Here is a 72,089-nt window from a genome sequence, read left to right as displayed (position 1 = left end):
GGAGACCAGCAAATTTCCTGCCATGAAGGAAAGAGGCTGTGGTGCACGATAAGCTGAGAGGGGACGCAGCTAGGAAGGACAGTTGACACAAAACGACCAAAGGGACATCCCATAACATATGGCACCATGCTCAGCAATAAATTTGAGGGGTAAGAAGGAGAAATGGAGGAGGTTCAGGGTGATAGCTTTCGTCTGCCCAAAAATCATTACATGTGATAAGCCCTACTTTCCTGGAAGTGGCTGAACATCCAGGGAAGTAGTAAATGAATTGCTTGTTTTGTTTTGCTGGCACTTGAATATTTTGCTCTACCTTATAAACTGTCTTTATTGCGACCCACAAGTTCTCACTTTTTGCTTTCTCATTCTCTTTCCCATCACACTTAGACGGGAGTGAGGAAGCAGCTGTATGGTGCAGGCTGCCTACTGGGGTTAAACCACAACACTAGGATACAGACATAGCCCTGGATTTTTCTTGACCTTATTTTTCTTAACCTTATTTATAGACTTTTTTCCTCCGTTTATTATAGACAACCAAGAAGTTTTGGAGTGTCAGATGTCGAGGGCTGCATTGCCCTCCCTCATCTGCCCTACAGACTGCACATACAATGGCTTGGGACAGACTCCAGTAGCAGCTCCCTGAACCCCATTTAATTTGCCAACGCAGAACCCAAACACAGGTGTTTTGCAAAGTCAGAGTTTCCCAGGGAGATACCTCAGTGACAAGAGGATGCCAGGCTGGATCTTAAGTGATGTTACCTCTGCAGGTATGTTTGCCAAATTAAACATGAAAGTAGGAGCATCACTACATTTGATCTAAGAACTTTAATAGGCAAGCAGGACTCCATCCAGATAAATTATTATACTTTGAATATTTCCCTTCTTGTGAGTTTGCATTTTGTCAGTTTTTGACAAATATCTTAGCTCATTTGTCAATAAAAATGAGAGAAAAGTAAGTTCAGAAGCATGTCAACACCTTCTGTTTTGTCATCAACTGTGATAAGGTTAACCTTGAATATTTTTGAATTTATTTGGTAAAGAAGAAAAATGACATCTGTTTTGTAACCTCACATCTTCCTACACTTTCTGACAGCATGCAGCATTTTCACTGAACTGTAAGATTTGCTCGTGAAAGCTGAGCTAATCAGAGGTGGCTATGCAAAGTTTAGTCAATAAATAGCTTGGTTTTCTAGCTTGCGATGATATAAAGGGAGATCAATAAGAGCTATGAAGATTGTTTCTCTGCTGTTTTTTTTTTTTTTCTTTTTTTTTTTTTTCTTTTTTTTTTTCCTCTTCATGTTAATTTACCCATGAAGGACAGACTACTTCCCTTCTATCAGTTTTTCTCCTTAACTATTATGCTGCACCTGTTCAGTGGAAAGAGGGAAGTGCAGATTGTACATGCATACTAGCCTCAGAATATTCACATTTAAGTAATACATTCCTAAGCAATACCTATTCATAGACTTTGAATATTTACTATCAAAACAGAATGTTTAATAGCAAAATGTTGTAAGTAAGCACTAGAACATCCATGGATTTTTCTTATTGTTCCTACAGAACAGGCTCAGTAATGAATATTTAGACCAAATCCCTGTCCTGTTGTAATGAAAAATTCCTATCAATACTAAGAGCAATGGTTTGTTCTGAAAATAAGTGCATAATTTCTATCTTAACAACAGAGAGCATAGCCTCCATCATGTCAGCCCACACGAAACTTGTAAAATATCCGTTATGCCAGATTACTTTCTAGAGAAGGTTGTAGCAAATGGCTGTACTAAAATAATGAGGAAGCATCCAATTTGAATTGAATATCAATGTGGAGATTAAACATTGATCAATGTGCAGTGAAGAATACTTCTGAGACAAAAATTGAAGCTAAAGCCAGTAAAACCACACATAGTTACATGTCTAATATAGGCTGTAGAGAGAAAAAGCAAGCAGAAGAATCCAAGAAAAACAACTTAGTTTTAAGTGTTTACCTAAAGGCCAATTATCATCAAAAACAGTGGCTCTTAATGTTGGGATATTTTTAAGCATTATTTGTTTAAGTGAGTCTATGCTTTAGATCTGTATCTAATCTGCAATTGGATTTATTTGTGACCAGACATTTAATACAATTTTAGGTAAGGATACAAACTAGAATCTGGAAGAAAACTCTTAATATTCACAAAGAGTTAAAGGTATTCTAATTGTCAGAATATATAAAATTCGAGGAAAGAGTCTAGGGAAATAAGCCAAAATAATCTTGGAACAAGTCTCCTTGAATATTCATTGAGGACAAAGAAGGTCTGAGAACAGGAAAAGTTCAAAAAATATCTCTTAAAATTCAGTGAACAAAACAGAAAGCTTAATTTAATACTCAGGAAGAACAAGTTATAAACTAGCAATTATTTAAAGATAAAAAATATCAAAAGTATCGTGATATCAAATACTTCTTTTCTTTGTTGGTTACCTGCTCTAGTGAAGAAGTAGAAGATAATCATTGTAGTTAAACTTGATGTTAGCTAAAAGCTTGGCAGTGTGTAACACAGTGCCATGATCCAACATTTCTGTTAATAACGTTCACCATGGAATAGGATTAGATGTCAATTTGGAGAGAGCACTGTGAAAAGAGCATCACAAACTCAGCACCTTTGAAAACAGGGACAACTCCTGAAATCAATACAATGAAATTCAACACATGAAGCTGCAGAGGAGTGAGACAGAAAACAAAGCAAACACTGAGTAGGAACCAAGCAGCTGAATGGCGCTGCAACAGAAGTTGAACTAGCTTGTTTAGTTGATCATGAACTGTGTACATGGCAATGTGATACTATTTCAGCAAAAGCAAACTGACTTTCTATATGTTATGACCTGAGTATAATATGCATATGGGAAACAGTTTTTTTCACATGTTGTGACCAAGTGTCCAGTTCTGGATATGACCAGATGCAGACAGACTTACAAGGAGGAAGAAAAATGACAGGGAGCATTAGCTTAAAATGCATTTGATTTGAAGTGGAAAGGATAAAGGAAGTAGACTTTGCTGAGAAAGGAGAAAAGACTATCCAAGCATATGAACTATTTGTTATAAGGATGATAGTCAGGAAATGTTCTGCATGCTCTTTAGGACTATGACATGAAATAATCAGCCCTGGTGTTCAGCAGAGATTTAAAGCAGATGTCAAAAGACCGATCTGGTTTTGGTCAGTGGAAATTTAACACCTTCCAAGGATGATGAATGTTCAGCTGCTCCAGACAGTGTGTTCCAGAGCTAAGCCATTGGGATTTACCTGGGCTGCAGCACTGCCTCTTGCCCTGTCACTACACTCTGCTAAGTCTGTCCCCATCCTCTCTGTAATTACCCCCTGAGGAAGTTGTAGGCAGCAACTGAGTCTCCTTTAACCTTTGCTTTTTGAAGATGAACAAGCCTGTGCTCCAGGTCCCAGTCATCTTTGTGACATGCTCCAGCATGTGTGTTTATTTCTTGTGCTGGGGAGCCCAAAACTGGACACAGTTCTTCAGATGTGGTCAACAGGTGCCAAGAAATGCTTTGCTCAACCTCTTTTCTATGCTGTAAGGCACTTATGCAGATAGCTACTGCTGCCATAAAAACATATTGTGGACATGTTAAACTCATCCATCAGGTTTCCCGGGTCCTGTCCTGCAGAGCTGCTCCACAGCCAGTGAGTCCTAATGCACCCATCAGATTATCCCACCCTAAATGCAGGACTTTACAATTTATTTTTTTTTTGCTGAGTATAATGAGGTTGTTGGTCAACCCACTGCTGCAATGTCCTGAGGATCCTTGGTGTAATACTCCTGTCCTTCAGTCTCTCAGATGCTTCTCCAAAAATTTTGTGTTTCCCACCAGCTTGCTGAAGTTTCACTCCATCTCTTCATCCAGAGGACCATTAAAGACATGACATGGTACAATGCCTGAAGAATACTGCTTTATACGGCTGTCAGGACTTCTAGCTACTGACTACTACTCTTTCAATCCAACAATCCAGACAGTTCTTCATCCACTTTGCAGTATATTCACAGTCAGTACTTTCTCAGTTTGTCTACAAGTTGACTACATGAGATCCTGTTAAGGCAAAAGCTTAAATACAGGTATTACAACACCCACTGCTCTGCCCTTATCCACAAAGCCCATCGTTTTTGTTGCAGAATGCATTCAGGTAGGTCAGTCTCCATTTGCTCATGGTAAAACTATCTAGCTGTTTCCAAACTCTTTCTTGTCCTTCATGTACCTGAAAATGGTTTCAGAAAGGACTTGTTCCATGATGTTTCCACTTACTGAGGTGAGGCTGACTAGGCTACAGTTTTTCCTTAGTTACTTTTTTGAAAGTGGACACTACATTTGCATACTATCTGTCATAGCAAACCTTACCTGAGCACCACAACCCTGATTGAAGTCAGTTCTGTTTGACATTTGCCAGTTTCCTTAGCTCTCTTCTTGAACTCCAATCTTCTATATCATGGTATATGCCTCTGCCTCCTCTACCTCACTCTTCTAAATGCTGCTACTACCGACTTGGAGGTCTGAGGTAAACCTTTCCAATAAAGGCTGAAGCAAAGGAGGCCTGGAGAGTCTCAGCCTCTTTGATGTCCTTTGTCATTAGGTTGCCTGCTCCTATAAAACAGTAAGCCATCATTTTCCTTGGTATTTCTTTTGCTGTCAAAGTACAAACAGAACCTCTTCTTGCCTTTCACATCTCCCCAGAATCAAATCCAGCTGTCCCTTGGCTTTCCAAGCTCTGTTCCTGGACTAATTATGGGTGGTAATTCTGCATTGATTCTGGATAGCTTTTCCCTGCTTCCACCTTTCTTCATATTTGAGCTCAGTATGGAGTTATCTGCTCGACCCTGCTGGCATCCTGACACACACTCGTTTTCTTGAGCACTCAAACCATCCTTATTACCCTTTGATAAGGCTGCATAGGAATATCCACCAGCTCTTCTGAGCTGCTGATCCACTGCCTCTCAGTGCAATATCCCCCAGGATTCCAGCTGCTGTTTCTGTGGTCAAGCTAAGTCTGCTCAAGTCCATGGTCTGTGTTTTGCTACTTGTTTTCCTCCCTGCCCAAAAGATCTTAAGCACTGCAGCTTCAATGCTGTGGCAACCAAGGCTGTCAAATCCCTCACTGATTCTTCATTACTTATTAATAGCCAGTTGTACATCAGTCATCTTCATCACATAAGCGTCTCTGACACACTCGAGAAACCTTCCTGAACTGCTTGCTCTTTGCTGTGTTGGTCTTCCAGCAGATATCAAAATGGTTAAAGTATAGTATGAAAACAAGGGCTTATGACTCCGAGGCTTCTTCCACATATTAAGCTTTGCCCAATTGTTCTTGATGAAAGTCTATTGCAGACATCCACCACCACAGTGTCCTCTCTGTTCCTTACCCATAAGCTCTAGACAGGCCTGTTACCTTTTTCATAGCAGTCCTACACATTTGAGACATTCTTCTGCAGAGGGTACAATTTCTCCTCCTTGTCTTCCTAGGCTCTACTTCTTAAAGATCTTTCAGTCATCTATTAGTGTTCCAGTCATACAAATCACCCCACCTCTCCAATCCCAGTGACAATATTTTTGGAGCTGCTTTTGGGCTCCTAGTGTCTCCTTCCCCATTCTATGCATGTTTATGTTCCTCTTTGCCCTTTGTTGCCCTTTCAATTTCAATATATAAAAGATACTCCATAAAACCTGAGTGTAGACTCAGAAATGAAATTCTTCATAAGAGGCTATCTCAGAGCAGGCATGCATCCAGGTACAAAATTCTACACACTCATCCCAAGCCAGATCAGGCTTAGATGTAGTACGTGTTAATCAAACTCTAAGCTACTAAATCTTACCCTGTCAACACTGATGCAGCACTGTGGACCAACGTGGCCATGTCTGCACATCCATCCATTCAGAGTGCTGTTTGTCAAGCATAGGATGAACAACCTTCTGAGACCTATAGTTAATTTCACCATTTAGTTTAAATGTAGTTAATTGTACATTTTCTTGGGCAATGGTTCCACCAGCAATGGGCAAGCTCATATTCAGTTTGGTGGCTGCAGCCTCTTTGGATGGAAACCACTGTTGGCACTTATTTGGAAGTTTTTTGTCTGTTTATTTTTTACAATTAATCATTTTTACACAGGCCCATCTTTGGCTATGCTGAGACAGAAAACACAATTCAAGCTTCAGCAAAAAATATAAAAATGACACTGCAGAAACTCTGTAACATCTACTTTAAGATAGCCAGGGAAATATTTTCTAAGCTTCTCTCTGTTAGTCTTCACTTTTATGTGATAGCTCCAAACCAACCCTTCTCAAACATTCATCCCCACCACTTCAACATCTACAATGAGTTTGACTTGTTCCTGTCTGCAGCGGGAAGTGTTGCAATCTTCACAATATGATACACAGCTTGATGAATGACTTTCAATGCTCCTTTTTATATGGTATAGCCGACCTGTTAAAAATAGAAACAGACCAAAGCCTTCCTTAGGAGGGATTTCTTTTTCTCCCACCATCAGATGAAGCAGTTCAGACCCATAATTTAACTGTTTGTCTCACTGTAGAGGTGCTCAAAATTTTTTGAAAGGACTTCAGTTACTAAGTCTGCAATTTAGCTTGAAAAGTTTGTTTCTTCCCATTCTTCCTAGTTTTTGAATAAAGAGATAAGGGATAACGCCTGCTTGCCATGGTAGGTACATGAGCTATAATTTGCAATGAAATATCATGAACTGTGCCATACTACAGAAGCTTTAATTAGAGTAATTTAAACACATTGTAACTTACCAGTGATTTTGCATTCAGTATATTTTAAACAGCTGAGCCCTGAAAAAAATGCAGTGATTTGCTCACCACCACATATCAATGGGCTTCTGCAGCTGTGGAATCACACTCAAATCAAGCTTGCACAGGCAGCCAAATTATCCTTCAGGAACCGAAGAAAATCAGAGAATGATATCCCTAGAGACAGCTAAAGAAAAATTAACTGTTAGGTCTCCTATGTGATTTTTGGCTGTTCATACCTGGATGGCAGACTTGAAGGATTCTTAAAAAAAAGCTATTTAGTAAAGTAGTTCCTGGGTACCTCACCTGTAGCCTTGCACACTTGCTCTTCTCTACTGTGGCAGAAGGTAGCTGGCAAGTCAGCACATATAGTCTTCCAGGTTTCCTTCTACTAGCCAAAGAAGAACCACTCTCCAAGAGAATATCACATTGTCTCAAGAGTACTGTGAGCATGGATTAAGACCCCAGTCAGTTAGAAAGATACCAAGTACTGGCTGACAGTTTTAAAACAACTGTTTGTTGAAAGATAATCTCACAAGATACTATTTAAGAAAAGAACAAGCTTGAGGGCTAGAAATCTTTTTCTTTCTTCCTTTCTTCCTTTCCTCCTAGCTCTTTCTTGGCAATTACTTTTGCATTGTGTATATCCCAAGTTTGTTCTATTATGAAGGCCCTTGCCACTTCCAGAAGCTAGAAAATATAAAAGACTCTCATTCCTCATGCAGCTGCTTAAATCACTACCAGCTATGGGTAGGAGACATCTAACTTGATTGCACCTTCATGCTGCACAAGCACTTAGTGGGAAAATATGTAGGGGATTCAGCATCACAGAATGGCTGAGATAGGAAGAGACCTCTGGAGTTCACGTGGTCCAACCACCCTGCTCAAGCAGGGCCACCCAGAGCAGATTGTCCAGGACCACTTCCAGGTAGCTTTTCTGAAGATCTCCAAGGAGGAGACCCAACAACCCCTCTGGGGAGCCTGTGCTTCCTGATGTTCAGAGGGAGCCTCTTGTGCTCCAGTCTGTGCCTCTGCCTCTTGTCCTGGTGCTGGGCACCATTGAAAAGAGCCTGGCTCCATCTTCATTACACTCTCCCTTTACATATTTATAGACATCGGTGAGATCTGCCAAGCCTCCTCTTCTCCAGGCTGAACAGTCCCAGCTCTCTCAACCTCTCCTCAAGGAAAAATTAACTGTTAATCCTCTTTCTCAGCATCAACATCACAATCTCTCCATCATGTCTCATAAGGCACCTCACAAAAACTACTTCACATTGTACATCTGGTGCAGGGCTATGTCCAGGCTCACATCCAAAATTGCATAGACTTCACACACAATCCCTAAGCATAGACCACTGAGCATACCCTGCCCTGCGTCTGCTAGGAAAGAAGCGATTATATGCAACTCCAATATACAGCAAAAGCAGGAACTAGTGGATCGCAACTATTTGCCCATCAGCCATTAGTTATTTTTGCATGCCTGACATGAGGACCCAGATGGGGCCCACCTAAGTTAAGGCACTGTCTTCATCCTGGCTGGGGCCCACAAGAGACTTCTTTGGACAGAAAAACAGCAGCTCAAGCACCAGACGTGCAAAAACCTGAAGATTTCCTTATGGGGAGCTCAGCCTGTAAACTGAAGACTTTTATACTTTAAAGTTTAGAAAGGTTAACATCCCTGAGATTAAATGTTCACCACAGCATCTATAAATGGTAGAGAAAGGTATCAAATCTGTAAAGGGCATGCAATTTCCACACAAAAGTGTGGGATTCTTCTGAAAACACTCCATTCGGGAAAGGATTGCTCTGATAACATTTTTAAAAGGCAGCACAATAAAAGAGCTAATCATTATCGGCTCCTGGAGGACACCCTACATAGTTAATTCAAACCTAAAACAGGGAAGGAGTAGCAGCACTTTATTGGAACACCACTGCTTTTTTTTCAAGACTACCTTTCTGAAAATGTAACTGAGCCAGCTGTTCGAGTGACAGCATTCACAACAAAAAGGATAAGTCTTCAGCAAGTGATTAAATTCTGGAGCAACCCATTTAGATGACCATAAAAATATCTTATTGCTGATCTAGTCCAAAGACAAAAATATGTTTGTGTTGTAGGACAAAAGAAGTAAATATATTTATTTCCTTCTGTGGAAACATTTGAAAATTCTAAACTGTTTTGGAGATGAAGATTTGTCATAGGGCAGCCACTCACTGCCCACCAGACTGTTCCTTCACGACCAAAAGTGCCTCCTGCCCACACAGGACGCACCAAATTTCATTAGTGTGCTCTGACAGGAGATGCTTTAGCAAGGCTGTGACTGCACTAAGGATAGGTTCATAGATGAATCTTTGCTTGATTCAAATACTCACTTTATCTACTAAATTCATAGAAAAATAATAACATGCATAAAGCAATAATACTAAGGGAAAGGGAAAAGTAAAGGGAAAGGGAAACTAATATCTGCTGGTATCTCTTATAGCCTACCACATGGACATATGCAACTCAAACACACGCCATTACAGCTACAACCCATGCACGTGCCCAGGGAGGTGTCAGGATCCCATGAACTGCCCTGACAGGAAGGAGGTCAGTGGAGGTCATCCTGTTTGGCTCAGGTTACTAGTGGGGATGAGATCCGACTAACCACAGTGCAAATCACAGTTCCGTGCAGTTGGCTTCAGTGAGAACCAGCCCTGCAGACCCCCAGGTCCGTGCAGCAGAAGGTGCTCCAGGCCCCAGAGCAGAAGTTCCCCTGCAGCCTATGGAGAGGCCCCTGGTGGAGCAGGCTGTCCCCCTGCAGCCCATGGGTCCCACATGGAGCAGATCTCCATGCTGCAGCCCCCCCATGGGTGGAGGAGCCCCCGGTGGAGCAGGTGGAGGTGGCCTGGAGGAGGCTGCAGCCCATGGAGAGCCCCCGCAGGAGCAGGCCCCGGGCCAGAGCTGCAGCCCGTGGAGAGGAGCCCACACAGGAGCAGGAGGTCTGGGGGGAGCTGCCGCCCACCCGTTGGGGACCCGTGCTGGAGCAGTTTGCTCCTGGAGGATGGACCCCATGGTACGGAGCCATGTGGGAGCAGTGCTTGGAGAGCTGCTGCCTGTGGGCAGTGCCTGCAGGCTCAGCTGGGCAAGGACGGCATCCCATGAGAGGGACCCCACGTGGAGCAGGGACAGAGAGGGACCCTGAAGGAGCAGTGGAAACCTAGGGCATTAGGGACTGACCACAGCCCCCATTCCCCTACATCGCTCAGGGGGAGAGTGAGGTTAAAAGAGGTGGATGAGGGGAAGGTGCTTTTAGTTTGCTTTTAGTCTCATACTGCTCTAGTCTGTTAGTAGTAGGCAATAAATTATATTAATCTCCCTATGCTGAGTCTGTTTTTCCCATGATGATAATTGGTGAGTGATCTCCCTGTCCTTATTGCAACCCTCGAACCCTTTTCATCATATTTTCTCCTCTTTTTTAATTTGAGGAGGGAGAGTGAGAGAGCAGTTGTGGTGGAGTTCAACTGGTTCCACCCCAATGGGATAAAGAGAAAACCTAGCTCTGGTCTCCCTAAGTCATCTGGGCCCACCACTACAGATGAACACCTCACTAACTGTATTTACTTAGGAAAAGATAGCCTTGGCTTCAGGGTATATTGTGCAGGAAGATTTCAGGATTTTCCTGTTTTACTAGTCAATCCATCTTTCAGTTTACCTTTAGCAAAGCTCAAATAAAATGTTTTCTGTATAATATTTACCAGTACTGTATAAAAATTGTATTAGTTTTTGTGACCTAGTGTGTTGTAATTTATTTTTATTTATTAAAAATATGCAGAATCCTAATATATTAGAGAGAGAGTTTGCAACAAGGATTATTATACAAGATTTGATAGTTCCTGAAAATTAATCTATATTATTCCTTTGAAGCACAATTAGAAAAAGCAACATCTGGTAGTAACAGCAAGTTGTGCAAAGCCGTTATTTATTGCTCCGGCTTTTTTGTCTGCTCAAAAAGAATCATTGCCCAAACACTTACTATTCTGCCTCATCATATAGGTTTCTCAGGGGCACGTATTTAATATTAGTAACTTTATTAGTGACAGAATGCTGGAAAAACCTCAAATCAAATCACTTTTGTTTCCTCCCCTTAAAATACATTAAAGAACTCACTCTCTCTGTAAAGCCTTATCACACACATTTTCTTAGCTTGACTTCATTTCTAAATGCCACCAAGAGTCACTTTCCAGTAAATTTCAAAGCACATACAGGACAAAAGTTAAAAAAAGAGAGCATGCTGAAAGAGAAGCTCTTACACAAGTAGGTCGTAACCAGCCGTAGGCATTTATTCATTAACACTTGCCTGAGAGTATCCCAGAGCCTCAGGTGTTCTGAGTAAGAAAACAGGCTAAAGCAGTCAATCTTTTGAGGAAATATTTGGTGTTTCACCTCTATCAGTGTTTGTCCTGCTGCCTTACCAGTTTATCTGATAAGCTTTAACCTGCAGTAGCTCAACCTCATTTTTTTTTTCTTCTCCTGAATGACCACTTCATTCACCACAGGTGCAGATAGTTCACATTCATGTGAAAGGCTCAGCCATGTGAACTGGCCTTCATATAAAAATCTGTGTCAGGAACTTAGTTTTCTCTATAGGTAGCATAAGTTTTATTTAAAGAGCTGAAAAAAGGGTACCTTGTAGGTGTTGCAAGCTGTTTCCTCTATAGGATTCATGTGTAAGGGTCTAGTAACAAGCAGATAAGTAAGCAGCTGGTTAATTTTTACTTTATAAGTTGGCTAAAGACTTCTTTAAAGATCTGTAGCTGGTTATGCAAACTTGCTTCACCCAGAGAAACGGCAAGCTTCTTTCTAATTTATTTGAGAAATGGTTAAGGGCAATAGGACATTGTAGATTATGAAAGAGGAGAATGAGAATGGTGTGGTCTGAACTAATATGATATTAGTGAGAGTAAAATGAATCAATTATTGGCAGAAACCCTAATTGCTCAGCATATTTGCATTATGGCTTTTTATTATTGTTCTTTGTTATGCCTTATGATAATGTTTTCATTTTAAGGGAATCGCCCTGAGAGATGCCTTCTTTGATGTATAAAATGTATTGTAGTGCTGTCCATTAGTACTGTCATACATAGCAGGAGCTGCAGTCCGCAATGACTCTAGATCATGAATTGTTTATACCTTTTCTTTTTTAAATCCTGTTCTCAGTATTTTGACTGTCTCTAATCGCTAAAGTGATTAGGGAACTTAAGAGGAGCAGAACCTATTTGAGGTGAACGTTTTCCCAATGGGGAGGGAGAGGTGATCATAGAAAATATTTTTCTTCTCTTTTACTGATGTCTGTTCTTGTAGTAAATTGACTTTAAACACCAAGTTACAGGTTAATGAACATTTGTAGAAACTTGACTGTCCAAGATAGTGCTACTTAATATGCTGGAATATCTTGATGTTGTCTTTAACAGGCCTTCAAAGACTTAGAGCTTGACTTATATAACCTAAATCTAAGGCTGTCACCAACTGGCTATAGAACTAATATACAACCATCACTGGGAATAGTTAATGGTAAAAGCCTCATTGTTTGTAACTTGTGTGTGTTATTTTCGTTTATGCTTTAGCATTTGCTCTCATAATACTTTCCATGGCGGGGGGGGGGGGGGGGGGGGGAAATAAAGCTTTTTCTCAGCCTTAAGGTTGTTCTTCAGGGTTAACATCTAATCTTGATAACAACTTCTAGTTGAACTTGGTATTTATTGGAGAAATGCCAGATCAGTAGCTTTGAAGTGTAAATCTTCTGTCTTGTTTGCCCAAGAAGTGTAATGAGTACTGGTAATGCAGGTCTACCTTGCTCCCAGAGTACTTTATAGCATGTCTCAGGGGAAGGTAGCCTGTAGCTGAGAGCATTTCATCACCTCCAGAGTGAAGTCCTGTGGATTAACAGTATTGCTGCTGGATGGAGGAGTGCTGTTTGGGTAAGATATAACAAGAAGAGAAAATCTCTTTGCCTTTGTCCCTCACTGATCTTTAGCTGCCTGTTTTGCCGTGCTGCCCCAAGAGTGTCTGGATCTGTCTCCTTTTTACCTATGGAATAAGTCTTTCATCCAATCTGCCTCTTTCTCTCTTGACTATGCAATAAGTCTGCTGTGACTTTCCTTAGGTTTAATGACTGTTTAAATAAGAGCATCATCCTGGGAGATGTCTTAATCTGGGAAGCCAAAAAGGGGATATTAAGAGTGGTAAAACATTCTAAAGTTGCTTGTTCTGGTCCGGTCCTGCAGAGTGGAGTGGTGGGACCTCTGCAGACTGCTAACAGGAATAAGTGTTTGCTGGTCTCTGCAAGGGTGTCTTTAATTTATTTTGGGGTCCTTTTATTTCTGAAAGAAACATATGAATATGGGATGTAAAGGACCTCCACAGTATAGATGAGCCAGTTTATACTGTAGATACATATCAACAGCCTGTATGAGTAAAATTAATGTTTAGGTTATATAAATGTGTATACATATGCATCCAAAATAGTGTGTATGTATATGCATACAATCTGTAACTTAAAACTCTTGTTGCCATGTCTCAGTTCTGGAAAATGACAATCTCCCAATCCATAACACTTTTTAGGGCTCCTTCATCCTAACCTTTTTAGGTTTGTAATTTATGTATTTCTCATACTGATGTTGCACATAATGGTGCTAGACTGTTGAGATGTTGAACAGACTCTGAAAAGATAAGTTTTATGTAAGACTTAATTCAAACAGATTTATATTCCTGCAACTCTCTTCCGTTTTTCCAAATGTGTTCTCATGAATTTAAATAGATCGAGTACAGTTGATGTCTTGATCTATTTGAATTGCTTCTGAAGCTACTGATCACATGCTTTTGTCTTCTCTATTCTGGTGATGCAGCTCCTTGTTCATTCAGAGCTTGACTTCTGAGGTTCTGGGATTATTCCATGTTTCTAAAGCAGCTCTATAACTGTAGTTCTTAGAAGTAATCAGTGTTAGTTCTTTTTTAGTAAAGACTTAATCCACTCCAGGATTTTGATGGAAGGGTTCAATTACCCTTTCTCTTAAACTTGATTGTCAGAAACAAAAGGAATAAAGAAGATGGGACAGTTTCTGTAACTTCTAATGATATACCTCACTCTGCAATTAATAGTATTTATAGCATTATGTGGTCTCTCTGTCTCTCTCTTCTTCATATAGAAAGGTGAATTACTGCCTCTTAAAAATCCATAATAAAGACAGACTAACTTCTGTAAGTAACTTTTTTATGGTTCTTTTGAGCAGTCAATTAAGAATATAGAGTCATTTCTCTTTTCAGTGGCTGAGCGAAACTCAAAGTACTCTCTGAAGAAAGTATGAATCTATACACATGCTGAACATATATTCTATAAATATGTAGTAATTGCTCATGTTGTAGCATTAATATTTTCTTTTCATGTGAATGCTTCTGAGTAATATCCTTGTTAGAATTTCTACAGAAATATGCTTGCCACTTCAAAAGTACGTATTTTTTGTTCCCTAGAGTATCTTATCTAGTTTGTAAATTTCCTTTTCTGCAACGCTTCCACTATCCTTTTGTGCATTGAACTTCATATATGTAGCATCATATGTTGAGGTAGAGATGGCTGACCTATGAAAAAAGCCTCCTCCCATCTGACCTGCTATTTGAGTGCACCTGAGAATTCAGTTAAAGAAAACAAGTATTTCCAAGGTGTTTGTGCCATGGCAGGGTTTTTTTTTGTTTTGTTTTTGTGTTTTCTTTTTTGTTTGTTTTTTTTTTTTTTAGGGCAATAAGTATCCACAATAATTCTGTCATGCTGCATGAGCCACAGCATGTATGATTTTTTTTTTTTTCTCGCATAATATGTAATAAACTATTAATCCTCCCCAGGAGGACTCAATCAAAGCAAGATTTCCTTCATAGATAAGATATACTATCTTTCAGAATTTTCTTTGAAGACTAACTGCACTGAGATATTGTGATCCCTGTTCAATCTGTCCATGTTTTACTCAAGTATTGGCAGTAATATGCTTTAATACCTGCCTGATGAGTACTTTAGTTATGCTTATGTCTAGAACTGTAGCAGGCTCTCAACACATTGTAGGTGATAATTTGACACCAGTTCAGGTAACAGGATCATATTTGGTTTGGGTTTGAAGGAACCTTACAGTTCACATAGTTTCAGCCCTGCTGCCATGGGCAGGGACACCTTCCACCAGACCAGGTTGCTCAAAGCCCCCACCCAACCTGGCCTTGAGCACTTCCAGGGATGGGGCATCCACAGCTTCTCTGTGCAACCTGTACCAGTGCCTCACAACTCTCAGAGGAGAGAACTTCCTCCTAATATCTAAGCTAAATCTCGTCTCTTTTAGTTTGAAGCTGTTACCCTTTGTTCTACCACTACACTTCCTGACAAAGTTCCTATTCATCTTTCCTGTAGGCACCCTTTAGGTACTGGAAAGCTTCTACTAGGTCTCCCCAGAGCCTTCTTTCCTCCACGCTGAATGACCTGAGCTCTCTCAGCATGCCTTAATAAGAGGGCTGTTCCATTTGATCATCCTTGTGGCATTCCTCTGGACTTGTTCTAATACATCCATGTCCTCCTTATGTTGAGGGTCCCAGAGGTGAATGCAATGCTCCAGGTGGGGCCTCACAAGAGCAAAGCAGAGGTGGAGAATCAGATCCCTTGACATGCTGGCCACAATTCTTTTGATGTATCCCAGGATACAGGTTGGCTTTCTGGGCTGCAAATGCATACTGCCAGCTGAGGTTGAGCTTGTCATCAGCCAACACCCCCAGGTCCTTCTCATGGCTGCTCTCAATCCATTCTTTGCTCAGCCTGTATTTGTGCTTGGGATAGCAGGACCTTGCCCTTAGTAAGTTGCAGTTAGGGGACACTTATTAGATGTCTCATTTGGGAATTGATTGTCATTGATATCCATCATGTGAAATGTTCCAGTGCAATGTATTTATAAATATTGGGGAGCAAGGAGGAGAAATGCCTTGCATTCAATGACATCTGCTACTTCTGAATGTTGGTGAATGGGTGTCTAAATACAGAAATGAGATGTCCAAAATTACAATTGCAATTTGGATGTGTTCTATAATCTATAACTCTGTATTAAGTGCTTTAATAAAATGTTGGATGGTACCATACTGAACTTATGTAGCAAGCTTTAACTTCCTTGTGACAACTTGCCAGGAGGTGATTGGAAGGTAACCTTCCCCCCCCATCCTGTCACAAGATCCCTTACTAACCCATGTCAAGAAAGTTGTTGCAGATGCTTTGTTTGCTTCTCCCCTGTGTACACTGAGGGACTATTCCCCACCCCACTCCAATGCATCCTGCTAACAGTTAAAACAAAAGAAGGCAATACTGCTGTCTTATTTTTGTGAAACTTGCAGTTTAAGTAACAGCTTTAGTCATGATAACTGGAAGTAGATTTTTCTTAACCCTTTTGTTTTTGGTGAAGGAAATAGCTTTTTCTTTGTTTCCCCTCAGACAAAAGGATACAAGCATCATAATAAGGAGAGTATGACACAAATGTGTTACAACGTGCACTCAGCGGGATAAGAGCAGTAGTTCTTGACTCTCTCTGTTGGGCATACTGCAGTAATGCAGGTGGAAATATGTCCTAAAGAAAAATGAAACGGGGGGGGAAAAAAGCATAAGGGAAAATTAATGGGCTTCATCTGCAGTGAACAGAGAAAGGTGCTTAAGGGTAACTTAATTTTATTTATAACCAATAACTATTCTTCAATTTGGGAAGCAAATTACTTTCAACTCAAGAATCATAAACACTTTTTGCTCTGTTTATTTTCCCCTACTATATGTTCACAGGACAGAAAAGTAATGTATAAATTGAACAGCAGTTGCCAGTTCATACCTGCATGATTGTATAATAGTAAAGTATTAAAATTTCATGATAGTCCAGTGTATAGTCACTATTTCTGACTTTAATCCAAAATGCAGATTACCAATGCAGCATTATTATTTATGAAGGAAGACTTGTTGTGCTGCACTAGGATGGTGTATAATAGCATGTGTCCTTCTGGAGAGTTGAGGGGGTGCACAGGAAATCCACCCTCTTCTGGTGTTTAAGTGTTAGATACAGTATTTCTGTCTAAATGTGGTGAGCATACGAATATGAAATGTAAGAGGAGATTTGCCAAGTACTGATATATTTCTTATTTCTCTACCTCCATATGTCTTTCCACTAGCTGCCTCTTACATCATAGTTTCCATCCCCCTGCTCAGATGCTTTTATATCCTCTTTGGAAGGAGGACTGGTGTTGCTCTAACAGAAGGCATGCATAATGTGAGCTGCTTATTGAACCAGCAGCATTTTCTTGCACCATACATATGCATTCATTTCATTGGGCTCTCCTTTGGGTTGTACAGGTAGGGAGGCTGGGAAGAAAAGCATTAGCTTTCCTATCTGAATAGAACTGCAGTCACTCAGTGCAGGATGAGCTGCAACAAGAGTGTGACTCTGCAGAAGCTTTTGTTTACATGGCAGAAGAATCATCCAAGTTGCAACTCAATGGTTCATTTTATTTATGTACACCAATATTCAATTCACCAATATTATTCATGGCTAATATCCTTCCAAGGAGGTATGTAAAATAGAGATTATTAAACATTATTGAAAACTATTCAGGCTCACTGTGTTAGGTACAGACGGTTATATTGCTTCAACTGAAGAATAGAAAATACTGTTTCTAATGCCCCAATACAGAACAAAAGCATGTTCAATAGGATTCTCTTTGCAAAGAAATACTTAACCTGCTGACTTAAAACTATTGTGTAAATACAATAAGTATAATATCCTTACATAACCACTTGAATTTTTCATAATTAAAGCAACTTTCCAATTCCTTTCTTCATGGTGGTACAGTAAGTGTGAAACAGACTTTGTATAAAGTATGATGTCAAAAATAGTGACTGTTACTGTGTCTTTCAGGCAATTAGTATAACAACTGAGCTTAAAAAAAAAAAAGGTTTTTTTAAAAAAAGTCTTTTTAAAGTGTACCTTGCAAAGTAGGTGCAGTTTGATTTCCCTAAAATCAACTCTAGTTCCCAGGTAAGTGAAATTGTGAGATGAGCGTGCTTGAGAGTTGCCTTCTAGACCGTGTTCTGCCATCTGCACTTCTAGCTTAAAGAACATGGTAGCCTGAATACTTTCACTCTTATTACCCAAACTGTGTTTGTCTAATTAGCTGATTAGTAAGGCTACAGGCATGAGCTCGGGAAGTGACAGCAAGTGGCCTGGATGTTTATGCTGAGTTTGGAAGTATGCATGTTAAAACTTGTAGTGGAAGCTTAGTTGTTCAGATATATTGCTGTGTTCTTGGAAAATATTTTTTTAAAGGAACAAATAATCTATATTCCCTTTTCTGGTGGATATGAGGTATTAAAAGCCATTAGTTTACTGAATACATCTTCTAGATTGCAGATGATCACTATGGCTGGTTACTGCTAGAGACCATCATAAGCAGAAGTGGTATGATGAACTATATTTCTGATTAAAGATTACCTCCTTAATTGACAGCTGGAAAGAAAACATGTAGGGTAGTATTCTGGCTTGTGAAATACTGCTGAGATGACTGCATTTGATGAAATGCAATGAGAAATTTTCAGTAATAAGGTAACAGGGCAGTGTCTGGACTGCTGTCTCAAATCCATAGGTACAGGTTATGGTGTAAAGCTGGCAGTGTTATGCCTGAATTTTGCATGGCTTTGTAATAAAGAAAGAAGCACTTGAGGAGGTACCCATCCCCACAGAGCTGGCTTCATGGTGGGAAAGCTGTTTCATGGATGATGAAGTTCTGGTGCCAAATGGAGATGCACACAGTAACACTGGGTCTTTCTGAGCTGGTGGCAGGTGGTGTCCCGGCATAAAAGAAATTTTATTTATCAGCATGGGAGGGCTCTCAAATTAGCTGTGTGCTTAGAGGTCCTACCTGCCTGTTTAGTGAGTGCTCAGGGGCCTTCCTTGTGAAGGGGTAAAGTAGTCAGGGCATCTCTGCAAGGCTTTCTGTTGAGTAACTAATTTTGTGTAACTGCATCCCTTTTTAATTATTACTTTGATCCTGATATTTTAGCTTTTCATGTATCAGAATTGATTGAATCTTACCTTTCTAAAGAATGATTTTTGTTTGCATAAATGATATGCCTACTAAAATCAAAGTAATCTCAAGCGTGTGCTAACTGATTATTTTATGCAAATAACATTAAATTAATCTTGGGTAAGACCCTTGTTTCATTCTAGGGAGTATAGAGATGCAGTCAGAAATGCAGAATAACATGGCAAAATGAATTACACCTTAACCAAATTTTACTTCACTTGGGGCATGGGGAATTACAATTTAAACCTGTTGAGATGGTGTAGAATTTCTGCTTCTGTTATACATTAAAGATCAGTACAGCATCAAAGATAATCACTGTTTTAATGGCTGCTCAGATCTCTTGATAGAGAAAAGCAATGACTGGGACACTGTTTTTATGAGTGTATCAGTTTTGCTGGAATGGGAATATGGCACAATTGTTATATGACTTCAGTCAGTGTAAAAAACCTCCTACAAAAACCTTTTTAATACAGTGTGTAATCATTACAATTCACAGGGGAGTGTGTATTATACAAGGGAGAATGGTTTATCTTGCATATTTAACTTTTTTTTTCTAATTAAAGTGGCTAAGCAACGGATAATAAAACAATCTACATACCAGTGTTTAAAAGCTAGAAAATACCATTTCTCTGAAGTGGAGTGGTTATTTTCCTTCACAGCTACACAGTGGTAGTCATTGAGACACTGGTCACTAGTATACACATACTACATGCTAAAGGCTGAAATTTTACCCACATACATGCATGTTAATGGTGGTTCACTAAATACAAGTGAAGCCTTTCTTATCTTTCATCTGTACTCTGGGAACAATTCATTCAGTGTGGTCTGACAGTATGTTGAATTGTAATGAGCCACTAAGGAAAAAGCGTCTTTGTAAGATGCATATTGCCTCCATCGATGGTGGGTGTATCACTCAAATGTTTTTCCAGCAAGTATAAATATTGTTCAGTTCATAGTTGCTGCTCATCTTATTTTCACCTCTACCTTGTGTATGCATCTTCCTTGTTTTCACCTTTTTAGGTGACCAAACCCTGTAATTTATTTTTCTTGGAACAAAATTAGTGGCCTTCTGTTAAATGAACTTGGAATGTCCTATTTCTCTTGTCTGACAAGTAGTCCAAGTAACAAATGAGATGTCTCTCAAAACTGATACTGTGTTTGGGGTCATGTAAGTTGCCTGACTTTGCCACTTTCATATGGGGGAAATGAAGCTAATAAATAAAAATATCAAGAGGGACTGATGTTCTTGATTAACAGGTTAATGTTATGCACAAAGAAGACAACAGAAAAACATTCCATACTCTGGATGAGTTGGGTTTAGAGCACAAAGAAACCCTATGTTCAGACCTGGGATCATGGATTTTTTTGCTCACTCAATCTACTCTGTGTGGTGTTGTTTACCTGGGTCCCCTATTTCCCATTGCCCTTTCACCTTTCCTCCTCCCTTTGTACGACATCTACCGAAAAGTAAGATGAGATGGGATAAAATATGCTTCAGTGAGAACAAGCTCTATAGATAGTTATATTGTACAGGCTACTTGTTTATTGTATTTATACTTGCTTTCTTAGCTCCTCTTGCTAGTATTTGTCAACTGTGACAATTTCACATTTAAAGTTCAATAACTGGTAAGGATGAGAAACTCAGTCTCAATGAACTCTGCTTCTTCTCTTTAACTTAATTTAGATTTAATTGATATGGAGTAAAATTAACAGATTCTGTGGCATAGTGTGATGGCAGAAGGTGATGCAACTTCATATGAAATACTTTCTAAGAGTTTTTATGGCAAGTTTCTTGACCAGCTGCTTTTTCCTCTCCTACTTAATAATGGGAGGGATAAGAACTGAAATGGCATCTTAAGTAAATTTTACAGGTTTCCACTTAGCAAAGCATGCAGTTACTTGTGGGGGAAATAAGGCCCCATGACCACACATACATTATACATCGGGGAAAGTCACTCGTATAACTACTGTCTTCTGTCAAGGCTGGCTGAGTTAGATGTTTTAGGTACATGTAGCCAGCAACAAATTTAGACGCTGGCTTTCTTGCTGTACCTGAGTCTGGCTGCTCAAGATGTGTTCTGCCTTATGGATATTAGATTATTTCAGTAAACAGACAGCTTTATAGGGAAGAGCAATGTGGGTAGTGCCCTAAGGCCTCAGGCAGTCATTTGGATTATGGGTAGCATGTGAGAGGCTGGCAAATCTGCCCTTTACTGCAAGCAGCCTCTTATGACATGGGTTACAATCTTTGCCCCTCGCTGTTGTGCTGTATCTTCATCCTGCTCTGCTGTGATTGAGGAGCAAGGGGAAGGACTTGGGGCTGAAAGCAAGTCCCCAAGAAATGTTTCTCTGTGTGCTGGGGGAGAGGAAGGTATGCATTCAGCAGTTTCCAGGGGCATTTCCCTGGAGTGTAGAAACTTTGTTTCTGAGTAGAAGACATTTCCTGGCTTCTAGGATTTCTGTATTGTATGGTAGTTTAACACTGGCAATGCAATTTGCTGTGCCAAGGGGAATTGTTTCACACTGGATGAATTAAAGCTTAGAGCAGTGGAGTTTAGTTATGTATTGTCAACTACATTGAGCATTGGATTCCTCTAAACTTGAAAAGGCAAGAAGCAACAGAGGATAGGCTGAAATGTCTGAGATATTGTCTACAGCTGTGTGGGACAGGTCAGTTTTTCTTCTGGATGTTTCTGGATTCCTGTGATCAAGGGTGGTGGCACCAGTTAAGAACACAGTAATTGTTTCCAGACTTTGGGCATGGGACTAGGTTGTGGAGGGAGCTTCTTTTGGGGCTTGCACATTTGCTGTTTCAGGGCTTCTTGTTGGGATGCAGATGTATGTTCAATGCTGACGGCTGGTGGTGGAGGGAGTATTTAAAAGAGCTGTCCTCAGTTGAAATACTTTGTGATTGGGTGGTTTTCCAGCTTTACTTAGGCGTTTCTACAGCATATATCAAAGCTTTGGAGTACTACAGGGGCAGGATTTTATTTTTTTTATATAGACTGCAGAGTTTTCAGCACTTGGCTCACAACCACCTGTCTCACTGGAGCCAGTTACAGGGGAGGGAAACTATTTGGTGTTGTCACTTGGGCTAAATGTGTCTGCAGGGGACGCTCAGAGACCTTGGGGATGTTGCTAGCACTCAAGATCTACAGCAATATTTTTTCGTTTTTTTTTTTTTTTTTTTTTTTTAGACAGATGCTGAAGTGCTTGAAGGACCAAGATGTCCTTGAATGTCCTCCTTCATCAGATTCTGAGGAGTTCAGACTTCACTTAGAATCTGAGAAATCCTCTTGAAAGATGTTTGAAGATGTTAGGGGATGTGCATGATGCACATTTGCCACTATCTTCTCCATTTCTTCCCCTATACTTTTTGCATAATGTGGGGTGGCGTGGCACGCTGTCTGATGCTAATATAAGGGCTTAATTTCCCTGACACCTTCATGAGCCCTTAATTCTAGGCTTGATGACAGCCACACAATGTCTGTAAGGACTCTGTGAACGTGTAAATAATGCAGGGATGGCTGGGTAGATATCGCTGCTCTAATTCTTCTTAGGTGGTGAGGATGTCTACAGAAAATTCTGCAGATGTGTGCATGTGAAACATGGAGGTTTAAGAGCAAAATAGTATAGAACAAAATGGTAGTGTTGACAAGGCTATTCTGATACTATGTATTGGCAAACATAAAAGATGTCCTTTACACTGTAAAGGATGCTGAAGCTTCTGCTTAGTCACTCCTTTTATATTTGTCCTGGGTGTTTTTGTTCCATTTGTGGTGATCTGCAGAGCTAATATGCTTGTTCAGTGTTGGCATGGCAGGGGGAGGGAAACCAGGAGGAAATAAAGTAGCACAATAAAAATCCACCACTATGCTAGCTTGTAACCTGTTTTAATAAGTTGGTATGTTTTAACAAATTTTCGCATACAAACTTAGGCTGAGTACAAATAAGAGCTGATATAAACCTCTGTTGTATTATGCCTCAACTGCATTTATCAGAGAAGGGAAAGACTTCCACAGAATCACAGAACTGTAGGGGTTGGAAGGGACCCTGAAAAATCATTGGGTCCAACCCCCCTGCCAAAGCAGGTTCCTCAAAGCAGGCTGCCCAAGAAGGTGTCCAGACAGGCCTTGAATACCTCCAGAGAAGGAGACTCCACAACCTCCCTAGGCAGCCTGTTCCAATGCTCTATCACCCTCACCATGAAGAAGTTCTTTCTCATGTCAGTGCGGAATTTCCTGTGCTCTAACTTGCAACCATTGCCTGTTGTTTTATCCCCATAAACCACTGAGAAGAGGTTGGCTACATCCTCCTGTCCCCCACCCCTATATATACTTATATACACTGAGGAGATCCCCTCTCAGTCTTCTCTTCTCCAAGCTGAACAGACCCAGGTCTCTCAGCCTTTCCTCATAAGGAAGATGCTCCAGGTCCTGTATCATTTTTGTGGCCCTCTGCTGGACTCTTTCCAAGAGACCCCTGTCTTTCTTGTACCAGGGAGCCCAGAACTGGACACAGTACTCCAGTGAGGCCTGAGCAGGGCAGAGTAGAGAGGGAGGATCACCTCCCTTGACCTGCTGGCCACGCTCCTTTTAATGCACGCCAGGATCCCATTGGCCCTCTTGGCCACAAGGGCACAGTGCTGGCACATGGTCAACCTGTAGTCCACCAGGACCCCCAGATCCTTCTCCTCAGAGCTCTTCTCCCGCAGGTCATTCCCCAGCCTATGCTGATACATGTGGTTGTTCCTTCCCAGGTGCAGGACTCTGCACTTCCTCTTATTAAACCTCATTTGGTTTCTTCCTGCCCATCTCTCCAGACAGTCCAGGTCTTGCTGAATGGCAGCACAGACTTCTGGTGTGTCAGCCACTCCTCCCAGCTTTGTGTCATTGGCATACTTGCTGAGGGCAGACACTAATCCCTCATCAAGGTTGTCAACGAAGATGTTGAACAAGACCGGACCTAGCACCAACCCCTGGGGAACGCCGCTAGTCACAGGCCTCCAGCCAGACTCTGCTCCACTGATCACCACCCTCTGAGCTCGGCCAGTCAGCCCACCTTACTGTCCACTCCTCTATCCCACACTTTCTCAGCTTTGCTAGTAGGATGTCATGGGAGACACTATTGAAAGCCTTGCTAAAGTCAAGGTAGATGACATCCACTGCTCTCCCCCCATCTACCTGGCTGGTGATACCATCATAGAAGGCAACAAGGCTGGTCGAGCACAACTTCCCCTTGGTGAATCCATGCTGACTACCCCTCATAACCTTCTTCTCTTCCAAGTGCTTGGAGATGGCATCCAGAACAAGCTGCTCCAATACCTTTCCAGGGACAGAGGTGAGACTGAGTGGCCTGTAATTTCCTGGATCCTCCTTCCTGCCCTTCTTGAAGACTGGAGTAACATTGGAGGATAGCCAGTCTTCAGGTACCTCACCTGTTCTCCAGGACCTTTCAAAGATGATAGAGAGTGGTTCAGCAATCACATCTGCCAGCTCCCTTAGCACATGCAGATGCATCCCATTGGGACCCATGGATTTGTGCGTGTTGAGCCTACTCAGATGCTCCTGAGCCACTCCCACGTCCACTGGGGGGAGCCCTCCATTTCCCAGACCCTTTGTCCTATTGCCAGGGGCAAGGAGTCCTGGGGGAGTGTCCTTGAAGCAAAGACTGAAGCAAAGAAAGCATTCAGTATCTCTGCCTTCTCAGCATCTCCTGTGAGGACACCCCCCTCATTCAGCAAGGGACCCACGTTATCCCTAGTCTTCCTCTTGCTGTTTACATACTTGAAAAAATCCTTCTTATTATCCTTTATCTCTTTAAATATATGGTACTTATGAAGTTCTAGGGGCATTAATTCCATTGTTAATATATGTTAAACACTATTTGATTGTTCTGCGTGCATCTAAATGTTTATTTGGGAAGGAATTAGATGGTACATTCTCTGATCTGACTGAACTATTGTAATATATACATACTGAGATTTTGCATAGCTTTGAGGTTTATTTTTTGTGGTGACTTCTGAAAGAAAAAGTGGTTTGGCTTCTCAAGAAGCTTTGACTGAAGGCAGGGGAGTGTAACAATGTCTCAGCAGCTGCTATCCTATTGCAAGTACTCTAAATATATACATATGTTCTACAGCAGTCTAGTGGTTGGAAGGGACTGTCTGGAAGACTTCAATATTATTCTATTCTTCCAGTTTCTCACTTGGACAGTGAAAACATGACAGCAATGGCAGAGCTTCTCTTTATCAAAGCTGATGTCAGGGAGGTATTTAAAAGTAAGTTTAATGTTATTTCATGATGAAGTGCTATGCTAGTTTGTCTTTCATTAAGAATCATCTACTCGTTGATCAGGGACTTGACATATCCTTGATTAAACACTCTTCCAGAAGGACAAAATCTTCTATTGAAGCACAGACAGAAATATCATGGGTAATAGCTGATTTTATAATCAGTTTATGACCACAGTGTTTCATCTCCAGAGGTAGGATCCTTCTATTTCCATAATCATTTTCTCTTGCATTAAAAAAAAAATAATAAATCATTAGTCTCTTAAGGCATGGGATTTGACATACAGTCAACAAACTTCTTAAAGCATAAATGAACACAAGAAATGGAGATACTTGATTAGTGAAATTGCACATGAAATATATGCAAGCATTCAGATTTATTTTCTAAAACTAGTCATTTCTGTAGAACAGCTCCCCCACATCTGGATTCTTGAGAGGAATTGTAATAGTATTCATAAGGATTCAGGGTCAGCTTGTTTATCTTTCCACTTCTAGCATGCCATAATGCCTTCTATTTTGTTTTGTTTTCTTTTTCTTCAAATAGGGAGAGTCATAATACCTGTGGTTTGGGTTGCCTAATATTTAAATACTTAGCTAGTGTGTGGATTTTTTCAGATGTTGCTTATTTAATTTTTAGTTTTTCATGGATGTGGGTTTTGTGGGTGTAGGGTTTCTGGTAAACTTTGAACAAACACTTTGGTTATCTTGGAGAGTGGATTTGTGAAAAATATCTGCCTAAGTTTTTATAGCTTTGGGGAAAACCACAACATTGCTGTGACTTGTAAAGATTTGAAGTTGAGGAAGATTGTAATTTATTTGCCTAAGGTGGCACTTAGAAGGTTGGGTACTAACAATGCTAATGTGCACTTGGAAGGAGAAAAAAAGCAGCGTGTACTGGTCTGACTAGATTTGATAACATTGCACTTACAGGAGACCAAAACTTCTTGGGCAAACTTGATTTGGGATACTCAATTTCTGAGGATTTTGCTCAGGTTATTCTAGAAATCTGGATTTCTGTAGGTAACTTCTTTCAGATAAACTATTTGCAATCCCTTGACAAGGCTTATGTTTCTATACCATTGTACACTATGAAATAGCATACTCCTACCTTAGTCTGTGAAACCTAAACAGGGCAGAAGTCAAGACAGCAATACAGTAGCTACTCAGAGAACACAGAACACTATTCTAGAGATAGCAGCTCAATACAGAAATGGGTTCTTCAGTTTAATTTCTTTTTTTTTTTTTTTTTTTTTTGCGGGGGGGGGAGGGGGAGTAGGGGAGGCTGTGCTGTTTGTCATAGTTGGAGTTCCTTGTAGTCAGTCTCAGGTTCTGCAGACCTGAATCCAGACTAGAAAACTCTAAGCTACTTTTTCTTTTGTTAGCTGCTGGACTATGTTTTTGTTTGTTTGTTTTCCAGTTCCTTTAAGAAAACAACTGCAAGACACAAAGAAAGAGGAAGATCTTGGTGAAGCCCCAGCTTGGGAGGATAAAGCTCTGGCTTTGTGGGATGAAGGTGGTAAAAAGAGAGTTGAGTAGGCAAAGACATCAAGAGATGGTCCAGGAGCAGGCTCAGGTGTGTGACAGTCCAGATGGATCTCAGCAAGTGTGCTTACCTATACAGCTTGGCCAAGGAGAAGGTCATTTCCCAGCAGCACATCTACAGAGGTTGGTCCATGACCAGCAACCCCAGGGGCTGGACCCTGTGTGTGTCCAGCCACAGAGGCAGACAGCCCAAGGAGGTATAGTCCCAAACATGGAACCACGGCAAATAGATGAGAGGTGGGATGCCCCAGAGGTGACAGTGCAGGTGCGGCCTCAGAAGCTGAGCCAGGGGTGGGAGGCCCCAGAGGTGACAGTGCAGGTGTGGCCTCAGAAGCTGAGCCCAAGGTGGGAGATGCCAGAGGTGACTGTGCAAATGCAGTTACAGCAGAGGGGCCAAGGACCAGCTCTCCCACACATAACTGTGCAGGTACAGCCACAGGTCCGGGGACAACAAATGGCTGGCGTCAAGGTCACTGTGCAGATGCACTCAGGCTGTGAGCCAGAAGAAGTGACCCATGTCCAGGACCAAGGTGATGAAGTGTTAGGGAATGGAGAACAGCTGACACGAAAACAAAACCAGGGAGATCTGATGGCAAGATATGAAAGTGAGAGAGAAGTGAATGAAGTGGAGCTGGTGCCACAGGGGGCTTGGAATCAAAAACAGGATCAAGAAGGAGAGGTGATGAAATTCCAACAGGAACAGAACCAAAAAGGGGAAAGAGTAGAAGTGACAGAACTGCAGGTTGAAGACCAAGCAGGCCTGGATAGGATGGTGACAGAAGAGCAGCTGCAGGACCAGAGCCAAGAGCGAGAAAATTTAAAAGCAGACCTGTCACCACAACAGGAAGGTCAAAGAGATACAGAGATGAGGCAGGACCAAAGTGATGTCCACATCCAAGAAGAACCCAAGGGACTGGTTGAAGAGCAACAGGAAGATCTGGAGCAAGAAGTGCCTAAGAAACGCCCCCGAGAAACTCCAAATTACTTTGTCTCTATACCAATCACGGATGATCAGGTATTTTAAAATAGTTCTGTCTAGAACAAAGCCTTAAGGGGGAAAAAATAAAATAAAAAGTTGCCTTAGTTTCCAATAGTTTCCAAGCTTGTTAATAACCTAGAATTATCAAATTTTGCTCCCCTACCTGAACTAGTTAAATATTACTTTGAGAATTGCCGTTTTTCTTTTCATAAGGTCTGATTGGATGTGTCTCTGCAATAGTATCTTTTAGTCTATAATAGTTTTCTAAAAGAAAGCAGTGGCTTTTACCACCTTGTATTGTCCATTCCTGAATGTTTAAATTTATACTTAGTGCAGTAGAAACTAGAACTTGTTTATCTCCTTCTCCACTGAGGTTCACAATGGCGGATGAGAACTTTCTTCTGTCCTACAGAAGAGAAAAAGGGGTGTTGATCTATTCTCTTCTACCCACAAACTTATCCTGACATTTTAAGTAGACAGTTAATTCCAGGAATCCCTGTGTGGAGTCTGCATGCTCATTCTTCACCCAGGTATGCTACATTCTGTGACTTCCGTGGGAAAGCAACAGATTTTCACCTCTAAACAGCAGCAAATGGCAGAAATCCAGACAGAAACATTTTTCTCTAGAGGCTTTGTGAGTGCCCTAAAGCATTCCAGTTACCACAGAAGACATTTCTGAAATGTGTCAAGCTAGCCTTGTAGGACTTGGATACTTCAGACACAATTTTATGATCCATGGAAGTAAATTCTGAAGATGATGTGAAAGCTGGAGACAGATTGCACACCTCGCTTTTTAACTAGTTATGTATGACAGGTTTGAAGCCTCTAATTTCTGCAAAATTCCATGCATATTTTTATTGTAATATAATGGAGAAGACTTTGCCTCACCTTGAGCTACCTATTCCCATTCAGCTGGTACAAGTCTTGAAACTCACATTATCTTCTGAAAGACAAACAGTACTTCATTCCTGAAACAGTACTGTTGGTACTTTTACTGGGAATTCTTCTGCCATTCAGCCTTCTGTAGAGAGATGTGACTTGTTGATGGCAATGTCACATTATTTGTTTAGTGTACAAAATCAGACGGCTCTCACGCTCTGTACCAGCATCCACTGCACTCTCTGCAGCCCTGCCTAGGCTAAGCCTTCTTGACCCCACAGCATGCACACAGGAAATTAAGAGAAGCTTTGGGATGGAAATACAAGAAAGAGGCTATTCCACCTGGCAGAAGCAGGCAGAGGGAAGTCTTGATTTGTATCATTAACTATTGCACCCCAGCTAGCATGAGCAGAACTGAGACATAGGATAATTAGCGTGAGTTATTAATATTTATAACATATATGCACCTTGGGAACTTTTCCTACAAAATATATTTTCACCACATCCATACAAGTTAACATTCATATATATATATATATATATATATATATTACATATCTCTTGGCTACCAGCTTCTCTTAGTTTATGCTTCTTTTTCCAGTGAACCAAACTGATGTTATTTCTAGTAGCATATAAATTGATTGCTTTTTTTCCTAGCTTAGGCTTCCATGCAGTATTTGGGACAACTGTATTTACAATACTGAAAGGCAATAATTAAGTAGAATGACTCTGTCTGTTGTACATCTTTTTTCCTTTTTTTTTTTTTTTTTTTTTTTTTTTCCCCAGTGTGGGAAGAAGCTGTAGTACGGTAGCTTGGTTTGGCAGGCTTTGAAATTTTTGTTTTTTCCTTAAGTAAGATTAGGAACCTTTACGTATGTGTTAGAGGGAGATGTCAAAGGTGCCTTCCTCTTGGTAGGCAATTATTTGCTCTGGCTTTGTCTTGAGTGGAATAATCGCTGAAGGTTATCTGGAGGATGGCCCCATATAACTTTCAGTGATTCCTACATATGACTGGCTTTTGAGAGGTGAACAAAAGTGCAGAGCACATCAGGAAGATAAATGCCAGGAAGGGAAAATAACTGTGTAAGCTGGAAGACAATGCTGGCAGAGGAACAAATGGGTATGCAGTGGGCAAAGAATAAATCTAGGCTGGAAACTGGAAAATTTCCTGCCATCTGAGGAATGAGATCATGGAACAGCTCGAGGGGACACAAGTGCCTAAATTATTCTGCTATTTTAATGAGATTTGTGTCCTAATATATGGCCTGTGACCACATCTTATAGAACTCTGTGAATATTCTTCCCTTCTGCTTTTCTTCTCTCAATTCTGCTCTTCCAGATTTCTTTGGTCTTGCACCAGCTGTAGTAATCTGGCAGCTCTGTCTCTGGCTGGCTGCTCTGCCCAAGATATTCCTGTTTCATGCTTCTTTCAGAGTCTCATGCTTTACTGTTAATGGTAGCAGTGATTGATGGCCTTGGGTAAGAGTCTGTATGAGGGGAAACATTGAAGTTACCCACTGCTCCCAGAACTGCAGGCCTGGTATATGTGGAGTGTGCATAAAATAAATGTATATGTGCATATGTAATACTTGTCAATAATTTCAGATGCTTTCCTCTATGAAGAAGAGGGATTTGACCCTACAAAGGGAACGTATCATATGCTTCACTGATGTAATGAGTTGCTCCACCTGTTGAAAGGATTTAAAGATGTTACAACTCTTCTGGGTAGAACTAGTTTCCCTTAAATAATTTTTTAAAGAGATTGGTTCTGCAACAGTCAGGTTGGAGGAATTTGAGTCAAACTTGGCTTCCCAGTTGTCTAAGCCTCAAACCAAGTCTCAGATGATCTTTCAAGAGTATTCTCAGAGTGGGGTACTTATGAGTGTAAGGCTCTCTTTATGGAATTGGGTCAATACTCAATGTATTCTGTTGAAGCAAAGATTTTTAGGTTGTGCGATCAGAAAACTTGATATCTTGATTCCTGGTCTCTTTTCATGATCTAGGCAGAAGTGCAGGCCATACTAGATTGCAAGAAGCAGGCCTTAATCAATTATATCTGTCACAGTAAGAAATGCTTTAATTTAAGAGTCATTTCAATGTTGATTTTAACATAGTGAGAAATGTACTGTAAGCATCTGAATTCAAGGAGTTCACTGTTTTAATCTTCAAATGGATTCTCTTAATTGTATCTGTCTTTATCCTGGCATTTACCAGAAACTTGTTATACTAATCTCTTCTGCCATCTAGGTTGTGGTACTGTTAGCTGGACTGCACAGTGACTGCCAAGGCTTTATGTAGAAAAATTGCAAAACAAAAATATATTGACCCAGCTGTTTCAACCTATGTAAGAATAAAGTAGAGCTCTAACGTGTGTAAGCATCTAGGCATGTAAGTCAGCATTGGCTCACTGAAATAATGTGAAAAATCTATAAACACCTTGGCTGTAACAACGGCTTCCACCAAGTGCTTAGTCCTGAAGTGTTTGAATTTTTCTCCATCCCAGCTTCTTCCTGTGACTTGTTTCTCAGCCTAAACAGATTGTTTTAAAAGTTCTTTTTCTTTGTAACCAGCCATTGGAGCTAACTGAGAAAAGACACAATAGACCCAGAAGAACTAAAAATTGGCTGTGCAGCTCTAGAAAATATCTACTTGGACAACAGCATCTTTACTGAGTTGATCTTTGCTGCTAGTTTTCTTTTGGGAAGAAATCAGTTTAATCTGTGATCAAACTTGTAATCAGAAAATGGTATAAGATTAATTATGGAAATGCTATTCAATTTCCACAGTCTATTAACAACTGACTACTGCATGAAGATCACATTAATATTTACAGTATTATGAGCTTTATTCAAACATGCTTAGGGTCAGATTCAGACCTAGTTTAAGATCTAGGATGCTGACTCACATGAGAGCAATGAATTTAGCCTGTAGGCTTTGAAAGGGAAAACAGATCAATCAATTTTTTTTATTTTTTATTTTTTTTAAACAACAAACACTAATTTGAAACAGAAACATAGAAATAATATTATGTGATAGATTGGGAGGGAGGGGGTGTTGCTTGTTGATATTTGATTCAGACTGGGACTGCATTTTTGTGTAAGAGGCTGTAGCTTTCTGAATTTTTCCTGCAACACCTGGACACCCCACAATGAAGCTTTATTTCCCTGTCTCCTGTTTACTGCATTGCAGATTTTGGACAGAATTGAAGACGTCCAAGAGCTTGTATTCACAAAAGAGCCTGACTTACTGAGAGCTTTTCTTCCTGTTCAAACTATGCACCTTACTATAATAGTGGCTCACCTGGCAACAGAAGAAGAAGTAAAAAAGTAAGAATTCTGCAAGATTTAAGTGCAGCTAACTTTACTGTAAAATTGTGAGCCTTATTTCTGTGATGAATAACAACTTTTAGTAGGGCTTACCCACAGTTTTCCTCTTATAATTTTCTGATCAGTTTCTGTGTTGCTCCTGATACATAGTAAGGAAAACTCTTTACAAGAGCTAAATGGGATTTTTCAGAGGTTGAAATTCTGCCCATCTGTCATGGGGTGTGGGGAGAAGGCAGCATGTCTGTTAAAGGTATAATTACTGTTCTTATCATAAATTAACTCAATGAATGTAGCTTTTTGAGAAACTACAGCTTTTCAGATCAGCCATGCTTGTATCAGCTGGAAAACATTAACTGATAGGACATGTTGCATTAAGGAAAACAAAAGTCTCACTAGTTCCTTTCCAAGCTGTTCTCTTGTCTAATTACAGCTGGGGTCTGTCAGTAGGGTCCCATGAGTTATGATGGGGATAGTGAGAGATGATTTAGGAAAGCAGCCCTGTGGTGAGGAGGGCTAAAGCTGTTGGAATGGATGCACAAGCAGAACCAAGAGCCAATATGTTAGAGTTTTTCTTCTCTAAGCCTTCTATGGTACTACACAGGGGAAACAAGTCTCTGGCATAGGGAGGCCTTTAGACACCTGGGAAGGTATTGCAAGGTAGAGGTGGGAATCTGTTCAGAGTAATCCTTTTTCCAGAGGTCTTGGCAAGGGAATGGCAAAATAGAATAAGTACTCAGCATTGTGCAGGTAAGACAAAGGATCTGCCTGGACATAAAGCAATGTCTTGCTGGAATGAACTTGTTTGTTTTTGTTTTTTCTGTACAAGTATTTTTTTTAAAATCTCTGCTCATACAGGTAGAGTTGGCTAAACAGGACTAAGATGCAAATGCACGTGACAGATTTGTATGTGCCTTATAAAAATGATCTGTATTAGTGTTCATTCAAGGCTTTTTTTGGAAGGCCTGAGGGAAGAGATAGGAGAACCGTTACATGGGCTGAGGAACCTGTGTGTGGAAGTCACTATGTACAGTAATTTGGCAATAAAAATCCCTGTCAGTGTTGCTGACTGGGCAGGCTGTCATCCAAGAGGATAGGAAGCTAGTGGAGAGCAGCAGTGAAAATAGGAATCAATCAGTTGGAGAGGTGAGTGGAGCTAAGTAGTGTTAATGAACTTAAGAGTGGATGTGTGTCTGTAATATAAAAAATAATGGGCATACCTAATGAAAAGAAGATCTTACTTGCCAAAAGCTTTTCATCCTTTATCCTTTATCCTTCTATGTAACTGCAAAGCTCTACTAAACAGGCTCTAGTTTAGTGGCTGCTGCTCGGTGCTGTGATATGAGAGACCACCTTAGTTGTTAAGCCAAGCACTTCTGAAGCTTATAGCACTGCTGAAACAGCATGCTTAGCCCCTTGTAATGAGAGGAAGGCAACTTGAAGAACTTGTGTTATGAAATATCTAGCAGTGATTAATGGTAGTCTAGACATAATGGTCTTAAATGAAAGGCTCAGTTATCCCTGCTTGTTATTAAGGTGGAAGGAGCAAGATCCTCTGCAGAAAACTCATCCCCCTTCCATCTTCAGTGCTATCCTCATCAAAACTTCATCTACACAGTCCCTAGGAGGTTCAAGAAGCAGCAGGTCTCAAGTTAGAATTAACAAATGACAATTCTTCACAACTGCATTCAAGTTATAATGTTGACTTTTGTAGGTTAAGATATGCCTTTATACATGAAATATTTTCCTAAGAGGATAAGGGCACAGAATTTGTGCCACGTGGATGGTAGTGCTAGTTTTCTTTTTGGATAATGTAAAAATAAAGACTTTATTTTAAATAATGAAGCAAGGTAGTCAAAACTTTTTAAGTATTATGCTAAAGAAAATGTAAATCTAGCTATGGGAACCACAGCAACTATTGGGCAGGTGTTCTTGTGGTCCTTAGTTGTGCAGTGTTTTGTTAGAGGTGTGAGGCATTATTAGAAGGCTTCTGCTCAGGCTCTGGGCTTGAAGTCTGACAATTCCTTTTCCAGTGACACCAAGGTAAAAAGGTGTCCTTATAACACCTTAGTGAGTATTCAGTTACTCAAGGAGGTATTTGTTTTTAGAAGTCTAATAGTTATATTTTGTTTGAATCTTTAAACAAAATAGTTGAACTACTATATCATGGATAACTTCTTGGTGATGCTTCTGTGCACAGCAAGGTGTGCATCTTAATTCTGTTGAAATGGGACCTAGAGCTTTCAACACAAGAAACAGTTTGCTATTTTGTTAGCTGTACTTGAATAATAAAATGGAGACAAATGTTTGATGTACTTCAGCTGAGAGAATAGATTTACTTAGGTTTAAGAATAAAGTTAGTGAACCAGATGAAAATTACAATGATAAAGGTTTAAATTTCATGATGAATATAAGTTCAGCATTTATCCCTTTGACTGCTTAGCAACACTGTAGTCACATAGCCATTTCTGGAATGTTAATGACTTAAACATTCACTTTTCTAGCAAAACTCACTTCTAATGTATAAACTAAAGTTGAAGTTAAAAGACACAATTTACTTTAAATGTCTGCACATCTGCTAATTGTTACAAAAACATTAGCACTGGAATATAGTGTGCTTGGTAGACCTTCTATAGTGTTGCAGAATGGCCAAAATCTTTTTAATCTGATATTTGGAAAGTAACGATATTTTTAGGTGTAATAGTCAAATAACCTTATTTCAGACTTTATTTTGTATTTTTGAAGGGCTGTTCTGGCACTGAAGCAAAGCAAGGCTAAAGTTGAAGCCATTTTGCAAGGTAAAGACCTTATTATGACTTTTCACGGGATTGGACAGTTTAACAATCAAGTGATATATGTGAAAATGTCAGAGGAAAACCAGAAGATGCTTAGCAGAATTGCAAGTAAGTACCTAACCTAAATCTTTACTGCTTGCAGTAAACAAGTTTGCAGTCTGTCAGCTCTTCAACATACTGGCCTGAGCTGTTGTGCATGCCTATAAAGTGCTGCCTTTCCTCTCACTGTGTTGTTTTTCCTCTCACTGTGTTGTTTTCTTAATTGTTAAATATGAAGCTGAAACTGAGATCCTGCAGAGCTTGAGAGCTAGAATAAGTTCTGTGCACTAAATTGGAAGGGGTGAGGTGCACAGGTGTTTGGCTTGTCAGGATCACACAGCAAGTCTACTCTAGCAGGCCCTGCAGTCAGGATCTTGCAGACTTATGGTGTACATAGTTTTTGAAAGAGACCTCTCATAATTGGTGCCCTATCCATTCTAATAAACTGGAAACATTGCAAGTGTTGACTTTAGTTGAGTTGAGTTACCTTCTGTAAATTAGAGCATGCATGAAATTATTATCCATGGGACAGGAGATGACAAATAATAGTGGCTGCATATATAATCTGCAGATAATTTTTTACTTCCATTATAGAAGATGGAACAAAAGTACAAGAATAGCTTCTATCCTCAGTTCTAACTTCCCAAAGCAAAACATGGGTTCATGAAGATATTCCAGGTGTGACCAGCTTACCTCCATCTGAACATAGTATCTGAAGGATTTGTTGCTCTCCCCTTCCCTTCACCCTGTTCTGTTTTTAGAAGCTGGTTTAGCCTGCAATGCAGAACCTAATCTGTGTCCTGGGCTTCAACTTACAACAGAGCAGAAATAATCAATATATGCTTTTTGCCTGCTATTTTCATACTAAGCAAAAAAGAAACATCGTTTTACTAATGCTTCTCAAAAAGGCATGCAGCACAACCACTACGTAATCTTCAAATGATTTTTTTTTTCAGAATAGTCTGTTTTCTTTTTTGTAAAGGCTGCTTCACCCTTCCTCCAGTTCTTAGCTTTGACTGCACTCTTGCACTCTTCTCCTTTTGTTTGTCTCTTAAATAACTAGTGATGCAACTAGACAAAAAATACCTCATAATATGACCAGCTTCTTAGGCATTTCACTGTCTGTTACCTTTTGCTTGACTCTAGCCTTTATTTCCCTTATCGTTCCATTGATGACGGAGACAATTTTGACTCAAACTAGCTGTGCTTTTGTTGAAAGTAGTCTGACATTATCCCTGCTTATTAGGATTTGTGCCTCAAAAAAACTTCCCCATGCCCAAACTGTTTTTTCTAAAATCTGTTCAACACAAAATAATCTGGACTGAATATGACTAAATACAAGACACATGATGCAGTTTCTTTTGAAATCAGTTTTCCTACATGCCAGCCAACGAGGTATATGCTTCAATACCACTGAAAAAAGGGACCGCTTAACTGTTTTTGATGCCCCTCACCTTAACACTCTCCTCCGTCACTTCTGAAAGATGCAGAAGTGAATACCTGCTCCTCTCCCTTGGTTATTGCTGTTTTCCCCCTACTCTGTTTTTGCTTTATGGAGGATTTTATTCCCAGTGAATCATAGCATGATAAAGGTTGATCTTGCGTGCTATTTTAGCATCTGCAGAAATGTTTAAATTTGGTTCTGCAGAATGTATGCTATGATGATCTTTTTACTTTATTTTTTAAAGAGTATTGGAGCTGCATTAACTCTGAAAGCCATTACAATAGTGGGTGGCAGATTCCTTCTTGTTCCCTGCCTGGATCACCTGCATCTTTGGGGTTCTACAAACCTGGCGTCTACTTTCTGATCTGAACCTCTTTCCAGATAAGCTGGAAAAGAATCGTTTTGATTGCAAACCCCAGGAATATTCTGTCAGTACTTGCGTTTATTTCATGCAATATGATTGTTCATTGATTGCCTAAAATACTTCCTTGACTGTGAGACAAGCTGCCAGTATTCAAGCTGTTAGCTCTGTTACCAATGGCTTTGCTATTCAGAGAGAAGCAACTTTCATTGTTCTCATTTCTGAATAATTTCTGACCATTCCTAGCACTTAAGTCTGTGGATTATGCAAATATATCTATCTTTTTAATAACATCTGTGAAGGAATGTTTTTTCCCGTTTTCTTCCTCCCCTCTCCCCCAGCATAGAATCAATTATTATGTAATGGATAGCAAATGTTTTCCTCAAATTCTAATCAATACTTGGTTGGTCATGGAGTAGATGTGGCTTTCCAAATGTTGCCTTGTAAAGCAGCTTGATGGGCAAATGATTTGACTGGCAAAGATCAAGCCACTCCTGCCATCTGCCTCTACCTCAGTGTCCTTATTTGATAATTTGTCAGAAACAGTTTAACAGTTCAGCCTGTTCTAATGAAGGTTTTGAACCTCTGAGGTGTGCCTGGAAAATTAAGTGCCATCCTGACATGTGCAAAACCTCAGCTATAAGACTTGTACCTAAACTGACTTCTTGAAGAGACTTCCTAGCCTTGACCTTCCTCCCATTATCAGCCTTCCTGGTGAAACTCTGCTCGTGGCAGTAAGACCTTCACCTTGCAACAATGACAGCTCACGGATGTCTGGTAGGAGTGGAGCTGGGTGAGCATGAGGAGACTCTGATCCATTGTTTTGATATGTTAACCTCTGGCTTACTTTTTTTGAGCATCCTCAGGATATCATTTGCCCAGGTGAATGTGTGGGAGCAGCTCTTTACTAGAAGGAGTTCAAATATGTTGCTGCTGCATGTGTATTTTGGGGATTGCAGTGCTTTCACCTAGTGGCGTGGGCACAAGAAGACTTTATCATAGTGTTTCTTCATGTTATATTTTTTTCCATGAAGTGCCTGAGACTCTTTAGGGGTGGTTTGATACATAACCATAACAGCCTAGTATAGTTTTTAGATAGCCTAAAGTACCTGCTATGCCCATGCTGGACCTATAGTGAGACTACTCTTCTGCAGAGCTGTGGCAGGTGGGCATCCTGTAGGGCATCTGAAATGGCATCAGGAGCTTATTCAGGCAACTGGGGCCTATTCTTCATATATTTTCCAGATGGAAAGCATAAAGCAGTTGCCTTGGCAAAGTGACCAGGCAGTCACAGCTGCTGTTCCCTCACAAATACGGAGATGAAACATTTTAATGTATTAATTAGCTAAACTACAAGCCAGAGACTTGGACTTGATACAAATGCTTATGACAAACTGGTAAACACAGTAGTTAAACTTCCTGATGGTAACATAAAATGAAAGTAGGGTGACTTCAAGCAATCCACTTATCAAATGTGATAGCTTTTCTTTAAACACCCATTTCCACGTGGAACCTGCTTCTCCCAGTGCCTGGGTAATGTAGGAGTAACATATTAGTGTGAAGGAGTGGGGTCTGGCAAGAAGCAACATATAAATGTTGCAGGATCTTGGGGCAGGTGTTGATCTTCATATTTATAATCATCCTTATAGATCCAAGGTATAAAGACCTCTGTCAATAGGAAAAAAAGAAAGCCAGATACATCCTAAATGTATCCTTTAGCTAAGGATTTCAGTGTTATTTTTGAACTATTCTTCACTTTTGAAGTGTTTCTTGTTCTGCAACAGTTGTTTAACTTCCTGTATCTGCCAAATTTGTGGGGGTCTATTTGCTGCAGGCTTCACCTTGCTATCCTTGTGAGACTCTGCATCCCCCATTTCAAAGTTCATGACAACCAAGAATAGATCAACTTGATTTAATATTTCTGGGCATTGCAGTCCTAAGCTGAAAGACCTTGAATGTAAATTCTGGAGTTGCTCACAGTCACTTCATTCAAAGGAGAATAAAACCTTATTGCTTTAAAATTGTAATCAACCTTTTTAAACAGTCACCAGTGTAAATGCTTCCCATCTTATCTTCTGGGAAAGAAATATGTCTGTGTGACTTTTCCTTCTGAATTGGTCTTTGCAGATATGTACTTATTTTGTGGATCTTGCCACTATTTTTCTTTCTGAAAGCATTTTGCCCCTCATATTGCTTTTTGCAAAACTGTCCCATTGTGGCCACAGCTTGTTGTGTTCTGCTCCTGTCAGGGCTGCCATGGCACGTATTTTCCTGAACTTGCCATTGTGATAGGAGGCTTTGTGAATGCAGACAACAGCACTGCAAACACAAAAGTTTAGATCTATTTACAGGTTTGCAACATAAGGCTGTATTGTCATGCCCAACTTTGTTTTCACTAATTTTGTCTGTTTCCCCTGATGGTATGACAATTACTTATCTCATACTGTATTTCAACTGTTGTCTTCAAGAACAGAATGGTGGGATTGTTGTCTAACCTTCTTATAAGTATGTTCCCACATCTCCCAGTTATTACTTTATCCCTTATTTTATCTTTTTACCAGAAGCTGTGGAAGAATGCTTTAATGAAATGAATCTCGACATTTCAGGGAGCAAGGATTTCAAACCCCATCTTACTTTTCTAAAGCTCTCCAAAGCACCGAGATTAAAAAGAAGGGTGAGTAGGCTTTAAATTCTTTTTACTGGTATCAGTTCTAGAGATTATTTTTATTTTAATGATTTTTTGGGGGGGGGAGGCTATACGCTTCAATTTTCATTTCAACTACAGAAAAAAAATCTATTTAACAGAGCTTCTATTTCAACTGGCCAAAATACTTATTTCTTCATATTCAACTAGAAGAGATGAATATTCTTGTCCATATTGTGTATGGCTCTAATGGTAGAATACAGAGTGCTTTCCTTCTGCTGTGGGCAGTTGAATCTGCATGAAAATACAATGTCAAGCTGCTTCCATAGGGCAGGATGGCTTCAAGCAATATTTATCCGAGAACAAGATTAATGTCACTTTGGAAGCTAGGCTGGTGCTTTGATTTATGCTAGAAATGTGTGATGTGCTTTCTTAACCTTTACTGCAGCATTGTATGGTTTATCACATACAATTAAAGTAAAAAAAAAAAACACAACTCTGATTAGATTACTCATTTCCCAGTGGAATATTGTCCTGCTTGTTTCCAGGAATAGTTCTTGTATTTATGAGGTCAATATATTGCAAACCTGAAACACAAAAGGAACATGCATGAAGAAAACAGAAAATGTTATAATAGTTGAGGAAAATGACCTTGTATTTGTGCACATCAAGTACTTCAAATTGACTTGATACTTGCCTTCTGTACAATCAAAGTTGGATAGTACCAGTAGTTCTGTGCTGGAGTTTTTTTTTCTTTTATATTGCCTACAGAGAATTTCATCAGTACAGGCATCAGCAATGTCTAATGCAAAAAAAAAAAAAAAAAAAGTATAGTATGAATGTAGGAATTGCTGTTGATTTCTGTCTAGAATAATTCAGAATAATTCAGAAATTCCTTCTACCATTGAACATACAGTTTTGGGCATCACTGAAAAAAAGCATGATTACATCCTCTCTGCACTCTCCTTTTAGATATTTAATATACATTGACAAGATTCCCCTGAGCCTTCTCAAGGCTTAAGTCCCACCTCTCCTAGCCTTTCCTTGTAGGAGTGATGTTCCAGTCACTTCATCTTCATGGCCCTTCACTAGACTCCCTCTAGTAGCTCCATACAGGGAAGCCCAGAAATAAATGTGTACTCAGGCATGGCCTCACCAGTGCTGAGTAGTGGGGAAGGACCACTTCACCTGCTGGCAATATGTTGCCTGAGGAAGCCAAGAATACAGTTATCCTTCTTTGTGACAAGGTTACACATTTATTTTCAACTTTGTGTCCACCAGGACCTCCAAGCCACTTCCTGCAAAGGTGCCTTTTAGCTGGGCAGCCCCCAGTATGTCCTGGTGCATGGGACTGTTCTTCCCCAGTTGCAGGACTTGATGCTTCCCCTTGTAGAACTTGATGTACTTCCTCTTGACCCATTTCTCCAGCCTGTCCAGGTTCCTCCAGATGGCAGCACAACCATCTGGTGTATCAGCCACTCCTACCAGTTTTGCCCTCTGCAAGCTTTCTGAGGGTGTGCCTTGCCCCATCACCCAGATAACTAATGAAGGTGTTAAATAGGACTGTACCCAGTATTGATCTCTGGGGTACTCTGCTATTTACTAGTCTCCAGCTAGATCTGGATCCTCTGAATCCAACCATGCACACAGTTTTTAATCCACCTTGCTGTCTGCTCATCCAGCCCATATATGTCAACAGCTTCTCTGTGAGGTTCTTACAGGAGCCAGTGACAAAAGAATTACTGAAGTCTAGGCTACTAAAGATAGTCTATGAATATCTCCTGCTTTCCTCATCTATAGGGTGTTGTTCATTCCTGTCTCCAGATTTGTATGCACCTTAACCCTGTTGCTTCTAAATACTATTCTACACATCATGACCATGAAATTTAGGTAGAATGGGGTTGCATGTTAAGTTAGTTATCAGGGCACATATGGATGCTGTATGTCCATGTACAATCTCACCATAGTTAATGTTCAGCCCCAGACACAGGATTTAACCTCAAAGATCAGACCAGAATATTAATGTATGAGTTTGAAATCTGACATACCAAATTGAAAATACTAAGTATTTGCTTTGTCTTTTCCAGAGTCAAAATGTAATGGGTTAAAGAAGGAAAACTCTATAAATCTATAATACCCTGTTCTTAAAGACAGCAGGAGAGAAACCAAAATTCCTAAATACTAGAAGATGCCAAGTGTGAGAAAAATATTGTTTTAGTTATTATGATGCCATCTACTGGCTGTAATTACTTGCTGTATATCATAAATAAGTGTTTCCATGTAATATGAATGCAATTCAGGTACTTCATGCAACTTCACTGCTTCCACAGTGAAGCTCAAGAAACAATTACTAGCATTGCCTGCTTACATTTTACTTCTCACGAACGTTTTAATAAAAGATATATGATGCATATGAAGTTGTTGTAAACCTTGTTTGTATTGAGGATTCATTCTTCTTTAAAACTGCTACATGTTTTAAGTTTGAGCTCAGGAAATTATGCACACTGGACTTTGTGTCTAGAGACCCCAAAAAGGTTGGAGGGGGCTTTATTTGTGTACTATTTAGCTTGACAAGCTGCTGAAGGAATGGTATATTCTGTTTATTGTTGAGGTTCAAATTGTGTAGGACACCTCTGGCATAAATATTAAAATATGGGCTTTTCAAATTGTTCTGACCTGTGTTTCCAGAGAGCCAAGAGGGAACAGCTCACCTTAAGAGTATCCACTTCAATGTGTACCTGATACTGTGGAGCCTTTTCCAGCACGCAGACTGCTGTTGTCAGTGCAGGTTGTTGGTCTCCAGTGATGGGCACTGCCCACGCTCACCTATGACAAAGCAAAGCTGGATTTTAAGTGCTACCACTTGAAAGGGGAAAGCATTTGTTCTTGCTTTTATGCTGCTCAAAGTAGATTCACTTGGTGCAGGTCTGCAAATAGCTGCTATCCATCCTGGGTGTTGAGAGCAGCAATCCTATGAAAATCACTTGTATTAAAATATTCTGGCTCTTTAATGGAAAGGGCAGTCCTAAACCTGGCCTCTTGGAGCTACTTGATAAGTTATCTTAAATGACATGGCCTTACTTGAATTTCCATTGTCCTCCTGAATTACCCAGAAAGCAGCCAATGCACAACGTACCTCTGCATTTAAGCAGAACTTATTGCGGGTGTAGAAGTGATGTATGTCTCTTGTGTAACCAATGGCCTGGCTCTAGCTGCCACCAGGGTACCTCTGGGGCACAGTAGAAGATGTACAGTTTGTTCAATTAAACTTTGAAGTGACTTGGCCATTAGGTCTTCTCTGAGGGGCAGCAGTGTCTAAGTGGTTTGAAAGTTTTGATTATTTTTTTTTTTTGAAGCTATTTACATGTGTTTCTGTTCAAGTGACAACAGTTATCTCTTGCAATTCCCCTATGGTGCATGCCTACTCATGCAGAGACCTGCCAAAAAGGCTGTTACAAGGAAGGAAGCTTGTAAAGAGATCTCTCGTTGTTTTTAAACATGCACTCCTGAGCATCTGGGGGCAAGGCTGAAAATAATTGAGATTCCCTTAAAGAACTGTGCTGCAAGGGGCTCCTCAGGGTCTTGTTAGTGTGCTCTCCTTAAGGGAAGGTGGAGACTGTTCCTTGTTGCTTAATGATTTATCTGTCCTTCACTTCTGTGTGTGCCCCTCAGATGTGAGCTTTGTTACAGGCTAAATGCTTTGTGGGAGCCCCTAGTTCAAATTGGCAGCCTGTTGTGGCTGGTGGAAACATGTAGGGATTGTTCAGCCATCCCTGGTGGTCTCTGTACAGCTGAGTCAGTGCTGCTGTACTTGAACTTGTCTTGTGGGGAAACACCAATTTGGAAATGATTTCCATGTTGACAGTCCTAAATTACAATGCTTTCTGATATGCCTTGATTTTGGCAGTGGAAGTTTGTGTTTTTTTTTTATTTTCAATCTGAAAAGATCATGTAAGCAGTTCAAAATGCATCTATAGGAGTAAAAACTTTCATTTATATATCGTGACTGTTGTAGTGTTTGGCTGTTGAGATATTAGCAGTGTTTAGTTATGATTTAAGAGCTGCTCTGGCTTTTTTTTTTTTTTTTGTCTAGCTTGCTTTCACAATAAGCCACTGTTAAATTTCTTTTGAATACTTTACTGATGTATGTCAGCTGTACAGCTTTTTCAGCTATATTTCTAACCTGTCTCTAGCATGCAATTTAATTACTATTGTGACATGTGCACACCAACGAAAAAGATGCATTTTTCAGGCTGTAGAAGTAGCAACAGGATGAGAAACTGAGCAAAGAAAACTTTAGGAAGTTTTCCACCTAAAGGCAATTCAGAAAACTAAGGAATAGTTTCTGAGTTAATGTTGTGACTGCTAAATTGCTTGAAATATCTAAAAATTACATGAATGCTTTTCAATAATACGATTAAATTGAACTGTTGCTTTATCTCTAGTTCTTTTTTTGTGTTTGTGGCTTGTTGAGGGAAGAAGGGTAGGTGAGGGATTCAGAAAAAAGACAAACTTAAAAATAATCAGCTGTCAATACTGTGTTATCAGTATTAACTTAGGTACTACAAAATGCAGTAGATATTGCTATCCTAATGGAGTTGGTGGGTATTTTTCCTAAGTTTTCTTAAGAAAATAATTCATCGGATACTAGTTGATATGTCATGTACTCTTCTGAAGTGTGTATAATTTGTGTATATATACACATACTATAAATTGCTCTTTCAATATTTTAGGGCTTCAGGAAAATTTGTTCGGATCTGTATAAAGAATATGAAGACAGTTTTTTTGGCACAGAGGTTTTCAGTCAAATTGATCTCTGTGCCATGCGTAAGAAGAAACAGGAATCTGGTTACTACTATTGTGAGTGTTCTATTAATGTGGGCTCCAGAGGTACAGAAGAGAGCAAAGAGCAAGAAATGCAGACAGAAAATAAGGGAGAAACAAGCAGTGAAGACCCTCCAGGTAGTGCTGCAGGGACTGAAACAGAGGGAACTGCTGCAAGTTGTTACCTTGCCTCACATCCAGTAGCAGCTGATGACAAACCATCTGAAAATATTGCTGAGGTTTTAATTGCAAGTAAAGAGGAAGAAATCAATGAGGTGAATGGACAGCCTGAAGCTACAGACGAGACTTTTCTTGCTGCTGGAGAGATCTGCTCAGAGTCAGCGCCTGCTCTGCTGCCAGTAAGATCAGACGCATTGTTGAGTGTGGGAGAGAATCAAGAAAAAGCAAAGGTAATGGACAATGGACTGCAGAAAACTGAAGCAACAGTGTATGCACCTGATCTGCCAACAAGTTCAGAGTAAAGCTGTTGTAGTCCTTGGTGAACAGATCCCACCCTTGGTGATGGAAGGAAGGCAGCCACTGCAGTGCTTAGCTGCATTGGGCTTGGATAGTGGGTGTGGATGGTGGATTAATCTTTGGCAGAAAATGGTCTTTCTAAGAGACTAATAAAACTGAAAGTAGAACAAACTCTGAGGGGAAATATTTGGACGCAGCATTCAGTAACAAGAACCTAAACTGCAGGTGTGTGAGAGCCAGTGTACTAGAAAGGTAAATGTTTGGGCTTACAGGATCAGGCAGAAGCTCTGCTCTGGCACCAAAGTTGTTGTCAGACACTTCTGTTGCCCAGATACACACTTCTACCATAGTCCCTTCTCTTTTTCCTACTCTACCTTGCCTCTTCCCCTAATTCTGCTCCTTCCTATGCCTGCCTGCCTTCTCTCTCCCAGGACTGCCTACAGACCACTGCTCTCCTGATCCCCACAGTTGCTCTGACCTTAAGGCTCCAAGCCATTTCTGTGACAAAGACACAAGAAATCAATCATTTTGTGTTGTAAGTGGTATGACTTTTGTTGTTAACATGTGCCTGTGAAATATGCGCTTCAGTTCAAATAGTAGCTACTTAATTATTTTGTCTGACTTATGGAAATAGCTCGATTTATCCCTCCAGAAATATTGTAATACAAAGTATTTTTCTTTAGCTAAACCGCTAAGTTATGGCAGCAGAGGAAGAGGAATCCATAATGAACTGTTTTTGTAAAACGCCTTAGAGGAAATGAGGCACAGCAGCTTTTTTCTTCTAAATTGAAGTAATGTTGTAATCTTGAATATATACATGAGTTAGCTCTGTTTTGTCCTGTCCTTCACTGTATTCACTTCTGTCAAGAAGAAATGAAGGGCTTTGTACCACTGCTGGTGCTGAAACCTCCTTGCTATGCATATTGTTCACTGAAGCCATGCAGATAGCTTGTGGCTCCCAAGCAGAGCCTGCCCTACCTGCTGCACGGGAAATAATCTCTCTGCGGAGCCTCATGGCAGGGCGAAGCCAGTAGATGGCACTACTGGAAAAACAGCTGCAGCTGGGACGAGGGAATGAGCTGCTTCGAGGCCCCTGCGGCTCACTCCAGGTTTGGGCGGCTGCAAAGGGGGCAGTGAGCATGGGTAAAGGCAGTAGGATGCCTAGAAAATCCTGCACATCCCTGATTTGCTTTACCCGATCACTGAAAATAGGTGTATTTGACCTTTTCTGAGGAAAGATGAAGCTTTTAAAAATGCACGCCTATATGGGGAGAGAAGTGTCCTCAAGTAGTTTTTCCCAAAAGAAGCATTAAGCATGTGGTGTTTGGCTTCCATACGTGATGTGTGGGAATACGGCTTTGGGCAGAGTGTTTAGGGTACACTTTATTAAATTAACACCAGGTTGTTGCAAAGCTGTCCAGCTTGTTACTGGCCTTATAAACCTGGATTTGTGCCCCTTCAGTGGGGAGTGGAGGGAGAGACAAACCTACCAGGCTGCCACTGAGCAGGAGGAAAGGGAAGGTTCTGCATTTAATGAACCCGCTTTGTGCTCTGTGCTGAGGTTTGGGTCAGGCGCCTTGTGTTGCAGCACTTGGCAGAGCATTTATTTTTTTGTCGGTCCACGGAAGGTTGTGGACTTTCAAAAGCCTGTCCCCAAATGGTCTTCTAAATGCAAATTTGAGAGCAGTTATTCACAGCTGCTCTGGGGTCTTAAAATGCAGCTAAATTGCTCAATGCTAGAGGAAGGTTTCAAGGTTAATTTTGAAGAGTAGTTAGAGTGAGGCTTCAGTACTGCACCTCTATATCAGCACATTTTGGATGAATCGGTTTTCCAGAAAACTTTGCCTTAAATACACCGAGGAAACAGTGTTTCTTAATGATTTCCTAATTCAGAAGAGGATCAGTAGAGTCATTCATCTTATAAATTTAAGTGGATTCAATGGCCTAGGACCAAGTACACTTTACAATAAACTGCATTTGTTCTTATTGAAAATGTTAATTATCTTTTTATAGACAGATGGCACTGGAGTGTAGCAAATGTGTGGTGAACCTGTGCTCAAAAACGTTTGGGTGTTTAATGCCTACAGGTTCCAATTTAAGTTTATTTCTGTTTTAGGATTATTGTGATGATTGCAGGGTAATTAATTTCACTTATCTTAAGAGTATAGTAGTCTTGTTTTGGTACATTAAATTAAAATAAATACTTAAGCTATGCCACTACAATTTATCTTGATAATTTAAAATAACACTTAAACCAAAAAGTCTACCAAATATTCAGTTCTTTAGTCCTTAATGACAGCCAGTTCAAAATGAGTTCCTATAATGCTGTTCAAGTCATAACATATTTTCAGCCTTGTGATGGAGAACAAGTCCTAAATTTCGTTAGTACTCTGCTTAGGACATGGGGATCCATGTGTTTGTTACTTAATGTTTTTTTTATTGAAAGTAATTGAAATACGGTTGATTATTAGGTATTTTTGAGGATAGGGCAGGTGGGAAAAAGCTTCTAAAATGAAATAACTGAACTGAGGAAACAGATTAATTGCCCTTTGACTTCTGTGGGGAAACAACACTAAAATCTAGGTTCAGAAGTGAATTTGAGTCATTCTTTATGATTCCTGCATTTACTGTTCTTTTCATGACTTTTTTTTTTTTCCTTTATAGCTGCTAACTTGCTTATTTTTTTTCACTTTAAGTAATTTGTTTTACAAGCACCAGTAGTTTATGTAGAAGATAAATGCAATCTGCTAATTTGTTCTAATTGAGTTTAGCTTAATGTAACTTGAGTTTTTGAAACAATGGTACAACTTCAGAGTGAGAGAGAACTTGTATTAAATATTACCCACTGGTTGTGTGATCTTTTTTTTGAAAGAACTGTTTTAATGTTTTCCAAGTAAGTTGAAAGGAGGCCTTAACAGTAGCTTCTCCCCATTTCTTGGCTGATTTTTTTTTTAATTGGATATGTATTAAACTAGCAGTTCTAATAAACAGGATATAAAAACTGAAGGTGTCCTGTAAATACCTTATTCTGGTATTTATTCTATCTGTTCTGCTGTGCTACTGGGTGCTGTTAGACAATCAATCAGATGGGCACTTACTGTCTGAACAGCTAGGGTAGTTTGGTTCTGGATGTTGCATTTTTGGGGGCTAAATGCAACTAAGCAAGAGTCCTGTATATGTTCTAAATTAAAAAAAAATTTTAGCTGTTCCAGCTGGCTTTTTCTTCCCATAGTCCTGTACGTGCTCTATACACAACAGCAGAAACACATCCTTCACCTACATCTCATATCAGGAGGATGCCATGCTCCACTTCGTGAAGTCCTGTGATCTTCTTGTTGTGGTACCCTAAATGCCTGATCCTGTGACTAGGAGCAGGTAGCTTTATGAGAGGGGGTTGAGAAGTAATCTGCCTTTCTTCTTCCTTGTTCTTCTTGGAGTTCATATTAATGCATATATTCTGCTGTTATTAGTCAAAGCTTCTGCTTGTAGTATGCCATACAATTAAAAAAAAAAACCTTCGTTTTTTTTTTTTTGTTTTTTGTTTTTTACTGGTGCAGGTAGGATGGAATAACCCCTCAATTCAGTGAGTGTGTGTAAACATACTTAAGTTATTATTCTTGATTTTTTTTATCTTCATGAGACAGATCCTGAATTTAGCCTTGAAATAATTTCTTCACCTGATCCATTCTTGCGTATTTATCCTAAACCCAACTCAACGGCTGCAGTTGCATAGCCAAGAATAGCTCACCTGTGGTACTTGAGTCTCGAGATGGATGAAGACTGTTAAACTCTGGTAAATATTCTCTTTGTGGAAGTGGTTATTCAGGATTATAGCCAGGAAAGCACATATCTTCAGGCCCATAAATCCTAAGTGACTTTGTATAATTGTATTGGGCAGTTTCCTTCTCAAAATCAGTCCTAGATGGGCTCAAGTCCAAGCATTGTGTAGGCTTAACACCTCTGAAGCTGGCTTCCTACCATGGATTTCAGTCACTGACCTGTGCAGCAGAAATACAGGATAAGTCTCGTAAAGAGACTCTAAAAAGCCTATGTATTTAGATTAGAGCATATTTTCTATGTCTGCAGGAGGAGAACAAAATGCTTTCTGGAAAAAAAAAAAAAGGTATTAAACACATCTTAGCTCTTGGCTTGTACACCACCCCAATACTACTGCTCCCCTCATTGTTTGCAGGACTTGAAGTGGCACTGTGCTGGTTTTTAAGAGCTGCAAGTGAGAGCCATTGCTTAACCGACCAATTTTTCTGCATATAAAGCAGTTAGCAGTGCTTGTGAAGGTGGTTCTTAAAATCAGCTCAAATCAGCACTTCTTAGGTCCTTTATACCCAGGAGATATACTTAAATCTACCTCCCTTCTTCCACTGTCCATCTAGAAAAATAAAAACACATCTTCGCCCATTGTAGAGTCTCCAAAGTTGCTTTGTTACCCTGCTATTGAACCTTCCTTTAATGCTTCTTCTGTTTGTTTTCTATGCTGCTCCTGTTTTACTTTCCCTCCACAGCATTTATCTAGCTTGGCTTGGGTTCCTGCACTTGTGCCTCTTCCATGATGCTTCTTGACATTGCCAGCTTGTATCCCTTTGTTCCTTGTTCTGGGTAGTGAATACTGCTGAGTAAGAATAGCTGTTCTCTTTATCCCTAGGAGTCTTTCATGAAAGCCTCTTGCTCTAGGGGAGGATACCAATCATCATCTCTTTGAGCTCATGGGGGCTCTGAGCTCATTTTGGCAACTGTTAAGCTGCTGCTTGTAAGCCCATTTTGCTCTGGTTTGCATAGCCCCTATTGTAATGGGAGTACTGGGTTGTCACAAGGTCTCAGAGTTCCTATAATCCTACTCAGAGAACAACTGAGCGTACCCCTGCCTTACTGTGGCTGGGAAGGGGAGCCAGTGCAAAATGGCAGAAACATTTCCTCCTCCTCCATCCATGTTCTTGTGCCTGAGGTTGTTGGGCTCTGTTACAGGGATGCTGTACTTAGGCTGCTGCTGCCAGCATCCCAGCTCCTTGCTGAAAGTTGGTGTCTGCTGCAGTCTGCGAGGGCAGGTGATGCTCCACCAGTCTCTGAAGGAAGGAGTAATGCCCACTGGGGACACAATGATGCAAGAGCCATGGTAGTGCAATGTCTAAAAGCAGCGACTTAGCACCAGGGATGTCGCTGCTTGTGGTAATTGCTGCTGCCTTACAGGAACCTGTGTGCCTGAGATAGGGTGGGGAGTCTGCTGGACCAGAAGCACTTCTGGTAGGGAACCCCCCTTTGGGTGTCACTGCTTTCATGGCCTGTGGGTAAGCTCCTTGGCTATGCCTTCAGTTGCTGCACTTTTATTTTTTGGGGTATCTTCTGGCAGGTTCAGTCTAACCTCTCTTTTCAAACAGCTCTGATTACCATGCTTATGCCTTTAAATCACTGCTATGATGAGATCAGCTATTTCCTCATTACCTTCTCTGTCTGGGACACCTGTTTTACCCTGTGTGCATATGTTACTCCATGTGTTGTACCAGAATTTCAGTTTTTCATCATTTGGCTCAGTTCGCAGGGCTGTGTAGAAGTAATGTATTTTAGTTGTGCATAAACACGATGATTTATATACGCTGTGTTGCTGCAGTATGCAGATTCACGCACCTGTAATGTAATTGCTTACACTCTGTGCTGTAAAAGAATTACTCATTTAAACAAAGGCTGATTAGGTTGTAGCCCTTGTCAGAGGAGAAACAGCTGAGTATTCTAAGGGCCTCTCCTTGACAGAACAAGACCTGCTACCACTTCTATACTTTAATACAGAAAATGTGCATTAATGGCTGTTTCAGAGTCATGAAGACCAAGTACTGTCTAAGTTCATCAACCACAGACTCTCAAAGAGAAGGCTGCATATTGGATAGTGTGCCCATTTACTGTGTATAATACAAATAATTTATCATCACATGTGGTAGGAAACAAAAGAGATTAAGCAATCCCATGTCAGGACATGGAGTACTTAACAGCATATTTTCAAAATGGGCATACTACTTACTGATACCACCAGGACACTTGAAACTCCTGCTGATAAAACCTGTCTCATCCCCAATGTTGTTATTTGTATTCCACTTTTGTGTTAAAGAAAAAATGTTTTAGGAATATCTAAAATATTCCTAATATTACCCCCTAAATAGATAGAGGTAATCCTTGTTTTCCCTTCAGCTGATAACCATTCCAGTTGCGTAGAGGAATCTGCAATTCATTTTAAAATAATTTGAATAATTTATGCCTTAATTTCCTAATGTTGTGACATCTCAAATTTGCCAAAGTACCTGGGGATTTCTGAACTCCACTGTGCTGGAAATACCACTTCTATCTCAGTAAGAGACACAGTTGTAAAATGGTATTGATGAATATGGAAATCATGGTTGATCCAAATCAGATCTTTGTCTCCTACCCAACCATTTCTCTAAGAGGGAATTGAAAAAAATATGTGGTCAGGTTTGCTGGAAAGCATAATTCTATCCTATTCTTGTGGTGGCAGAGTTACTTAAACTATGATTGTCTAAATCATCAATGAGATTGTCTACAATTGCAAAATAAACATGCCTTATAAATAAAGTTATTCTACTGTACACTTTGGATGTTTACCTACTGCACCTTGCAGGAATACATTGCTGTTGAAATATCTGCTGCCCATATAAGAATTGGTTCATCCTGCTGGTGAATTATCAGGTAGCATGCAATATTTATTTGAGCAGAGGACTGAACCAATTTGCTTGTGAAATGAAAGATAGGGTAAACACTACTATAATATTGCCTTACATGTGTAATTACTTTAAATGTGTGAGCTTCCTTTGACTTCAGGCCCCTCAGCTCCACTAACTTCATTAGGCAAACAGCTACGTGGGAAGGATTGGTGACAAAATTACTGCTGCAACCCTGGTGGCAGTGAGGTCATCCAGCTTCTCCCAGAGAGTAATGATGGATGGAAAGGGAGAAGGGAGGTGGCTTCTTTTAGGTGTTGCACCAAATTCTCCCATTTGAGGGAAAGAATGCCTTTTGAACTGGTGAGGGCTAGAAGCTGCAGACCTTTCCACAGTTCATTACCTGCCCCTTTCCCTTTCACCCCCAGAATATCAGTGAGTAGCTCACCTGTGTCAAGTGTGGACAAGCCAGAGTGCTACAAAGGGACAGCACTGCTGCAGCTGATGGATCCCAGACCTGTGCTGTGGCATTCATTTGGGGTTGTATTCCTCTGTATCGGAAGCAAGACATTAGGTCTTTGCAAAGACCATTGCTAAGAAGCTGTGCTCACAGTTCCTGCATATTAGTCCTGAACACTTAAAAAGCTCAATTGCTTCATTAAGGTGACGATGGACCAAAATTCTAGGTCAAGGGTCTAAAAGAGGCAACTTTCTTCTACAGCTTGTACCTGTTAATCTCTGATGGCTTGGGAGATGCAGCCCTAGCTTGTGCCCTTGTTCCAGTGCTGCTGCTCCAGATGCTGTACAAGTTGTAAGGACAGACATGAGGACATGAACTGTCCTGCTGCATTTTCAAGCACAAAGGTCACTTCTAGTGTGGTTGGCAATGCCAGCAGGCAGATCTAAGTTTTCCAACCCCAACAGAGCTGCTACTATCATCACCTTTTCCTGTTACCACAGCAAACTAATAATCAGCACTGGACTTGTTCCCCTTTTAAGTTACCCATTTGAAACAAAATGGTATCAGCTGTCCAGCACTGCCTCTGTCCTTAAATATTCTGCAGGGATGTTTTAGGACAATCTTATTCTTTTGTTGTCTCCTATAATATTGTGTGCAACATATCTGAAAGATAATGAAATAGATTAACACTTCAGTGCCTTGCATGCAGAAAGAGGCTATGTTAAAGATGAGGGACGGCTCTCCTCTTTGAAGAAAAGCACTCAACAGCTCTCTGTTCCTCAGCAGGCTACTTTCACGGTTTGGAAAAGTCACTTAGAGGCAGGTATTTGCATGCTGTCATCATTGCATACTGGTGCCTATATTCTTCTCCCTTTAAAAAACATAATTTTTGTCTTTGCACACTTTGTCTGTGGCTGTGTCTCTGTGACTTGTTTTTAAAAAGGAAGATAATCACTCTCTGTTCCCAAGGCATGTTAGACAGAAATGCATTAAGGACTGTGAGGTGATCTGATGCTACTTTAATGGGGACTCTATAAGCATTTTAAATAGGTTCTATTAGGCCCTGAGACCAAATTGTGTTTCTTTAAAGTGCTTTTTTGTTGTAAAGTCAGTGAAGTAAAGAACATATGCTACAGCCCTCAGAGGGACACCTAAAGTACACTTCAGGATGGAGAGAGGCAATTTTATGGTGTTGTGGAAGTACCACATTAGCTCATTGGGTGTTTATCCTGATGTAGCCACCTCTGGTGACTTTTATGTGCCATATCTCAGAAAGGTTAGTTTGCCAGGTAGTCCCTTGTGAGACCCTTACAGAAGGTTTCTGTGTTGCTCTGAGGTGTGAAGCGAGCTGCACTGCACACCCTGTAGTGTGCCACCTCCGTCTGCAAAGTCATTACCAGCTCTAATTCTTACCAGCACTTGTGCTCAAGCTGTGAAGTTCTGCTCCCTTGAAAACAGCTGATGAGGCTTGTACCAGCTTGGAAACTCTGCATGAAGGAAAAAAAAAAAAAAATGCTGTGTGGCTTGGCCTCACTTTGCTCCCAGACAGGCCAGGGAGGATGTGTCAGCACCGTGCCAAATCTTACTAAGGGTGATGAGCAAACAGCACTCCTAGGTTCTGTGATGGCTGTCACTTCAAAGACTTGTAAGCCGAAGACTTGCCAGAGTGGAATAAAAACTAAAATCTCCAGTATGTGCAGTAAGAGAGTTTTGGCTACAGAAATAGGCCTATGAACTTTATACTTAGGCACAGAATATAAAAGTACAGCACATGCCACCATCATGCATATACTTATTCCAGTAAGTGATAGGCCTAGGTTCTAACCTTTTTTTTTCCCTCAAGTATGTATTTTACTGATTTTTATCTGCCATCTAAATTCCCTGTCTATGTGTACCCATTAAAATATTAAAAATAATGTATATATAATGAGATATTTCAGTAACTAATGTGATGTTACTTCCATTTGCTTGACAGTAATTATACTCTGGCCTTGTATGTTGTTTTCTTCAAAACTGGAGTTCATTGAAACCATTATGAAAACAAGGCATTAGACAAAAATGCTAAATGATCATTTTTTTCTTGTAATTTTGATGTAAGCTGTAAAGCTTAGCTTGGAATTGACCACTTTTCCAAAAGTCTTCAAACTACTTTTCCAAACTTCTTCCTTGGTAACTCAAACATGAGGAATCATTGGCAGATCTTGACTTGATAATTTAAATACTATGGAGAGGGCCCTGCCTCGGGAGTGCCTAGTTGCCAGTTTGGTAGAAGAAAGCACTGATGTTTGCATCTCTTTTGATACCTGCTTTCCTAAAACTATTTTACCAAACAAGCTTTCCATCTCATTGTGAAATAATTTAAAAAGAAAAACTATAGAGATAAAAACTTTAAAAGTAGGCACGATGGCACCCACATGCCACAGTCTATAATTAAAATGTAAATAAAAGACCAGTGGACAAATAGGGGCTGTGCTCTTCCAGTGCCTGATCCAGTCAGCTCATTTCTGGTAACCTAGAAACTTCAGTGCCATCTCACCCGATCATTTCTGCTTCTGTTGGGCTTCCAGGGCCTGCCTCTACCTCTGCTCTTACAGTGAGAGCTAAATGGTAGGAGACATTTTCTCGTGCACTTAGGTATTTCTGCTTTGGCAATTTAAAAACTGGTAAACAGAAAGGGTAGCGTCTGAACTAAAATAGATAACAGCATACCCTTCCATGAAAGATTTTTTTCCTGTGGCTGAGACCCTATTTATCCTCTCAGATTGTGCCTGCACATGCTGTGCTTCTGTTCACTGTTTGCAGGCCCAAACTGAATTCTTGACTCATCCTTTGTAGAGAAAAATAATAATTAAGCAGAATAGATAAAGCATTCCATTATTGCTTGTGACAGTCATGGAGAAGAGAGAAAGAAGGTAGACTTATTTATTTATTTACTTTCCTGAGGGAAATTTGATGCACTTTTTCTAAAAGAAGAAAAAAAAAAAAAAAAAAAGGCACTACCTAAATACTTTAAGATTTTAATTGTCAGCTTCCACTGAGAACTTGTATTTTTTGTACCTCTTGTGTAATAAAGTCTGACTTCTGGCTTGGTTACAGCCAGAGATTGGGTGTTTCTTTCTTTCTCCCTCTTTTCACAGGGAAAGAAAAATGCAGGACAGAAATATGTTAATGATGCAAAGCATTAACTGGTGATCTACTTACATGATGAGCAATTTTCATTTCTCACTATAAATAGTCCTTTTTTTATTGCATCCACATGAATGTATTCTTGTTTAGAAAGAAAAAATGGTAAATTTTATCAAAGACTATTCATCACATTGGAATCCAATAACTTTTATCAGTTACTATGTCATCTCCATTATTTTTAATAAAATTATTGTTTAATTGAAGTCATGTTCTGTGTACATTTTGAAACTGTTTTGGCTATTACGGAAGTACACTATCACAGCCTGCAGACTTACAACTAGGTTAATAGTTATCTAATTAGATGTTTGTACATGCACTATTACTCACTGTTGGACAACATGGTTTCTTGAAAAGGCTGTTAAAAATGTATCTAAATAATACAGTGCAATAAATCTGGGCTATTGTCTTTTGTACTATAACAGCTGATATGGCAACTGTTGGATACAAGGGTTAGAGTTTACAAATACAGTTCCTAATAGATTTAAGTGTATCAAAACTTGCATTAAACACCTTTTACGAACCTCAGGTGCTTCCCTAAATGCATCTGTATTTCCTGTACATATCCCACCCAAGACAAACATTTGCTTTCCCTTTTATGTGTGGTTGATAACCACTGTGTCACCCCTCACAATACACCATTCAAACTCCTTTCCTCTGATTTAGGAAACAGAAACCATTTTGCCACTTGGCTGAAAGTGTGAGCCACTTTTGCACGGGGGGGGTGATGTCTCCCCCTCATTCCTCTCTCTTGCTACTCCTGCCCTTTTTGCTGCCTGCTGAGGTCTGTCAGCTGAGCTGCTTCTGGAAGTGTTCAGCAGATCAGCTGAGTCGAGTGAGCCAGGTTAAGACAAGGATTTTAAATATTTTGTTAGACACTGAAAACTGAGCCAGAACTGGGTTACAATATGATCACGTGAGCAGCTTCTCTAGAGTCCTGAGGATTTTGTAATAAACAGCAGCACAACTGAAGTATATTGAGGGCATTGGCCTATGTCCTCAGACTTGTCCAAGCATCTACACTCATAATGCACAGATGCAGCCTTGTACCTAGTGATGGGAATACTCTGAGAGATCAGGCAGAAATAATCTTTTGCTCTGGAAGTTTTATATAAGCATCATAGCACTTCTTCTGTGCTAAAGGAAACATCTCTGTACCAAAATCTGTTTTCTTCCATTGTAAGAATTTATGCCTGGGTATTCCAGCTTAGCAATTCCATCTTAAAAAGTATTTTGCGTGCAAGCATCTCTCTTTCTGCAACACGTAGGCAGGTAGATACCGGTAAGCAGAAGCAACATCTCAACTCTTGACAAGGCGTGTGGAGGAAGCACTTGGTGGCAGAGGGAAGGTTAAAAGAAATAGACTAGAGTGGAGGAAAATGCATAAGCAAGAGTAAAAAGAGCAAATGATAGCAACAGGCAGTCTGGCAATCCTGAGAAGCAGTCACGGTCAATTGGGAGAGGATCAAGAAGAGGTTAATGCACAAAACTGAGCACTCGTCTCCTGCTGGTGTCATCAGGAAAGGTTCAGATGCCGACCATTCTCTATTTCTCTCCAAAGCTGATGGTACTCTGAGCAGTCACACGTCATGCACAAGGGTTGAATTCCTCACCCATTTTCCAATATTGGTGTGCTAAACTAATTTGTCCATCTTGAATTTTAAACAAAATTTTCTGATTTCAAATCCACCACTGCATATGTTGTTCAACAAATACATTTGAATAATACATTCATAAAGCTAAGGAGAGAGATTTTTTTTATTACTTGCAGAGGCTTTATCTGCTTGTTAATGTGTATGTTACAAATTACTTCTAGCTGCTGTTCTAAAAATCCAGCTTGAGTGATGAAAGTTCATGTTTCAAATCTCCTTTTTCTTGGCAACACAGGAAAAAGCAAAAATGTCCTTATTAAAAACAAAGTTTGCTGTAATTTTGTTATTCAGAAAGCTTTGCGGAAAACTAATCAGCAGAAGAATTACTGGACTGCTTTATTTTAAATTAGTCTAAGGAGTTCCCAGAGGCTTTTTAAAGTTGTGGTGTTTTTTTTTTTTTTTTTTTTTTTTCAGAGCACACTGTAAATTCAGATGACTGAATAAATATTTACTGAGAATACATATATACATATAAAATATTCGTCTGCCCTTCAGAATAAAAATAACCTGCCACGCTTTCAAGAGGACCTCATCCTCCAGGAAGCAGCCTCCACGACTAGCCTCTTTCCCTGCACCTCTATGAAGTTTTCATGTGGAAAATAACAGGGTGTCTTCATCTGTGTAAATAAAGCTGCCATCAGCATTTCTGTCAGCACCAGGTAACACTGCTCAGATACATCTCATAAATCTTGCTGGGAATCACAGGAGAAACACTGAGCAGAAGCGCAGGTCCGTTGCTGATTTGGAACTGAAATGAAAGAACTGTGTGAACGTCAGTTCCAGCTGAGCTCCCTTCTCACAGGGAAGGCCAACCACTTCATGTGGGGCTTCATCAATCCCCTTCCAGTCCCTGCAGCTTTAAAACATACTTTTTGCCAGCTGTGTGCTAGCAGTTTGATAGCAAAAAATGTCGTACTGATGTTCATGTTGTCATTTTACTGGTTGCCACCGACAGGAGAAAAGATATTGCCATCTGGATGTCTCTGTTGCTCAAGAGAACAAGCGCTTTCTGCTTCCCCACTTTCGGAATTCTGACATGGCAAGTCATTTATTATTATATATATATATTTTAATTAGCCTTATTTAATAAATAATTTTGCTGGATTACTCTTTGCATTGTATTTTGTGACAGTTATATTCAATTTTGCAATGTGCTGTAATAGAAGTATTTGAATATAAAACTAAACATTTTAAAACATGAAACCATTACATAAATTTTAATTGCAACAGAAAAACTATTTCCTGCCTACACATTGTATTTGTTTAATGTCAGTTTCTCTTATTGTACCAATGAAATGCCATATTCGTATTCAGAATCTGAAATAGTGACAAAATCTTCTGAGAATCTAAAGCTAGCTAGCTGCTTTAGCAAAATAAAAGAATGCCTGTTGTGTTGCAGGTATGAAAACGAAACAGCTCACCAATTTACTAAAAATCTGCCCACAGACAATATTGCATAGCTCAGCCTTAAGGAAACTTGCTTTTCTCACTCATGAAGAAATTGTCACCGCATCAAAGTCAGTGAGAAACATACACTGACTTCAATCGGGTGCACGGCTAAGAGATTTTCAGGACTTCCATTATGCTTTAAAATTAAGGTTATTCACATGCATTCATAAATTGGAAACCCTTAGCAGCAGGAAGGCTTAAAGCAACAGTTGTAAGTGAAAAATCCAAAAAGAACATGCTGCAGTTTGAGATTAATACATTACTCACAAAAAATATAATTTTGATTTAAACCTGTTTGTTTTTTTCCCTAGCACGTCTAAATCTCAGATTTCTTCCACTGTCACAAAGCAATCCTAGAAATGCAGACAGAATCTGCGGACTGAACTAAAGGACAGCTTCTCAGAGTCAGAACCACTATTTGTTTTGAAACTACTCCTAAATGATTATAATCCACTTAAAAACATAAACAAACTTTAGCCTTGTAGCATCTCTACAATCATTCACAGTATAAAAACAGAGGTTTCTAGTTTCTGTGTGTACTTACCAAAATAAAGGATTGTTTGTCTCTCAGTTTTGTTTGTAAATGTTTTATTAAAAAAAGCTTTTAATGCTATTAGTCAATACATGTGTAATAATACTTAATAAAGTATCACGTCGTAGTAGGTATTTTGGATTCAGGAATGTCATGGTTTTAACTAATTTTTCAGAGCTCTGTTCTGCTCCAGTCTCTTCTAAAATGTCATTTTTCCAGAATTTAAACAAACTCATTCTTTGTCAAGGTACGTCATCCTTAAGGCCTTGCAAACTTTTTAGAGTGATTGAACCAAAACAAAGAGAGAGCTCGGCTTTCTTGATCTGAAGACCACGTTGCTCTTGAGCTTAAAAAGGTGCCTGCGGTTTTCAAGCAGTTAGTGGCAAATCAGCAAGAAAGAAATCAGAGGAGAAGGGGCACTTGGAAATCAAGACAAGTAAAGTGCACAGTTATACTGTCCGAAATTGTATTAATCTGATCCAAAGAACCTATTGGACTGTGGATATTTAATACAATTTGGCTTGCATGGAACATACAATCACAATCGGACAGAAGGATTTTCTTTTTCTTCCTGAAGTCATCTACAGGATTTATTGAATTCAATTTTCAAGGGTGGCATACTGCAGCTCTTTGGATATAGATTGGTTTCTTAAGTCCACAAAAACATTGGAGAAGTGGGGAAAGGTGTGGAGGGTTGCAAGGTGTCCTTCTCTGTTTCATTTAGATGCCAGTACTCTCCAGTTCCCCATCCTCCAGCCCTAATGCAGCGTGCGACCTAGAAATCATAAAGAGTTTCTCTTTATTTGTGTACTGTCTTTGCGTTTGCTGAGATTGCTCCCCTGTTTGTTCTCTGCTGGTAGCCTTGAGGGGGTCTGTCTTCTCAACTGGTTCCTCCTCACAGTCCTGGATTTTACTGGCTGGGATGTTGGCAACTGACTCCAAGGAGGTGCCAGCCTCCTCCAGGTGGCTGTAGCCCTTATTGCTGCTGGAAGGATCAGACTGGGAGCTCTGAGAGTCCGTCCTGGTGACGGCAGGGGGAGTGGAGGGGGGTGAACCCCCCAGATCCAGAGATTTGGAGTAGCTAGAAGATGCCTTTGCCAAGAGGCTGGAGTCCATGCCCCTGCTGACAGCTGGAGACCGAGGTGGCTCGGGGGAAAGGGGACGCCTAGCATCAGGCAAGCAGCTGGTGCTCTGCCGCCTCAGAACCAGCTTGTGCCTCCTTGTCCCGTAGCCTCCCTCGATGTGGCTGCTGCTAAGGTCAGTCAGGCTCAGCTCAAACTCCCCCCGTGGGATCTCCCGGGCCCCTCGCTCACCAGGGGGCCTCCGCCAGCCTCCCCCTCCGCCACTCTGCGCCAAGGGCAGGAGGGTGAAAGCACTCAGTGAAGAGCCAACGATGGAGCTGGCCGTGCTGCGCTGGCCCCAGCTCTCTGGTGGGCTGCAGGGTGGGCTGGTGAAGGCGCGGCCAGCAAGGGCTGCACGCTCCCGGTAGATGCTGTACACGGCCTCGGCCAGGCTGGGAGGCTGCGGTGGGGTGCAGAAGGAGGAACGCCGTGGCGAGGATGCCAGGTCAGGGGGAGAAAGGGAGGCACCCAGCCCTGGTGGCCAGGAGCTCTTGGCCAGCATGGCCGTGGCACCCAGGCCTTCACCACCAGGCTTTAGCTCCAGGCCCCGGGACTGCACGTAGTTGACAAAGCCGTTGAGAGGGGCTGAGGCCGGGGTGCCTCCGTCCTTTGCCCGCAGGCTGTGGGCATCGATAACAGTGGAGTAGAGGTCACGCAGGTTGATGATCTTGGTCTTCTTGTCACGGTTCTCGTGCAACACTGCATTGGCACAGATGAAGAGGAAGATGCCGATACCCATGATGAGGGGGCCCAGCACCTTCAGCTTGTCTGAATGCAGGTAGCTCGAGAAAAGACGGAAAAGGAAACCCACGGAGGCCTGGGGGGATGAGGAAGTGGGACGGGACTGCGGGAACCCCCGTGTGGCAGCGGTGGTGGAGGAGTTGGCTCTGGGGGGTGACTCCAGATGGATGTCTGCTTGTGCCCCTTCCTGGCTGCGGGAGCGGTTCCTGGGGGTGCCACCCTGCGGTGCCAGATGTCTGCCCCCACTGACGCCACCTTCTCTGTATACTTGGCTGGGCTTGGGCCAGTAGCCCACCACCGCCAAGGCGATGCCCACTAGCAGTACCAGGATGCCACAGAGGGCGATGAGCCCCGAGAGGGAGCACAGCTTAAGCTTGCCTTTCACCACCACCACATCGTTCTTGCGTTTCTTCTTGGTCTTACGTTTGCGTTTGGGGGCTTGGCTTTGGGGTCGCAAGGGGTCCTGCTTCCTAGCTGAGATCCTCAGGAGGCCTCCAGTGGCGATCATGGCTGGCTACCCAGAGCACTGCTCCCTGCAGCTGCTCCAGCTCCTGCAATAAAAAAAAAAAAAAGAGAAAAGGGTGAGGACTGAGCAAAGACCCACAGCACAACAGCTGCTACTGTTTCCTGTTTATCTTTCAACCTCCTGATAGTTAAAATCCTCAACAAATGGGACAGGGGATGGCACCAGCAGGCTGATCTCCCTTGTCCATACAGCTCCTGTGCGTGATAGAGACTGGCAGACCCATGAGACAGACAGTTAAGCAACTCTGGGAAGGGATGCAACCATGTGCCCCACTAGACCCTTGGCAAACAGCTAATTAATTTATTTATACTTCAGGAAAATGATAGATGGGGTGGTACCTGCCGGTGTAAACAAGAAAATGATCCTGCTGCTCTCAGAAGAAGCTTGCAAAGCACCAGGATTCAGAGGCGGCTACCAGCTTCCCTACCCTCAAGCCCCATTCCCATGGGGTCAGGTTGTGCTACACGGTGACTGTGGTTAGTGATGTCACGCAGGGACTGGATTCGAGGGGAGGAGGAAAATAAAAGCAGGAAGGCAATATATTTGACCTACGGATACCACTTATTTTATTACACTACTTGCATGTTGCTGTGGGGAAAGGGGAGGGTTAAACATATTGCTTTGCTTGCCTTTCCTAAATAAGTGGCAAAGGAATTACTGTGAAATGCACAAGGGAAACATTCGAATACCAGAAAGCGGTGCCCTGTCGAACTTTCTTCCTAGCCATTTCCTTTGCATTTGATCTGCAACATTACAGAGATCCATCTCCTGCCTGTGGTTGGGGAGCATCAGGACGGCCGCCTGGTTTGGGAACATGTGCGATGCTCAAGGTAAGTGTTATGTAACCCTGGCCAGCTCCCCCCGCCTCCAGAAAGGGGAGATGGGGGCTGGCAGGTACGAGATGGCATGTCACGTCTTATTAAAGGAGGAGCGAACCCCTGTGAATCACCTGGGGGAAACCGCAAGTGTTGCTTGTAGAGAAACTGGCAGGGGACTAAACAGCTAGCATTTATGGCTTTCATTTCCCTGGACCATCAGGAGTCGTCTGCATGTCCCAGTGATCTGAGCTACAAAAGGCACCATGGAGGAACAATTCCTGCACCGTGGCAATTCTTTTTCCAGAGAATCCTCCTTCATGCTACCGAGAAGGTTCCCCTCCCCCCTTTCTCTTTTTAGCTATTTTTTTTTTTTTTTTAGGGAGCAAAAGATAACAGCACCAAATATAATCTGGTTTATAAACTTCTATTCATTGCATTGAAAGATGATTAAGTAAGCACCTAAAAAAAAATACCGTGTCCCTTTTCAGCTTTTAAATCTCATTTATTTTCTATTCCCAGATTTGCCACGTATGCAATAATGTTGTGTCCCATTTACTCCGTTCGTATTTTCCCTGGAAAAGAAGGGTGTTGTTGGCAAGGACATTGTTAAATTACTCTCTGAGGCATTACATACTCAAAACAAAGAGCAGAGACTTGCCTTCTCGTTCCTATCACTGAACTATTCACTTTAAAAAACAAAAAGGGGGAAAAAAAGGCATTACTTATTGGAGAGGAGTGTGATTACCGGGGCATGATTTGCTTTAATTGCCGGTTCGTTGATCCCATTCTTCCTAGTGCCCCACTAGACAGGCGCTTTTCTCCTCTACGACGACAAAACCAGATGGCAAGCGTTTCAGAGCAGCTTTTGCAAACCGGCAGCGCTCGGCACTTAGTTTTTTCCGATTTACAGAAAGAGCGTAGAGCATCCTACGACCCCCGGCCATTACCAGCGATCGCAACACAGCGGAATAACCCAGGGCTCGGGGAGACATCCCGGAGCTACAGACCGCATCGCTACGAACCGGCTGCGAGCTCCGGGCACCGGCAAAGCGCTGCCGGCTCCTCGCACGAGTCCCCGAGGACCGCTCGGTGCTTGGGCTGGGCGCTGCAGGGCTACCCCAGAGACAGTTTTAACGCCGAGCGAGGCGCTGCGTTGGCCGGGGACCGCTTTCAGTCCGGCCGAGGGGCAGAAAGGGGAGGCTCTGCGGCGTTAAAGGGCTCCTGCTGCCAGACCACCTGCGCCCGGGGGGCTCCGGCGGAGAACCGGCAGGAGGAGGAGGGGGGGACGCGCTCACTTACCGAGGAAGACCGGCGAGGAGTCCGCGGCCAGGCGGCCACCGCGGGGAAGAAACTTTCCGGCCCGAGCGGGCATCCCCGCGCGGCGCCCGCCCCGCCGCCGCCACCGCCTCACGGCCCCGGGCGGGCGGGCGGCGGGGCCGAGGGGGAGCCCAGCGCTCGGCCCAGCCCCGCCGCCGCCACCACCACCACCACCACCGGCACCGCCGCCGGCCGCCTCAGGGAGCTCGGCGGGAGCGCTGCCCCCTCGCCATGCCGCATCCTTCCCGCCGCGGGGCCGGCCCGGCCGAGCCGCCGCCTCCTCCTGCGCCGCCGCGGGGCTGCCGGCCGGCCTCGGGGCCGTTGCTAGGCGACGGAGCCGTGACACAGGGAAATGGCCGCACTCCGGCCGCCGCCGCCGCCCCCCCACCTGCGCACCTGCGCCCGCCCGCCGCGGCCCTGCCCTCGCACGCCACGCCCCTAACGGGCACGCCACGCCCCTAACGGCCGCGCCCCCAACGGCCGCGTCCCGCCCCTAACGGCCGCGCCCTGCCCCAACGGCCCCGCCTCGCCCCCGCCATGTCGTGCGTGCCCCGGCGAGGCGCGCCCGCCGGATTAGATGGGCTCAGAGGGGTGTGATTATCCCAGTCCAACAGCCCAGGGCTCTGCCTCGCCTCATAGCCTTCATAGAGTCAGAGTCACAGAATATCCCCAGTTGGAAGAGACCCACAAGGACCACTGAGTCCAACTCCTGGCTCCACACAGGTCTGCCCAAACATTCAGACCATGGTTAAGAGCACAGTCCAAACGCTTCACAGAATCACAGAATCACAGAATTTCTAGGTTGGAAGAGACCTCAAGATCATCGAGTCCAATCTCTGACCTAATGCTAACAGTCCCCACTAAACCATATCCCTAAGCTCTACATCTAAACGTCTTTTAAAGACTTCCACTTCTTAAACTCCGTCAGGCTTGGTGTCCTGACTACGTCCTGGGGAGCCTGTTCCAGTGGATGACCACCCTCTCACTGAAGAACCTGTTCCTCAAATACAGCCTGACCCTCCGTTGTTGCAGCTTGACACCATTCCCTTGGTTCACGCAAAGTGACCAGAGGGTCACTAAAGAGAATAAACTGGCGCCTGCCCCTCCACTCCTCCTCATGAGGAAGCTGTAGACTGAGATGTCTCCCCTCAGCCTCCTCTTTTCCAGGCTGAACAGGCCAAGTGACCTCAGCTGCTCCTCATACATCTTCCCCTCTAGGCCCTTCATCCTTCTGGGCTTTGCCATGTCTCCATTTCAGAACATCATAGTGGGGTGGAAGTGGGAAGACTGCACTGGTGACGTCCCAGTGACCTCGTGGCATGCTGTCCTGCCTTTGGTTGCAAAATACTTATCCTGAACAAGAGGGAGAGTGTGCATCTCAAGTGACAATACAGTGGTTTTGAAAGGAGAAGCGGCAAATACAATAATATCACAACTTCTTTTTCCCCTCAAGTTTGCAGGAATGACTAGGAAGTCAGCCAAGAAGCAGATGAGATGATGAGGAGAGTAATAAAGAAAGAAAGATGAAAGTCACAGCTAAGATGTGTCAGTGGTGTTACACTGGATCTCGCATTTTCAGTAGAGACCAGGAAACAATATTCTCTTCTGAGCACCTTCTTGGAAATTCTGATTAAATCGAAGCCACATTAAGCTGTCGCATAAGTGAGATATAATCTCGCATGTCCCATCACACTGCTTCTCATATTTATAAGAAAAGACTGCTGTTGATTGCTTTAGTAGAGTCTTGTTAGAGGTCCACTGTGAGACTGAAAGGCAAATCTCAGGCAGGTATCTCAATAAGTTAGAAAACTCCTCCTGTAAAACTTGTGTTTGCTCCCAACATTCATTGCCTGTTTTGCAGCGGTGAATAGGCCAAACCCACTTTTTTTTGTAAGTGGTCTGGGATTACTATTGAAGTTGGAGTGTGATCTAGCCCAGGCCAGAACAGCCCTCTTCTACCTCTGCTTGACCTCTTGCATGGGAAGACTATGCTGTGTGTAAAAACCTGCCAGAAACTGAGACAATTTTTATGGTTTAAAATAGTGCTGCTTTAAAAAAAAATAGTTATAACTGAGGGTGGAAAAAATGTAGGAGAGATTATGAATATTCAATTAAATTGTATATATTCCAGCCTCAACAATTCTGTGATTCTGTGAATTTTAATCCAGACTGTGCTATTGCATGTCTTTCACCCCAACCATCAACGCCTATTTTGAGAACAAACAAATCCTAAAGCTGTACATATGCATTTTAATCTCAGTTGAAGTCTGTCTCAGCAGAACCACTTGGGGCACATTTCTTTTAGTACATATATAACTTTTGGTTATGCAACAGGCTTGAAATTTAAGATTTATTATTTAAGAACTTCTTATAAAACTGTGCTTCGAACACTCTCGTTGAACCTGAGCCTTCTGACGTTCGGTAATTTGCTTTGTGTTCAGCCCAGACTATCAGAGAAATCCAAACATATCACATCTGTTTCCACTGGAGACCTGTATCCTATCAATAATGCAGCATCATCAGACTCTCCCTGAAAAGCTCCTGTGTTAGAGAAAGAGGGAGAATGAGAGCGAGTTTTTAAAGGGCAAAGAGCTCTTTTCCCTATCTGAGTCATATTTTCTATTTCTGTCAAACTAAACCATTCTATTTAGCTACCTTTTTTATACAACGGCCTTTCCATATTTTCATTGCTAACGTTTTGAGTGATTAGGCTATCATCACGTTCACGGTTTTCAAATTACTCCTAGCAAAATTTGCTGTAGGTGAGTCCAAATCCTGGGGAGAAAAAAAAAAAAAAAAAAAGAAGAAAAAAAAAATATATGTTCTTGGATGAAAAGCTGCTGAAAATGTTGTTAGGCAGCAGCTAGCAATGCAGACTTAATTTGCTCTACATCATAAGGATCAGTTCTACAACGTCAGAGTGAATCCCTTAGAGCAAGTTACCATGCTGTGTTACATATCCTTATGTATCCTGCAGATTCTTCTTGTTGTTTTAACAAACACATTGGGAGCTTTAATGAAACATTTATTTTATTTTTAATTGACATGGATTGTGTGCTCCCAGGAGCAGAATGGTTGCAAAAGACAGCTTTCCTATTGGTCTGATTTACTAGTTGCCTGAGTTAATTTGTAACTCTCTCTGCAGTATTTGGATTGACTACTGAGCACTTCTGGCAGGCTCAGCCCATGCCTTACCCTTATATAACTTTCTACGTGATGCTACTTACCATTAAACTGTGATGTACCTACATAATTATTAGGAATTTTAAAGAGGTTATTAGAACAGGATTTCCTTTCTCCATTCACCCCTCTTCTTCTCCTTGCCTTGCCTTTTTGTCTTTTTTTCCTCTCCTCTCCTCTCCTCTCCTCTCCTCTCCTCTCCTCTCCTCTCCTCTCCTCTCCTCTCCTCTCCTCTCCTCTCCTCTCCTCTCCTCTCCTCTCCTCTCCTCTCCTCTCCTCTCCTCTCCTCTCCTCTCCTCTCCTCTCCTCTCCTCTCCTCTCCTCTCCTCTCCTCTCCTCTCCTCTCCTCTCCTCTCCCTGTTTAAATATATAAAATCACTATTTTTTTAAGCATACACTTGTTTTTATTAGGTTGACTGAGCATAAGATGGTAACCTTCATGTGGTCCTTCTTGGAAAGTGCAACCATGCCATCAATTTTAGTGTATCCACTTGAATAAGTTCCACTCCAGGCTGGCTGGATATGTCAGCTCTAATGCAGGAGATTTGTAGCCAAGTTAATATATCTCAGCATTCAGCAGGCCTAAGGTCCAAAAATGATTCAAAGGACAACCTAAAGTACTTGGTGTACTTACATGAAATACTGTAGCATCTATGGGTTCTAGCCACGGTCCCGGAGTTCCCGGTGCAGAGAGCTTACAAAACCAAAACAGAGAGCAGGCCCTTACATGATATACATGCAGTTTGGGCACCAGATGAAAAGGATTCTTTGAGGAGTGCTATTAAAAGCACAAGAGAGAGACATATTGCACAGACTTCAGGTTTTCCTCAGTGATTTATCTTCACAATTTCTCAGACACAGAGAAGTCTTGAAAGGTCATTTCCACCTCAACTTCCATCCAGCTACCAAGCGGAATGGTTTCCAGTCATAACAGTGGCTCTAACCTGAAAGCACATTTTAATTTTAAATTGCCTTAGCTAATTTATTACGTTAATAAAAATAAAAGCTGATGTACATTTCGTACATGTGCTTCAAAGTATTTTGTGCTACATGGCAAGGTTTCCTGAGTCTGTGTTGCTGGAGTTCATAGCCTTGTCTTATGCAATAGGTAGGAAGGTTCCAATAGCATCACTCCCAGCCTGGGCACTGCTCTCAAAGTATGTTCCATCCTATGTTAGCCCAAATTTTTTATTTTTTATTTTTTTCTATTAGTTTTTTTCCCATGTCAGTGGAGATTCTGATTTGATTAATGGTGCAGATTCTGGTATAATTAGTGATGATTTGATAACTGGATAACTGATGCAGAGGAGAAGAGCAGCACAGTGAAGGAATTACGAGAAATCATCCTCACTGAGAAAATACATGCTTGAAATCCTTACAGACCTGCATCAAACATAGTGCATCCCCATTGTTTATTAGATTCATCTGGCTTATTTGATACACGGTAGAATCAGAGGCAACTTTTCTTTTCATTGTGCAGCAAGCCTGAGTCTAGATAATCCACTGAGAATGAACGGCAATTTGCATGTCTGCTCTTCTTTCAGAATTAATTATAGCAGAGATACACATTACTGGGAACATTCATCAGGGTGAAGGAGATACACAGACATGAGATCTGGTGATTGAAAGGTAAAGGGAATTAATATTTTAAGATGAACAAGTGTTTTTCAAAAAAAAAAAAAAAAAAAAGAATTACTAGTTTATCTCAATTCAGTTTTTATTGACAAATGAAATGTCTGTGAGTAGATTTTTATTTTTGAGACTTTAATGACACTTGCCACTTTATAAATATGTATATTTTTAATTGACATCTTGCAGAAAGCTTGAAAATAGAGGAGACAATGTTAAATTCTCCTGGGTATGTTGTGACATGTTGCAGGAAATCTGTGGTAGTCGCACCCTTGGGTTATGAACCATGCTCAGGGGCATATGCCACTCAATTGCTTTTAAATGTTCTGTGCATGACTTCTCAGCCAGCTTAAAAAGAAGTAGGAACCATTCAGCCATGGTATTTGCTTTCACTTTTGATTTGTTGATGTGAGACAACTGCAAACACATACACCTTTGTGCTATTATCCGTGGACACAAAAACACATCGTAAAGGCTAGTCATGAATACTTCCCAAAGGAAATACCAGTGCAATATTTCCTCCAAATCACTGCAATATATATATATGTATATATATATATATATATATATATATATTTGGTGTTGTTCCCCCTTTGCTTACCCCATTGCTCTACAACATAAGCTCTTTGAGATGAGGTCCATTCCAAAATAACTTGACCCTAGTTGCAGTAAGATGTCTGTCTACAACCATTTCATGATTAGCAGCTCCTTATTGTTTAAACATTTTGGTGACAAGTTGAGGGTTTATAGCAAATGCTCTGGCAGACATGAACATCTGTTTTATAAGACAAGTTTATAAAATAGCTTATTTCATCTTCCAAACCTCAGAAATAGTATTTTGAATCAGTGGGACAGCACTTGTCCGTGAGACAGACAATAAAAGTATAATGGACAGAGCGTTGGAAAATGTTTTTATTGTCAGTGATATTAAAAATAAATTACTTGCATAGCAAAGCACTTGTTGTAGGAGGTGAACAGTAGAATATACCAGTAACATATGGGTCCCACTGTTGTTTGTTTTTTTTTCCCTTCCAGGCCAGTAGATGCTAGAGAAATTTTTACCCTTGGTAACTTAAAATTGTAGGTGTTCAAAAATAAACTTGATACCAGCATCTTTGCAGCTCTATGTGGGGATTTTTCAACAAGGAGAGGGTGCTTGTGCCTTTTGTCTGCATTGCTCATTGCAAGTCCTGACATCAGAGAGTTCTGGCGACAGGATGGTCTCAGGGAGGAATTTTGGGCAGTTTGCCTCCTCCACACAGGGACAGGACATCCATGCAGTGCTGAAAGACCTGAACTAGTCAGCCACCATGAGCAGTCACAACAAGCAGGACTAGCTAGCAGATTTCTACATTTGTAATCATTTCACTGTTTCTCCATCTGTTTCTTGTACGCACCTGCTGCTTCCCAGCATATCTTCAGACTGCTGGGGAGCACGGCTGTCTTTTCATTACACAGAATGCACAATGACTATGTTAGTTGGGGGAATTCCTGACTGGTCTGGTGAGACACTAGAACAATGCAATCAAGCATAATCACACTTGTAATTAATAATAAGATGATTTGAGGCAATCTGCATGAAAGCACAGTCTATCAGTCAGGAGAAAAAGACTGATTGTGTCTTTCCTATTAAAAGAAAGATTGTCACAGACCGGCACTTACTAAATACTTACATGCTTGTGCAGCTTGATAGGTGTCTTTGCCCTACATTATTAAGGGATTAACTTGGCATTTTATACATGGAAACTATTGCAGTATCCTTTTATGTGCTGTCAAGAGATTAACCCAGTTTTTGAACCTGTCTGTTTTCTGTTTGTTTTGTTGATTTATTTTTTTTTTTTCCTTTCCCCCATGACCAGTCACATTTTTTTTACTGTACACTGGACATCTAATCATCACTGTGAAAAGGGCCACAAGCTAATTGAGATTATTCATCCAGTAGCAATAGGTTTTATGGACTGTTAACACTATTTGTCACAACACTGATGAATTGTGAAGGTCCTTAAAACTCCATGCTTCACTGCAATCACCTTCAGAGTGATGCAAGATCTGCTTAGAATCGAGGGTGAGATTTGCCCAAGATTTAATGACACATTTTGGCAACATAAAGGAAGCCAGAAAACATATGGAGACTCTGATGGAGGAACCCTTGGGTTGCCAGAAGACAACAGTCATCTTGTTTCTGACAGCTCTTCACAGTTTCTCTCTGGGGAAAGGAAGTTGGGGTAAAGTCAAGAGCATATCTTGAATACTCTAGATACTGTTGCTAACCAGCGTAGGTGTGAACAGCCTACTTTCTTACTTCTGAGAGGAACTAAACCCTTTTCAGGCTGTGAGCAGCACCAAAGTGAAATGTAGAATTATTTGAGCTCTGCCACACTCCAGATCCAAGTGTCAGAGTCAACGTGCTGATATTTTCTCTTCAGTCACACTTAAATTGTGTTTTAAATTATCTGGAATGAGAAACATAGCAAAGAATATTTTCATAGCAATATTAAAACAATGAAAATTGCCTTAAGTTGTAGAATGGTGATTTAATGGTGATCAGTAGGTACTAAATCTTAAAAATAGCCAGAAAAAAAAAAAAAATCAAAATATGAACTTGAACTCTTCAGTTAAATGACACTTAGGCACTCAGACCGCAGGTCATTGTTTACTGAATACAATTAATAACATTTTACAAGGAGGACTTGATCGTTATTCCTTTGATTTCATGGCATATTGTACCTCTATTTTGATTTTGAATGTTAATGTTACAACATTCAGCTATGTTAGTCAAATGCCTCATATTACACTCATATTACACTAATCATTCTTAATCTGTTTTGTAACTTCAAGGGTATCAAGCTGTATAATAATAATAATTTAAAAAAGAAAAAAAAAAAGTACAGCTTGCTAAATTGCTTTTCTACATTGATAAAAGTAAACTGAATTTGAAGAATGAGGTAGATCTATGGAAACATCCTGGTTTTGCCCAAGTCAGTATATTCTCAGCAGAAAGCCAATAGGTACAGTCTTTTCTCTACTGTAGAAAATGTTTCCCTGAAGAGTGAAACAGAATAAATGAAAAGGGATTCACAACATTATGTTTGCTTGCTGTTCCTTTGCTTTCATTACCAAATAATTATGTCTCCTTAAATTTAAGCAGGAAAAAAAAATAAGGGAGCCATTTAATTATGCAGCTATAAGGATGTTGCTTGCTCTAATCTTTTCAACACTCCCACTGGGGTAGGCTATGACCTGGTTAATCTGTACATCTGAACCAAAGTCAATTAACTTGCTACGAAATTTCACCAGAGACAATGAAACTAAAATCTGCCCTGCAGTTGCAGTGGGATTGGACATGTGAATAAAACAACTAGGCTTTGGCCCCAAATATCAAGCACTAACTCTACTGTTCATGGAGCAAAGTAAGAGCTTTGGGAATCTCTGTAAGCTTAGGCACTCCTAAAAAAGCACAGATATCTTAAGCAGGAAGAAAATGCACACCTCATCTTGTGATGCAGAACATTGCTGATTTGCAGCCTACGTTTATATCTGTAGTTATTTTTAGGCAGTCATTTTGCTGAGTTTTATTTGTAGATGCTAATACATAATAAGGCAATTGTGCTCTAAAGCAATCAAAAAAAGCACAACCTGATTTTTTTTTTTTATTTTTATATTTTTCCTGAAATTTATTAGTGAGTAGATTGGCCTATTCACCGGGAGGATGGGAAGGACCTTTTCATGTTCTTCTTTGTCCTTGCTTATTGGAGTATTTTGGGAATGAAATGATACTTGTTAGGTACAATGGTTACAAAGCCTCAACTCCTCCCTTTATTACACATTTTTTCCTTTGAATGCTTATTACTTGTGCATAGCCAGGAATATGAGGATCACAGATGCATTAAATGCTATTTATTTAGCTTTAAATAGAGCCAATCAGAGCTTATGAAAATATTAAACATATTTCCAAATAAAATTTGAACGTATAAGTCAGGCAATGGCTAAATCTGTAACTGTCTCTATCAGAAGCTTATCTAGCTTCTGATAAGGACTCTACTACAGTCAGAGCATGCTCTTAAGCTCTTGGTTACCTTTACTGTTCCTAGGTGTCCCCACCACAAAAGGCTGGGTCAGTTCCTGAGGATATATTGCACCACAAGTGGGTGGAATTTATTTCACCTAACTTTGGAAGGCTAAAACCTGCCTGCATCACTTCCAGAGTGTGACAGATCTGGTGTGCTGTAGGAGTGGCAGTTTGAATTATTTTCTGCAATTACCTGTTTCCTCCTATTGATTATAACAGTACCTTAAACACTATATTTCTACG

General features: G+C 41.0%; 1 protein-coding gene across 1 annotated transcript; it reads right to left on the bottom strand.

Moving 5' to 3' along the window:
- Positions 1-59,165: 59,165 nt before the first annotated feature.
- TMEM200C (transmembrane protein 200C) lies at positions 59,166-60,815 on the bottom strand (the record flags this gene model as incomplete). The annotated part of the gene is made up of 1 exon (XM_084282038.1): positions 59,166-60,815. The coding sequence occupies one exon, from the start codon at positions 60,813-60,815 to the stop codon at positions 59,166-59,168; it is 1,650 nt and encodes a 549-aa protein (XP_084138164.1).
- Positions 60,816-72,089: the final 11,274 nt, after the last annotated feature.

Source organism: Netta rufina, assembly GCF_964035555.1.
Source record: "Netta rufina genome assembly, chromosome: 2".
NCBI lineage: Eukaryota > Metazoa > Chordata > Aves > Anseriformes > Anatidae > Netta > Netta rufina.
The sequence above is the reverse complement of the archived record's forward strand: the minus strand, read 5'-3'. Positions and strand labels throughout refer to the sequence as shown.